Here is a 68,652-nt window from a genome sequence, read left to right as displayed (position 1 = left end):
TTTTTGAACTGAGCTGAAAAGTAAAAGTATGCTTACTATTGTTTGAGCCCTGCTGAAAAGGTTGAGGGTTTATTTTTAACACGTTCATAATTTGAGCAAACAAAAATATACAAATAAAAACAACTAGATGGAGTCGTTCTTATTGAACAAAATTCAGCACAATCTTTATTAATCAAAATCAATACATTTGAAGACTTACAGGACCTCAACATATGCGCAAAATGACTTCTTACTCTTTAAGTATATCTTGAACAGGTACTTTCTTTGCTCCTATATGTGGACTTTTACTTAAGGACTGAGCACATTATAGACCATTATAGCTCGCCTAGACTTTTTTTCTTTTTTTAGCTATAAAAATCATGTTAAATGAAGTATCAGCATGTACTTTTGCCCTTTTTCACACAACTACCTCTATTTTACAAATCTGTCCTTATTTTTATTTTGATGCATCAAATAAATGTGTAATACCAGTTTAAGTAGAAGAAAATTTAAAAAACGAATGTACTTTTGTGTAACTTTTATGCAAGCAAAGATTTAAAAAACTATCTGACCAGCTCAGAAACACTTTATAAAACATATTTGAACAATAATCAATATATATACAAGAGATTATGTAGATTGTACTTAGGGTTAGGTTTTTACAGCCCTTCCTATAAAAAAGTCAGGCGTTTTTGCAGCTAAGACATTGATTTTGCCAGGTCAAATTTTTTGGAATGTTTACGAAAGACTATGTGAAGTTCTGCAGCTTATGAGTTGTAATCTTTAGTAAAATATCCTTTTTGGAATATTTAGAAATGGTTTAAAATCAGTGCATTGATCATTATGTACAATAACAAGTGAAAAAACAAAAGTAAGAAAATCAGAAATTATTTTATATTTCAGTGAAGAGGAAATCGAACAATAAATCAACAGTGCAATATTATATACATTTACAAAATTAATAGAAATATAAACACGAACAGTGAAACATTATATACAATTTACAAAATGAACTGAAATATAAACACGAATAGTGAAACATTATATACAATAATTTACAAAATAAAGGGCTTTCAATGTCTTTTACTGTTCTGATTCAGGCAGAGTGTGGTACATCCTGAAACAGTTCCTGTCCACCTGCAAGCAAAGCCCCACCTTACACACCTCACACTGCCAGGGAGTGCAGCGTCTGCAGAGCACACACTGACGCCGTCCCATACTGGCCTTTTGCCTTTTTGATTGTCCAGAACTGGTGGGGACAGGGAGGTGGTTGGAGGTGGGCACTTTGGGCTTTGTTTTTAGGGGAACTCCTAACAGTTGTGATGTCAGCAGCTCCTGAAAGTCCTGCCTTGTGGGGGGTCTCTCGCCACGGATGGTCGACATCTCTTTGTAAATAATAAAGCTGTTGGTAACAGCAATGTCCAACATGTGTTGGAAAACGGTGATGTACCACCTCCGTGTTTTTCTGTGGACCGTGTTAGTGCCCAGCAGCTGGTCAGATGTGTCCACTCCTCCCATGTAGCGGTTGTACTCGCCCACCGCTGTGGGCCTGGGGATAGGCACCCGTTCATATGTGCCATCTGCCTTCTTCCTCCACCGCAGCACCGTCTCTCCAGCGTACACCGAGTGGACATTTGTACACATGGACACCTCCCTTGTGTCCATCCACTTCACAAATAAAAGGTCTCCGTCCCTCAACCAGCGAATGGACCCTCGTGGAGATCTCTTTGTCAGGGCGTTCTCTGTTGTTGTGGGAACCCCGATCCTCCCCTGCCTGTAAGTTCCACAGGCTCCAAACCCTTGCTGACCCAGGTGTCGGAATAGTAGTGGGCTGGTGTAAAAATTGTCACAATAGACAATATACCCACTTCCCAAGTAGTCCTTGTTGACAAGGGAGGAAACGACATCAAATGAAAGTCCATTCACTGAGCTTTGGGATTTTTTTCCGGTGTACAGCTGGTAGTCAACGGTGTAGCCATTTTTGTCTGCCAGTACAAAAAATGTCAGGCCCCATTTTGTAGGTTTGTCCCTCATGTACTGCTTGAAGGACAGCCTTGCTTTGGTGGCTACCATCCGTTCGTCCACCGAAATGTGCTGTCGAGGATGGTAAACAGCCATGCAGCGGGTCCGCAGCATGTCAAGAAGTGGCTGGACACGGTGAAGGACGTCATACTTCTCAGTTCCCCTGGCTAAGTCATTTTGGCCATCTTCTTCAGGGTCACTGATGTGGAAAAAGGACAAAATGCTCTTGAACCTGTCCCGTGTCATGACAGTAGCAGGGAAGGGCACTTCAAAGATGGTCTGTTTTCTCCAGAAGTCTGTCATTTTAGGGAGGTTCATCACTCCCATGTAGAGCAGAAGACCGATGAATTTCTTCAGCTCCTCAGGGGTTACATCAGTCCAGTGATATTTCCTCCCTCTCTCCTGGTGTCGAGCTGCACTTTTGTTAGTGTTGGAGCATAGTAACCTCCACACCTCTGCATCAAAAAACCTGGAGAAAATGTCGAGAGGAGTGTGTGTCCCAGTTTTTAGAGGAGCTTGGATTCCTGGTGTCCGCCTGGGAACAAACTTCAGTTTTGGTGGCGCCACATCAGGATCCTCTTCGGTCTTCCATGCCCTGGAAGTGGGACTAGGTGGTGTGCAGCTCCTGAAAGTGCCCCCCCCTGCGACTACTGTGGCCACCAGATGGTTCATCTCTCAAATTCATACTGAAAAAAAAGAAAATAATAACAAAAAAAAAACATTGGTGTGATAATTGTATGATAACATTGTGATAAAAAGACAGATTTGCTTCAGTTTATTACTTACTCAGGTGAATCTGGCAAGACGCTCGCTCCCTCGCTCACTGCCTCCTCAGCACTGTCCACCTCCATGGAGACACCCTCCTCTATGAGGCGCTGTGGTGGCTTGGGTACCCGAGCTGATCACCTCAAACAATCCAGCTTTACTCCTGATGTAGAAGCTGGACTGTGGGGTGACCTGCTCCTGTCACCTCCTCTCTTTCGCCCCCGTGGCCTACAGCGACCCCTCAAAGGTTCCATGACATGGCTTGTTGTAAAAAAAAAAACATAATTTAGTTGTCTGACAGTTGCAATAACAATGTTGTAATAAATTATATCAGTAATTATCGATGAACAATGTGTTTTGAACATGCACTGTCTCTGAATGACTCACAGCACATTTTATTTGGTGTTTCTATTGTGCCAATGAATTTGTTCACAATGCATTCATAATTTAGTGCTTATGTGTCTAATGGTTTTACATATGCATATACTAGATTAGTATTTTATTTGCAATACAGCAAACGATACTATTTTAGGCGCTCCAAAAACTTTTACGCGCGCCAATACAACTCGCGCCAAGCAGCTTTACTCCCGCGTAATACAGATTTGCGCACGTAGTATCTACTATAGAACACCAGTACTGTACTTTACAGAGATAGCAGATTTACTGTAACTTACAAGCCTTCTTTGCACGTTAGCTGTTATAATTTAGATAATGAAATGTCGTCTTTGACGACACTTACCTGGAGTGAGAGGACCGCAGACCGGGTGCGTCTCCTCCGCCCACCAGACAAGCGTCCTTCTCTCTGCTCTCCGCCACAAAATCCGCCTCCTTCTTCCCTGTTTTTTGCTTTGAAAACATGGCCAAATAATACTACCTGCCCAACGATGTAAATGATGGCAAAAACTTGACTGAACGAACTGTAACTCCCACTACTACTGCGAGGCTCTCCACAGTGACGCCTCAGCAGTGACTGTGAGAATCCCCGCGCACCTGCGCTCTGATTGGTCGTCTCCGAGGGACGACGTAAGCACATGACCGTAATGACAGTAACACATTTAAAGAGCCCCATGCCTCTGCTTTGAGACACCGTTTGAATTTACTTGATAGTGCAATCGGTTGCGGAGTTACGGTAATGGAAAGTCCGCAACCGCGAATCTATCGCCGGCGATAGCATCCGACGCTATAGGGTTAAAGGGTTAACAAAACTGAGCGTTTCATCCTCTCCTGGTTATAGATGACGCAAAGACGCGCGCGTGGTGACGTTAGCGCGCACCTGCGTCCTCTTGTTGCCAAGTGCGTGTTTCAAACACTCCCGTATCCCTGCAAATTTTGCAAACCTCGGCTGCGACAAAAATCTGCATTTGTTGACTTCATTTGACGATTTCTTCGGAAAGGAGACCTAACTTTGTATCAGACTTCACCCAGACGTCTACTGACCGCCTCCTGACTCGGAATAGAGACGTTTGTGAGGAAAACAGGTGAGGTTTGTCACTTTTCATGTTCACGTTATGGGGTTTTACACAGAATACAACCAATATATCAAAATGTCATTTTAACAAAACCCAGATCAAGCTTACAGTGAGTTTATTCAAAGAAATGTGTGCCCTTCTGTGTTTGATTTCCTTTTCATACAAAATGAAAACGATTAGTCTGTGTACAGGCCACAGGCAGAGGCTGTAGTGCTCAGTAGTCAAATACAGCAGATAATAATACTGTATTTACTTGAGTAATTATTTATGTATCTTTACAACAACTTGAGTAATTTAGTTTTAATGTAAAACGTACTTGGCCTACTCATAAGTTGAATTCACTTTTGGGCTAATCCATTCTCAGTGCAGTGGCTATAATGCACATGTACTGTTACCATGGCTACATACACTGTTAGCTTGGTACATACACTGTTAGCTTGGTACATACACTGTTAGCTTGGTACATACACTGTTAGCTTGGTACATACACTGTTAGCTTGGTACATACACTGTTAGCTTGGTACATACACTGTTAGCTTGGTACATACACTGTTAGCTTGGTACATACACTGTTAGCTATCAGCAGATGAACGCACTTGGCTAATTTTGGGAGAGGGCCTGACCCCGTGAGTCACAGCTCTAATCCTCTTATCTATTCACTGTATGGTACTATTATTCCTGATTTATGTTTATTTATTATCCTGATCATATTTATTCCATTCTGGGGCATGTATCTGCGCCACTTTCACCTGGGCCTACTGGACCGACTAAAAGCAGTTAGTAGTGACAGTAATCCTGTGATAACTAAATGTAATCTTAGTTTGCTTAAAAAAAACAAAAACTGCTAAATCGTTATAGATCATATTTTACAGGCTGTTATAGATGACGCAATAGCACAACTCACTAATGAGCTGCATCTAAAATTAAATTTTATTCTGTTGCTATTTTTTTTAATCACCCTTGCGTTTATATAGATTTCAAAATGACAATATCTTAAACATATGTTCATTATACGTGAAGTTTAGATAAGTTAAGGTGAACTTTGACCTACTCACTTCAAAGGTCAGTATTGTGCGCGTGAGAAAACCAGTGCTCCGCTCGCGAGCGCTGTGAGGATGCGCTGAATGCAGTGTCTTTGCAGGTACTGGGTACCTCTGTGCATAAAAGCACTGTAACATGTCTTCACTCTGCAAATATAGTTGACCTAAAACATGACAAATTCACTATATTAGTTCAGGGTAATACATTAGAGTTAGATAAATAATCAAAATACTGTTGATCAAAATCACTGTTGATCTAGTACTGCAGACATGTTAGACACTGAGAGGCCAGAATAACTGGGTTAAGCCAACTACCAATGTATTATTTCAAAACATTCACATGCATTTGGGTTTATTAAAACATAACAAAACAGTATCTTCTAATTTAACATGTATGCAAAGAGCTCAACAATTGCTGTTTTGCCATGTGCGTTCAGCTTTTGGCATAAACTGAAATTTTAGAAACCAACATGAGAAGCGTTTTGGTCTTGACACAAATGTTTCTCTCCACAGATCTGTGTGAGACAAAGCCCAGCTCTGCTCCGGACGTCCAGACCTCCTGCACACGTCCTCACATCAGGAGCTAAGTCCTCACACACTCTTGCACATACAGACATACACATTTACACAAATACACACACACGCCTCCGCCTTGCCTACCCCCGCCGTGTCCCTCCTTGCTACCCTCGCTATGCCCCTACCCGCCACTTTCGCTATGACCCTCCCCGCTACCCCCGCCATGCCCACCTCTGCTGCCCCCGCCATGCCCCTTCCCACCGCTACGGCTACGCCCCTCCGTGCTGCTCGTACTATGCGCCTCTCTACTCGTGCTAAGCTGCGCCGTATACGTCTTGCTGAGGCCCGCGTTGCTCCACATGCTAAGATCCACCCTGCTCCTTCTGCGATGCCCCTCCCTGCTCATCTTGCTAAGCTGCTCCGTATTCGTCTTGCTAAGGCCCCCGTTGCTCCTCCTGCTAAGGTCCTCCCTGCTCATCGTGCTAAGATCTTCTCTGCTCATTGTGCTAAGGTCCTCTCTGCTCATCGTGATATGGTCCTCTCTGCTCATTGTGCTATGCCCCTCCCTGCTGCTCAGGTGATCCGTATTCATGTTGCTAAACCCCGTGTTGCTCCCCCTCCTGAGGTCTTCCCTGTTAGTCCTGCTATGCTCTTCCCCGCCGCTCCCGCCATGCCCACCCCGTCCGCTCCCGCCATACCCACCCCGTCCGCTCCCGCCATGCCCACCCCCATTGCCCCTGCCATGCCCTTCCCTGCTGCCCCCTCCATTCCCCTCCCTGCTCCTCCCTCTAAGCCCCTCCGTATTCGTCTTTGTAAGGCCCGCCCTGTTCCTTATGCTAAACCCCGTGTTGCTCCTCCTGCTAAAGTCCTCCTTGCACCTCCCGCTATGTCCCTTCCTGGTGCTCGTGCCATGCCCCTCCCCGCTACTCATGCTATGCCCCTCCCCGCCACCACCGCCTTGCCCACCCCCTCTGCCCCCACCATGCCCCTCCCTGCTGCCCCCTCCATGCCCCTCCGTCCTCCTCCCGCTAAGCGACTCCGTATTCGTGTTGCTAAGGCCCGCCCTGTTCCTTATGCTAAACCCCGCGTTGCTCCTCCTGCTAAGGCCCTCTCTGCTCCTCCTGCTAAGGCTCTCCTTGCTCCCTTTGCTACGCTTGCGGCTGCTATTGCAGGGGCCCTCAGATCATCCATGTCCCGTTTTCTGTCATTTCTGACTCCACAGATGCCAACTAACTATGACATATGACTGACTAACTATGACACTGTATCATAATATACATAAGTGTTTTGTTGTAAATAGTGTGGTTCTTGTGTTTTAGTGTGAAATTAAAAAAAAAAAAAAAAAAAAAATTAAGAAATCTGCCAAAATATGCCTGATGTTAAGTATAGTGCTGTGTGTATTAGTGATCATTCTGTGATTTCTGTTGTAAATAGCATGTAAATAGTGTGGTTCTTGTGTTTTAGTGTGAAGCAATCAAACAAAAAAACATATATAAAATGTTAGGGATCAGATATTGTGTTTTCTGCTCCCCCTCTTCTTGTGTCTTGTTTGTTCCCACAGAGCGGGTGGTGACGAGGGCTCCTCCTGCAGCAGACCAGACCAACCCCTCTTCTCTGTTTTTGTGTTTGGGCAGCACGGTGGCAACACTCATGCCTCACAGCAAGGCCTGTGTGGAGTTTTCATGTTTCTCCCCGTGTCTGGATGGGTTTCCTCCGGGTACTCCGGTTTCCCCCATCAACTAAAACATGAATCACCCCCCTTTCAAATCTTTCAAATAATATAATATTCTTAAAGCATACATGTTGTTTTTGTGATTCTTGTGAAATGCCAATTGAGTGTTTTTGTCCTTTGTGTTCAATGCACTTTGTTCAGTGGAATAGTTCTTGTGAAATATATATAACAGTTACAAACTAATAACACATTAACTTCCAGTACCTGGTTTTCATGATTAAGAGGTCACTATTGTAGCATTTGTGTACACTGCACTGCTTTTATGTGTGGAGTTTGCATGTTTCTGCCTGTGTCTCAGTGGGTTTCAATGAGCAGCACACTAAACTTTGAGGTGAGAGAATTTTCCTTGTGACCAATGAGCAAGTTTGTTTCAAGCATCACTAAAATAAACAAATCTGATTGCACAGTAGGAGTAGAGACCGATATCCTGTTTAAAAATACAAAGGTATTTACTTTGGATTTGCCAGGTGACTAGTTAATAGTAATTCCATAGTTTCCATAGTCCCCCCTGTGTTTGTGTGTGTGTGTGTGTTTGGGGGTGTGTGGGGGTGTGTGTGTGTGTGTGTATATATATATATATATATATATATATATAAAACTCAATAAAAAAAAAAAAAAATATTCGTGTTTTATTTTACTGTCTAAACCTGACTTACATGCAGCGGTACAATTGGTCACTATTATGAATCTAATATTGGTGAAACCTGAAGTAAAAATACAAAAAATACACAAGTAAAAGTATTAAAGTACCTGTTTAAAACTGTATTTAAACCTAGCTGGAGCGAAGAAGGCCATAACCCGCAAATGGTTGTGTAAGGACGAACCTACACTCACTGACTGGATTCAAGTTGTCACTGAGATCTATGACATGGAGAGACTGACCTTTTCACTGAGACTTTCTGTTGACAAATGTAAAAGATATTGGGAGAAATGGACTTGTTATATTGAAAAACTAGTTATATGATCATGTTAATGGAATAACTGTGCATTGTTTCTGTATTCTTTCCTGGATGCTCTGTATTGTTTTTGTGGTCTGCTGTTTTGTTTTGTTTTGGTTTTTTTTGTTTTTTGTTCTAAAATACTTATAAAACCCCCAATAAAAATAAAGTTTAAAAAAAAAAAACTGTATTTAAAGAGTAAAAAGTAAAAGTGTTTAGCTGTTTTAAGATTTTGAGATCTTATAAAGCAGGAGTGCCACACGGAGGGTCACAGACCAGTGGTGAATACAGTCAATAATTCAGATGGTGTATTTAACATAGTTTTGACTTCATACTTTAAATAAGGATTGAAATATTAATATTAGGTCTGTATGACAATGCAATGTGATGTGATTTAGGTTATATTGGTAGGATTATTCAAATTTGTCACAAAAAGTACTGATTATGATCAATTGGGCCAGTTCAACTGAAGGCCTGAGGGCCAATAAAAATTGGTCTGAGGGCCGCATTTGGCCCCCGGGCCATAGTTTGGACACCCCTGGTCTAAAGGCTAAAGGTTATTTAAGGTTGTAAAGCTCATTTCAAAAGCTTACTTTATTAGAGCGAAGGGCGTAAAAAATTTTATCACTACAAAAATGACTGAAGTGAAATCCAGCGTTGTGTTGTCTCTGCTTGCTCTGCTTGTGTAGAGTTATTCACAGTTTACAACATGTCACAAAGATTCAAATTATCTGCACATATAATAACGTAGGCTGAGGAACTTTTTGTGTGAGATTGCGTCATGATCCAGCATCTATCTGTCCATAAATGTGGCTGTTTCCACCTTCCAATAAACACAGACACGGACTTGACCAGGCTCCCCAAAAAAAGAGCTTTGAGTGCTTTGAAGGTGGAAAAGCACTGTATAAAAAAAAGTGACCATTTATCATTTGGTCTGCTACTTTGGTGGCAGCAGTGAGGGACTTTCTTCGTCCTGTGTGGTTGCTAGTCTACCTAAGTTGCAGCCTTTTCCTGTTTGTCACCGGGGACCAGGACACACAGCTCTGTTGATTACCCATGTTCCCGTGCCTGTCATCTCATGTCCCTAGCATCCTGTGAGCCCTTTTACTGCGGCACGTCCTGGTTTGGGTACTTCAATACATGCTAACTTATTACTAATCAGATTGTATTTATGCATGCTATTCTGTAATTTTGCATGGTTTTGTTTGAAATGAGGTTTTGTATTTGTCAGGGGAAAGACTGTGAGACTTTTATGTGCTTTTGTACCATGAGACGGAATCAGTCTGTCTTCTATAAACATGGGTGTTTCCGCTTTATGGTTCTTGGGGAAATGGACTTGACCAATCTCCCAAAAGACCACTTTGCACTTACTTAGATGTTGGTTGTCCATGCAGGTTGTCCATGATGCTGGTGTGATTAAACACTGGGAGAAGAAGCCTGTGGTAAGGGTCATCTGCATGGAGGTCTGCAGACAGGTGCATCTCCAAAACATGGGGCTTGAGCCTATTTATCAATCATTAGGCTTATTTTGGCTCATTTATATAAATTAGCATATGGTAACCAGCCCTGCATTTACCCAACACCCTCCTCGATATTGGAATGAACAAAGGACAGTCCCATAAACATGTGGACTATCAAAGTACCTGTGGCATTTTCAAATTCCCAACACGGATCATCGTGGGCCGCGCCGGTTACACCCATTTTATTGCGCCTTGATGCAAACTGACAGTTAAACAGCAAATTTCACTATAGACTTCCGATCTGTCCTCCAGCTCAGTTTTAGGGACTCTACAATGTTGTGATGGGCGATGTCACGTGAACACAACTTATTAACACTCATTGAACCTGCCCGCTCATCATTACCGTTATCTCGTTTGATACAATACTCAAGCTGAACCTGCTCTTTCACCTGTCACTTCTGTGTAATGTCTCCTCTGATTTGGCCTTGGACCTGTCCCAACTGAGGCGTGACTTGGTTTCATTTGTGCTGGAGTTTTAATCACGTCTTTATGAGTCGGAGATGTTACATAAGAGGGGCTGGCATGGGCGCGTTCCCACATGGCTCAGAGCTGCTGTCGGCTACGGAGCTGTCACCATCAATCACTGGGCGCTCTATATGAACCGTGGGCATACCTGGGATAGCTCACCTCGCTCACTAAATGATACAGTTATTATGGAAATATAGTGTAAGCCCAGCAGCGATGCACATGGTTTAAGAGTGAAACGTGACATGGGAGAAAAGGTAGAATGAAACATAAAGTGTAGGTGTGTTCTGAGCTGCAACAATTCACCTAAATAATTGTGACCATTTTAAAGAGCCCATATTATACCATTTTCTGATCGATATATATAGTGAAATGAATGAAACAAAACACAACTCCAGGTACCTTTTTGATGAGGTAACAACATTAGGCTATAAGACCTTCAGTATTTGTTAAAGGACTAAAAACTAAATCCATCGTTATCTATTTCTATTGCTATTAACTACTGTCCTTAGTCAATTTACACAATTTTAGTGCAAGGTCAGTATATTCGTAGCTTTGTCTCCAGTGGCTATTGCAATTTCAAGTACTATGTGACATTACAATAGACTGTATATATAAATGAACATAGCTAACCTGCCAGATGCCACGTTCCAAATTGGAAGCGACTGTAACTCCTGCTGTCAGACTTGTCATTTTGGTCTTAAAATGTTCATATTAAGCTGCTCTGCATGATCCTGATAATTGTATTTTGCTATTGCGTCTGTAAATTAAGATATGAACTTTAATAACAGACACGTCAGGCACCTTTCCTCGAAGTTGCTCCCGTTATCGTTTGCAACAGGTTTGATTGACAGAGTTGCTAAGTGCTTCCTCCCTGCTAAACCATCAGTGTGAGCAGGAAAACGCGTTACCTTCAACAGCCTCGCTCCAGATTGGCTCTTTGGTTGCTATGATACTTGCAGTTGGAATTCCAAATATGGAACTTAACTCCATAACTGCTCTAGCCTCGATGAGCTTCATTTGACTAGAGCCGAACGCTACGGGTGACGTCACACTCACTTAGTCCATTTCTTTATACAGTCTATGGACATTATGCAGGACAGTCCTGATTACAGCCAGGTGTTGCTGATTACAAACACCTGACTACAGGGGCGGAGTTTGGAGCGTGGATACCTGTTAGACCAATCACACAGTTCTTTCAGACCCCGCCCCTCCTCCCCCCTTGAGGTTGAGGGAGAAGTTTACGTGTTTAGTCCCACTTTAATAGTTCTCTGAATAGACTCTAGTTTGAACATGTCAGTAGACATTTTATCATAAAGACAGCGGGATTATTACATTAAAATGGCAAAAAGGAATAACAATTACTAATTTTCATAAATATTATCCATATAGACCTTAATAAGGTTGAATTGCTGACCAATCCTGATTGATAAAGACATTGCATTTCTGTGCTGTGCCAGCTCTGTGCTTCCAGCTCAACCTTTATCTTGGTCTACATCATCAGAGGTATAATACTCCCTACAATGTCTTGAGGGTTCATGTTTTTGGACGCTGGGCCCTGTACTGATGGCCAATAAACTTCTCCTGCGATAAAACTCCAGCATCATGTCTCTTCTTACAACTCTGGAGCTACTGCAATTTCTTCAACAACACTGGTGTTTGAAGGTCTGGGCTTTGTGCTACATACATTTAATGCATTGGTTGTATAATTCCACAACTGCCACCATCATGGTTGGCTGCTCTTGTGACTCACTGGCTCCAAGTAGTTTTTAAACTTTTTTATTTTTATCTTACATTTTAACTTAAAATTTTGGACTGTGACCAAGTACTAAGTGCAGCTTATGTCAAGGTTGAAAGTTCAAAAGACTTTTTATATCAATACAAATGAGTTTCTAAACCAAATATGCCAGAAGAGGATTTTGAGGAAATGGCCCATCTCATTACCAACTGAAACAACAGAGCGGAGGCTTAGAAGAGGGTTTCCACAGTTCACCTGGCTCCTCCTGGACACTGCTGTGATGCTGCAGGACACAGAGGGGACAGAGGAGGGACACTTTTGTCCTGAGGGTTATTACTCACCTCAAACTGCCCTAACACATGATCTGATGACCCTACCTATTGAACTGCACTGAGACTATTATTTGAGCTTTTCTATTATTACATTTTACTGCAATTACTGGAGATTTTCAGGAAACTGTTAATTAAAAAAACAAAGTCTTTGCGATTTGCTAATTGTTTTGGTTCTATTGCAATAAACTAGTCCACACTTTACTCGTTCTCATCATTTCTACACTCAAATGGCCTTCACTACAAACCATGTCTTCTAAGTGAATTATTATTCACAACAGCCTTGTATGAATAAAAATGAAAAACCCAAATGATTCCCAGGAAAAAAAAGGTTTTATTGACTCAAACATTATTTACAGTTTCATTAGAACAAGTGCCAGACGACATGATGAAGAAGACTACATGAAAACATAAGACAGAATACTTAAATAAAAGTTTTACACAGTCTGAAGGAGTCCAGCTGACTCTAGGACAAAGTGCTTCTCCCACAAAACCACCTCCACCACTGCACAAATACATCTACATGTGTTACATCGACTTGAATTCAGAACACTGAGTGTGATTTATTCACTTACTGACTGGTTTAGTTACTTTTTAACATAAATTGTCCTAAAAATTGTTTAAGTTCTACTAAGAAAAAAACCACAACACATTTAAGTATTTTGGGGGGTAAGTGACAAAATTGTAATTAATATTCAAGTTAATTCAAAAAGTAATTAAATAAGCAAGTAGTCCAATTTACTCAAAACATGAAAATATTGTGAATTCATGCCATGTAAATACATTGGTGCAGTGTTTCTTCCACGCTCTGCTCTTGGTCATTTGTTCGCTTTAAGGCAGGACTGGTCAGTGTGGAATGGATGCCTCAAGTGCACTTTGGCTTACAATTATACAATCAACTTTAGTGTACCAGTATTTGAAGAATCATGAATTCACATTCATGGAGGGCAGGGTCTGGGCTGGTTGTTTTCAGACAGTAGAATGTGCTCATAGTATTCCTGTATCAAGAATGCAGTATTTTTGTTATCCAAAGAAAAATCCACAAATTAACATAATTTATATAACTGACAAGGGCCATGATTGTGATGTATTTACCAAAACAAACCAAAATCTGCAAATTACCCAAAACTTAAAAACAAAAATGAAATAAGCTGTGGTCACTTCTGAAAATTACTTTACATACAAAAAAACTCAACATTCTTATGATTTCAATTCATAAATATGCACTATGAATCTTAATGTGCTTTCTAAAATCTACAATCATGCCCCATCATGATAAAAAAATAAAATTAAATTTAAAAAAAATTCTAACTTTGTGCCAGTTTTTTGTAATGACATAGGCACCTTGTTCATTTGGTGCAGTGTGATAATGTAACAAGACTCTAAACTCTTGTCCTGCCCTCCACCTCAATAGGTAAATTGATAGGCCCTTTTTATGACACCACATGAAAGCGACTTCTTGCTCGTGTTGTTTTGAGTCACTGATTGGACTGATTCCCCAATTTGAGTCTCAACTGGATTTGTGTCAAAATTCAATCTGCACATGCCCAAATGCTTCTTGTAAAAACACATTTATCCTCTAATAAACCAGAACAAACAGATCAATACAGACAAACATCAACGCTAATAGACAAACACATTAACTATGACACAACTAGCATGACTGACTGCAAATTTGGTCAATGACTTAAATTGGGAATTGGCAAGTCACTTAACCAAGGCTAATTTTAGAACTTGACGACTACACCAGCTGTCCATTGGTCCAAGTTTGTTACAAGTTTTACAGTTTCCAAGGCATCTCTGGCTCAGTCTAAACGCTGGGTTTACAGTATGTTGTGCATTACATGTCCCTCAATCACAGATAAGGAGAGTTCTGAGCCAGTGTGGCGCACCCTACAGTCGGTACAGTAGAATATTCGACAACACAGAATTTCTCTTCTTAAACGCGTGGCTAGGCTGTTAACAACAGTCTCTGTCCAGTATTGCAGCTAATAATATGGCGCATAAAAAACAAAACAATCAACACACTACAAGTAACACAAAGCTAATGGGAGCGAAAAGGCAACCAAAGACACATTCAGTTTAGTTGTGCTACCAAAAAGCAAGCTCCTAGAGTCCTATAAAAAGTACAGGCAGGTGGTGCTCTATGTGGAAGGATACGAGAGGGGCTTGGTCACTGAACAGGCCTACTCCACCTTTTTGAAATGACAAGGCAAAGATTGGTCCACACGCGATAGGTACAGCAGCGTTTACAGCTAGCATGTTTCCACTGGAGTGCTACAGGGACAGGAGGACTAGCCCGGCTAACCTTACAGTACTATAGACTGTAACACAATGCTTGCCTTACAATAGTGTTGAAAAAGTACCTCATACATATAGCTTGAATATACAGCAATATTAGGTATAATATACTTTCTAACATAAACCAAATATACCACTGTTGGCAATTGTAAAATGTTATTTTGATTATCGTAAAGGTTTTTTGGAAAACCAGATCTTCTGAAAATGGCACACTACAATAATGTTTTAAGGCACTAATAACAAGTGGAGTTCTCGTTCCCAACCAGTTCAATATTTACTGACCAACCCATTAGAGTTGCTAAGAAGCTAATAAAATAAATAAATTCACGTGAAACCCTGACCAATTTTGTTTACCTGTACTGTACTGCTTAGTGGAAACACCTCTAACAATCCATTTCAGATTTGGACCAGAGCACAGTATATATTTCACTGTTGATTACGACATTGATACGATGAGTTAAATACATTCACAACTCTCCTGGTTATTCAAAGCAGACCTGTTCAGAACCCAAGCCGCGCTGTACCACTGAAAGGCACTACGATTACTACACTGGTCTAACTAACCACTGCACTGTCTCCTCAGCTGTGTCCAATTCTATGTCCCCCTAGAGGACACTCATCCATGGACACGGGCTAGTCTGGACACAGTTACGCGCACGCGCGCTACACCTGAACCGCCATTTTGGGTCGGTCTCTACGCAGGCATGGAACACGACAAACTGACTGAGAACAAGTGGTCGTCGCCCAAAAGAATCCGAGATAAGCCCCTTCACCAGTCAAAACACACATGATATGACATCAGCGAGCCCAGCTTTGTACAAGAACAACAATATCATCTAGAGTTGGGCCATACGTCGAAAAATGGATCATATCTCAATTGTTGATATGCTAAAGTAGAACATCGTCTTTAAAAGAAATACTAAAAAGGGCAAAAAATACGAGATTAAAAATAAAAATAAAAACAAGCCTGCAATATAATATTTAAAAGACGATATTTCTACACTTTAGGTTTTAAAAGACACTTCTGTGCAATACCTAACCTAAACCAAGACTCACAGGCTTGGTTTATTACATTTGATGGATTGTCATCTGTTGTAATATTGTCTGAATATTGTCATGGAAATGAGATAAAAATAAACATTTGAGATATACATTTTTGTGCATATGGCCCACCTCTTAACGTATATGGGACAAACAGTGGTAGTTATTGAAGCCCTATTCTGTTCCTACCCCAAACAAACTAGACACTTTTCTACAACAGAGATTTCAGGTTAGAAGTGTACATGATCTATCGGATTATATTCACACTGGAAACACAGTAAAGGCCATTCTGAAACAAAGGTAGTCTGGATACTGAGGCCATTTCATGGTCGTGAGATCTCATCTCAGTTTGGATTTGGTTTAAAAACAAAGATTTTAAAGATTGGTAACAATCCTAAACCCTTAGAGTTCACATATTTCATATTCCTATACATTCACTCGCTCACACACACGACCCCGGGGGGCCTCACAGTAACAGAGCTCAGGGCCCGACAGTGAGATGGTGCTCCACTGTGATTGGTCCAGGCAGTCACATGACCCTTAGGACGAGTTCAGCAGGTTGCTAAGGACTGAAGCACAAACAGAGACATAAGTGTGAGTACAGAGTTAGGCCACAGGAGTATATATGTGTGTGTGCAGGGCTGTACCTTGGGGATCGGACTTGGCCTCTGCAACGTCTGCTTTACGGCCCTCCTCTGGATCTGCTTCTGAGGGGAGACCAGAAAGAAAGAGGGGGGTGAGACATGGTGAGAGGGGGAGAGGGGGGACCAGCGAGAGAGAGAGGGGGGTGTGAGAAGGCACACGCCCAAACCTACTGAATACAACTGTTCCACATCATTAGTATTTTCCTCAGACTATGTTAGACTCACTGCTAGAGGTTGGCTGTGCAAAATGAGCACAGTTACTAATCTACAAAAGTGTAAACAGTTGTTTGACTATTTTTAAAATAAGAACATAATAAATGGGTTAAGTATAGATGCAGTTAAGTATAGATAGCATTGAACTTATTTCTATAAGTTTGTACACTAATCTGGCCAGAGTAAATTAACTGCTGTACTAGTTTAACAAGATTTGTGTTATTGTAGAACCTGAGGTCATGGGGGCTGCTGACTCAGCTAAGGACTGTTACTAATTCTGCCCATTCAGCAGTGCTCTGTGTACTGTCAACATGATGTGGAGATCTGCAGGATGGCCACGCTGGTGTGGGGACATACCATACAACTAAGCAAAATCATTAATCAATCAATACAAGACATGTCCTGCCGATTGATTAGTTGACTGAAAAGGGGGGCGTGGCAAAAGCTCTCAAAACTATTACGTATCTCTTTGTATCTGACCCAAATCTAAAGAGAAATACACATGTTGTGTTGTTTACCTCTGTTTTTGAAGCAGAGTTTCTTCTTCTGGTAGGTGAAGTATCCAGTGACTGCTCCCACTGCTGCCACCCCAATCGTGGTGAGAACGGCTGCCAGAGCGCTGGAGCTGGATTCTGGAAAGACAAGACAAATTCCACATAAACATTTGAAAAATACAGACCAGAAACCAAACAGAAACCAAACCAAACCAGAAAATGCACCTTTACATTTTTTAAATCCTTATACCATCACAAAACTAACTATTTCAGCCCACAAGATGTCTTCACCCTGAATCTCTGAAGGAAGCAGATATTATTTTAGCTTCATTTTGTCTGACGAGATTTGGAAATTGGGAATGATCACATTTGTTTCCCATATATATATAAATTGTTTTTAAAAAGTGCACCATGGAACATTTCTGGTGGAACATGGAACATTTCAGGCAAAACGGTAACATCTCCTCAGTATGGCATTAAACTTTCACTTATCATGCATTTATTCAATTACAGGTGTTTTGTTTGTTTTTTTATCTCTCAAAAATGCCTTGGAAAAACAACATTCATTCATCCTTTCATCGGGATTTCCTCTCCACTGATCTGACGTATAACTTGAACTGTTGTCATGTGGTTGTCTCTATGGAGACTGACCATTTAAATGCCATACTGCAAACATTTTAGGCTATAATATCTCCCTGGAGACAAGCAGTTGACCATCAAGACTTGAGGAACACCATTTTCTGCTCATGTTATATACCCCCAAACAGGTGCTGATCCCGTTCTTTATAAATCTGATATCCCATGATGCTCTCTGCTCTCCCGGGGCATGTAGGGCTGAATGGAGAACGCTGTCATTTCCTGCATGGATTCAAAGTTTGGCTGTGTACCCATGTCAGAAGAGGAAGAGGAGGAGGAAGAGGAGGAGGGGGGCTGTTGTCTCCTCTCTTAAACTATCATTTACAGAGACATGAATCGCTCTGCACCTGCTGGCACGTTTCCATGACGACATGGCAGGTGTGTCCAGACATTCACTGGATGCCGCGCATATTTACGTACACACACAGCCTGTGCTCCGCGGAGGCCATCTTCAGAAGCTCCTCTGTCAACGCTACAGTGTGCTGGAACATTCAGTGCCAGCTCTAATCTATCTGAACAAACTGATCTAAATCTAAAAGTACAAGTACTATACACTAAAGCTGCACTATATAACTTTTCTGGTGGAGTGTCAGTCACCAGCTTCGTCGACATGCAGATGCGTTGTCTTGAATGTTCCACTGTACGGCTGAGTGGTGTTAAAAAATAAGTTTAATACCGTACTAACTCCAGTCCAAACTACACCATCTTGGACTAAACACCACTCTGACGCTGTGCAGTTTGCTAAATGCCCACAAACCAATTGCACACAGAGTGGACAAGCACACCTCCTCCACCCTTTTTATCAACACTGGGGATGCCCCTTGAGGGTGTCTGCTGAGCCCCCTGCTCTACACTCTGTCCACACGACTGCTTTGTGTCTTCTTCCTCCAATCACACTGTCAAATTCGCCAATGACACCACAGCGCTCGGACTCATCACCAATGAATGAGAAGCAAGACGCCAAACGATCCTGCGATATCTGCATGAGTGAACGGCAGACTGGTTCCTTCATGTAAACCGCATTTGTCAGTTTACAATATCCTTTTGTTTGACTGCACATTCTTCACACCCTCTTCATTCAGAAATCTCAAGAATGTAGCGTTATATAGTTTTGGAGAAATTGTTCACATTCTGATTAGCTTGGTAATATTATGACTGCATAAATGTATAGGATTATTTCACTAAATTCTAATAACTTTTAAAATTTCTTAAACTACGTGCTTTCATGTTAGTTATCCAACTGTGAGTAAGTTCCAAAAATGTAAGTACCCCGGGGAAGTCATAGCTCATGTGAAAAACCTGTTCCAGCTAGGGAAAGGGTATTGTCACGATCCTTACATTTTTAAGTTCTTACCATCAGTCTTTTCAATCTACACTCCAAAAAAGTAAACTTAAATGTGAAGTGGTTTTCTTACCTGGCCATTTTTGTCAAACAAGTTCATTGATTAATCCCAACTAACTGATTAATAGTCCACCAACTACCATGTACGGAGAGGTACTTTTGACCAGAATTACATCAAAATGACAACAGCGATGTGTAAATGTTGTGTTTTTGATGAAAAACCCCTTTTTGGTTCCTAAAAATACTTCAACAAAAGTCCTCAAATGGCACCCTCATGTCTATATCATGATTTATATAAGCTATTCTCAAACTTTTCCTGCTGAGAACCAAAGTGCAGATCTTTGTCCTCCATGTTATAAGCTGGGACTTGTGAGAATGTGTGAGTCAACACTGAAAAGCGTTAACATGACTGTACAAAACTTCAAAATGTGACTCAGGTGTAATTACGTATGAGTCAGTCGAGTGCTATTAAAAGAGTGAGTCATCCACACAGCAATGTATAGAAAGTACACACTCACAGGTACTTCAGTTCAAGTGCACACACTGTATTTTTCCTGTTTGATATCGGCTGCACCCTGAGACCTTTTGAGGTTATCACACTGAACTAGTTACTATGGCAATTTAATCGTTGTTGGTTGTTTTTTCATTTTTTTCCCCCCACCAGATGCCCTTTCTGTCTCAGCCAACTACATAACTAAAAGTATCAAGTATCAGTAAATGGCTCATATTACAGTATTTTCTGATCTATGTTATGTTTCCTCATTAAAAACAGACCTGGAGTTGTTTTTCGTTTCATTCACACATGTTTAACACACAAACGCTGCATGTTTAGGTTGAGTTCTTCTCTCAAACAGAAAACACTCTGTTCCACCTTGTGATGTCATGAGGTAATACAGGAAGTGCTCCACTCCAAGTGTTTTGAAACCGCATACACCTTCACTAGGATCTCTTAAACTTCTACTCCTCCTACTCCTACTACTACTATATGTTCCAGATTTACATTTATCTTGCGACACTCTCACTCTACGTGCTTGAACATGAACAACATATGTATATTTATCATGAAATGCCTCTCTTTGTCAAATGTACTCTTGCGTTTTATCAAAGCCTATCTGTCAGCGCTGGTGACAAGATACCATGAGGGATATGTCAGGTACTACACGTGTTCCAAGCTTAGTACATGGAACAACAACTACTACCGATACTATAACTTCTACTACTCCTACTACTTATACTATACTTCTTTTTTAGCATAGAGGTTCAACAGTATATTGTTTATACTGGAGGGATCAACCTTGACATCCATCCATCCATCCATCCATTTTCTTCCGCTTATCCGGAGCCGGGTCGCGGGGGCAGCAGTCTAAGCAGATGCCACGCATATATGACAATAATATAATACTATCCATCTTACTCTTTACTACTCTTTACTACTCTTTACTACTCTTTACTACTCTTTACTACTCTTTACTACTCTTTACTACTCTTTACTACTCTTTACTACTCTTTACTACTCTTTACTACTCTTTACTACTCTTTACTACTCCTACTACTCCTACTACTCCTACTACTCCTACTACTCCTACTACTCCTACTACTCCTACTACTCCTACTACTCCTACTACTCCTCAAAACTCATCTATAAGCGCTGGTGACAGATACCTCCGTGTCAGGATTCTACACTTATTACATGCTTGCTACATGGGACAGGTAGCGTGTTGTGTATTTTTGCAAACGTGTTTGGTGTGTTCTCGCAGTATCTATATGGTTCAGGAGTCATACGTGCGGAGAGATGAATCAAAGAGCCATGACACAGTGCTGCAGGCAATTCCAAATGTCAAACAACAATTTAAAACACACACACACGTACAAAAACACGAAGTGGGGCTTACCTTTTTTCGGTAGCGTGGGATCTGAAAGAACAAAGGAGAGTGTTAGAAGGCAGTTTAAGGCATGTGAGGGGAGGGGGGACTAAGAGCTCATTTGGTACAGGTCAAGACATGAAGTACTTTATCATCATAGGAAATTTACAACTATTAACAAATATCCTGTACTGGAAAATGATAAGTAGTAAACTATGATAAAAAAAAAACAAAAACAATAAAATACACTATTGTAAATTATTGTAAAAAGCAGGTACAGAGCATTTTTTGGGGAAAAATTTTCCTAAAAAAATGAAAAACAGAACTAGTTCATTTTAAACGGTTTGCAATTGTCCAAAGTTATTCCAAAGTGGAGTTTTGCAGTCACAGTAAAAGCTACATTATTTTAATATTTATCATAGTTTTACATCAGTTAAGTGGCAGTGTTTGTGGAGAAAAAAGTTTAAAAGAAAAGCACAAAAATACAGGAAGTATCAGTGGGGTATAAAACGGAAAACCTACTTCTGTCATCAACACGGAAAAATCCATCCAAAATACAGAGGCAGTTTACGCACAAGGAAGACATTTTTCTGACAGTAACCATTAAATGAAATAAAAGGTGTATCAACTATTAGTAGTATTAATCATACTATTGAGTAATTTAGACACTTTTTGGCCATTGTTAATATTAAGGTTGCTAGGTAACAAAGCTATACACACAATTACCAATACGTGTGTCACGACTACTGCCCTTGTCCAACCAGGAAGTATAAAAATATAAACTTAACATGCAAGACTGAGAAATGAGTAATGAATCTAACCCATTTTATGCACTTTAAAACATTCTAGTCGTCACTTTACCATCCCTCTATCAGACCTCCCTGTGTGTGTGTGTGTGGGTGTGTGTGTGTGTGTGTGTGTGTGTGTGCCAGGTCTGTCTTCAAAGTGATCCCAAAGCAAACACAAAAATCTGATCTATGTAAACTCACGTCAGCTCGGGCTCAGACCTGTCCGGGCACGAACCCTTTAATGACACAGCCTTTCACTGCACTATAATCATTAGAAACCCGCATGCATCACACACAGATTGAGGAGCAGGAGATTGTCAAAACCCCGTCAGGCTAGAATTTAAAACTAACGCCCCGGGATCGTCAACATTTAGGTGACTGCTGTGGTCCTAGTTTAGTCTTGGATTAGATTGGATTACACCCTGGTTTAGTTCACTGATCTAGATTAAGTCCGGGTTTAGTCTTTGTTTGTCCTGGGTTTGTTTGGTCAAAGGCAGTGTACTATTATAAACTCATCGCAGTGAATATTTAAGATGCTCAGAATGCATAAGGTAAATGAGGAATAACATTGGACCACTGCAAACCAAGCGTCGTAATTATTCAACGCAATGAGTTTACAAGTGTTTCACAACTTTCAGCTTTTGCAGTACACGGCAGATTTACTTTGACCTCAAGAGCTGGTTCGAGCTAAACTTTGCGCAAATACATGGGGAAAATTGATTACCTATTGACTCCTTGTTTCGGACTCTTATTCTTGACATGAAGGTAGTTTTAAAATCGATACTGCAATTTGTTGTTTTACTTTTACCTGGCTATACATTGTGCAAGCCCCGTGCATACCTGAACACGCACTGGTGAAACAATGCAGTATTGTGGCTCCTGAGAAAGTCCTGTTAAAGATGTCACTTTAAAAGGTGATGAATGAGGAATGCTTTCACCGCTGTTTACTGCCCCCGGGCCCTCACCGCTGTCTGCCACCTGTTTACCTCTGTTATCCATTTATCAGTGTCTATGCATATGTATATCCAGTGTATATGTGTCTATGTATATGTATCTATTATGTTATCCATCCATAGCCTTCTATCCTGTTATCCATTTATATCAATGTCTATGTATATGTCTCTATCCTGTTATCCATCTATTCACTTACCAGGCCTAGAGATTTTTATTTACAATGTTGGGATTTTTGTAGCAGAATTTTTTTTAAACATCAAGAACAAATTATTACTTACAACGCCAGCCTGGGTGGGCTAGAGAGTGCTTAAGGGGAAGGTAAAGGGAGTGGATTTTACCAGAAAAAGCTTGGACATGGGCAGCAGATATGACGTACATTGTGATATTTCCATAACTGTTACCTAGCAACCATAATGTTAAAGCACACATATAATGCCAATTCGACTTTTCGTAGCTTTTGACCATGATATAGTTGTTGTTCTTCTTATTTACACTCTCAAAGTTGTTTTTGGAGTGATTTGTGCATGTTTGAGTGATCTTTACATCGCTTATTTTCACCGCCCCTGGTATTCGCCCACCGCTCTCTACTTACTTCTTTCAATTTTAATTTCTTAATCAATGATATGCACAGGATTCAGCAGCGTCACGCAGTCATTTTGATATGAATGAAAAAAATAAATAAATCTGTGACTTGCTAGTGTGATCTGCAGCTATTCATATGAGGTGCGTACGGCTTCACGGCTCCCACTGGGCGCCGCTACTTCCTGTATTTTTGTACTTTTCAACTTTTTTTCCATAAAGTGTCACTTAACTGATGTAAAACTATAATAAATATCCATCACAGGTACTATCCCACCAAACCAAGTCAGAATTAGAAAAACATGAAAATCTGTGATATGCACAAAAGCAGACTGTAGCGTGCCATCTGCATCTAATTATAAAACATTTGATCGACCGCCTTGGTGCTTTGAAATCAGGCATTCCAGCTTTACCATAATTGTACATTATGTAATCTTGCAGGTGTTATTTTGTCAATAGACTACACAGCAATAAGTCACAAGATGAACATAGTGAGCTTTGGGACCCATTAACTGCAACTCTCAGCAAATGTACTTAATAGGCGTGTATGATAAGCTATCTGAAGTGTTTATATAACTCTTTGTATTGCATACGTGTACTGTTGATTTAACTTTTGAGTCACCCAAGTAAATCAGTTTTATTGTTAGTATAACTGTCAAGTATCTAGACAAAACAATCTAATACGGTCATGTTCCATCAGAGAGTGACAATTTTTCTTTGAACTGAAAAAATGCCCATTTTTTTCCATATTTGAGCAAAATGTGTCATGCCCCAGTAATAATGTAAAAACGTCAGAAAACATGTCTGCTGTCTGCATCTAATTATGAAGCATTTTACTGTCTGATATTCAGGAAGTGCAACGTTGGGATGCATGTTGTTGCTAGCTTAATGGGAAAACTCCACTCTGGCCTCTGAAAGTGAATAATTGGGATGCTCGGAATGCATAAGGTACGTGAGGATTATCTTTGGGTCACTACACCTTTGGAGAAAAAAAAAAACAAAAAACAAAAAAAACAGACCTAGTTCATTTTAAAGACAGTAAAAATCAGGGACATCAGTATGTGAGATTCATAATTTTACAAATCATGTAATAACAATCCAAAATGTAATTCAATGGTCCTTTCAAGTGTGTGCTAGCATGCTAGTTGTTGATAAATTTACGATCGCTGCAAAACTCCACTCTGGTCTCTGAAAGTTGTGAAAAGTGCTTATAAACTCATCACTGTGAATATTTAGGACGCTCGGAATGCATGGGGTAAGTGAGGAAAACCTTGGAACACCGTAAACCGTTTAAAATGAAAAAGTGCAGTTTTTCACATCCAGCGCCTCTGAATTTACACAGAAATACATGGTTAAAATGTTATTGACACCAACCTTCGGCGACGGCGGCGGGCTCCGGCTTCACATCTGTGGGTGGCAAAATGAAGTACAATGATGAGTACACAGCATTAGGGTATCAGTAACATCAGACAATAATAAAACATGCGTGTATCCGGGCGCTGTGAATGGGGTAGGTAATACCCTGCAGAGCTGTCCTGTATAACTGCTGCTGCGAGGGTGTGACCATATCATGCAGAAGTACATACAGAATAACATTACTGCCATCACAATGTATTTACGTGAAAACCCGGGCAACTGATAAAAGACGTGTGAGTCACCATCTGGGCAGGACACGGGGACAAGTATTTGAAATATGATAATGCTCTAATGGGACAGTAAATATACAATTTCTTCCATTAAGTGAAACATGACATTTATAACACCTTGGAGAGTAGTGAGGTTAGATATGTAAGAGGAATGCATTACTCGCATTATTACCCCATTTAAATACTCCTTTTTATTTTATGTTTTTAATTTACTGCTTCAGGACAGTTTTTTGCCATAGACGTTAAAATATTGCACATTCCAAAAAGGTTATAAAAACAGGGCAAAATTACAAGAAGTCAGAAATGTTGGAATGGAGATGTTATTACTTTGCTAAGACACAGTATGGTATTAAAGTTATCTGTTTTAGTTACAGTAGGTCAGATCTGTGGAGAGGCAAGCCCCATCACAGCAAGTATGCAGGTTTTTTTAAGGTAATTTTGGGCAAGAAAAAACAAAACACCTTAAGTAAAATTAAGGCTAGATTAAATTTGATGATGTGATACTGTGGCACATTTCAGACAAAACAATAACACCTTCACTAGAAAAGTTACACAGTGCGCTATTAAGCTAATTTTGAGCACTGAATGTACGAGAAAATGTTGTGAACTTCGTAAATAAGCATTGTTTACCAGTGGGGAATAAGTTAGCCGTGAGGAAAAAGTTGGACTTAAATGTGAAGATGTGAAATAAAACGTCATGCATGTTTTTGATCAAATATTATTGAATTGCTAAAGCTCTACTTTGCGTCATACAGGGCGCGGTATTAGCTTGTCCCCCGGCAAATGGGCAGTATGGTGGCATAGTGGTTAGTTATCCTGCCACATAGCATGAGTTTGATTCTTCTTTGCATGTTCTCCTTTGTGCTCCAGTCTCTCCCTAGGGTTGTCAAAGGTATTGATACCAAGATGCTAATTCATATTACAAATACTTTCAAAACTAGCACTGCTTACCTATAAAACCACATGGACACTGTAAATTAGACTCTCCGTGAGGTTCAAATACCTTTAAAATGTAAGGATACTGGATAGTAAACACATGAGTTTCAGGCAAAGGATTCCTTCCTGATTTCAGCGGTTTAGTTTGGCAATGGTCCACTGTTGTTAAAGCAGCAGAGCAATTCAAATCAAACCATTATATCTTTTGATTGAGGAAAGGTGCTCACAAAATCCTTCAAATCAAAAAGGAATCATTTGCCTGAAACCAGTGAATAAGAGACGAGCTTTACCCTTGAAGTTTCAAATTTGTAAATCAAATTATATTTTTTAAACGCTTATTATGAAAGGTTGAGAAAACCATTTGAGAACCTTTTCTAAACTAGTGTGAAGTAATTAGTGCATGCTCCATTTTGTTCATTTTAGTGCCCCACTGATTATTATTCATTTGGAAAGGAACCGCTGCTAACAGTTACCATGGTTACAAGTCTGCTGTTGGGCTTATGCTGTCACACCGGTCTCTCACACACACACACACACACACACACACACATGTTACCAGATATTATTTTCACTGCTGTAATGCACTTTTACGTCCCCTTGGCTGTATGATTTCTCTCCTTGCCTTTACCACTACACCTTTGTTTCACCACTCCCTCCTCCTCCCCTCCAACTCCCATATCTCATTCACTTCAGTTCCTCCCTCTCTGTACTTCCCCTCCAGTCCACATGTCCGCTAAATGGCTTCCCCCCCCTCCTCTGCTTCTCCATTTGTCAACACAATCCTAGCCTGACAGCGTACTCCTTTCACCGGTTATGAGAAACAGAGCCAATCGTATTTTCAAGTAGGGCTGGTACAATATAATTTTTTTCCCCAGTTGATACCGATATCTCATGTCTTCTCGATGTGGCCGATAACTGAGGCCCACAAATAGAAGTAAAATGGTAGTTAAAGGCTGATTTTTTAAGAGAGTACAAATCGTCCCATTATTTTCTGATCTATGTTGTAACGTTTCCTCATCACAAACATAATTGGGGTTGTGTTTTGTTTCATTCAGCACCTGATTAACACACAAACCCTGCATATTTAGGCCGAATACTCCTCTCAAACAGAAAACACTCAGGAAATACAGGAAATGTTCCACTGAGTTTTTGGACACCATACACCTTCACTAGAATTATTTGCCCTGGAACTGCCCGTCTCTACTGAACAAAAGAGATTAATTAGAGATTAATTAAGATCATCAAGTCGTTTAATGGTCAGTGATCAGCTTGGGGATTTTAATGGAGAGATTTACAGCTACAGTCAATCTTCTGTCAGTAAAACATGTGGTTTGGAGCAGGCGTTTTTGTTTGTTATTAAAATTCTGTATTGTTTATGTCCAAAAAAGCTATTTTATCTACAATATCACCATGATATTCACAACATCCCTACTAGGGCTGTAACATGTAAGGCTTAATTAGTCAAGTAGTTGATAAATGGGTTGATGGTGTCTTAGTCAATCGAACTTTCATTCATAATTTAGACTACTAATGCCATTTATATGAAGAGAATTAGCTACAGATTTGGGAATGTATAGCACATTTATTCTGCCTTTTTTCATACAAATATGTGATTTTAAAGTACTTCTCTGGTCTTGTCAGCACACTTTGGGACAGAGACCTTTTGTTAAAGCCATGGTCCCCTTTTATTCAACCAAGTCTTTAGTCGACTACGGCCCTAATTCCCACTTTCAAGTCCATAAATGTGCCGCTCTTCCACAATGACTCTCAGGATGGACAAGTGACAAAGTGCTGCAGGCTGAACTTGACTGCAGCTGTTTAATACAATGGGATGACTTTCAAATGTGATTGCTGTGAAGCACGAACAAAGACGGCGCTTCTTTTAAAAATAATAGTGGTAGTGAAGTCATGGGGAGTCAAAGCTCAGAGCCATAATTTGAATCTTTGAAACACAAAGGCGTTCTGAGCAGGGCTGTTTTTCAGAGGAAACGTCACATCTGTCTCCTATTGACTGGCTCATAAAAGAGGGAGTGGTGTGTGAACAGATTTGGTTACAGGAGGACGCATAAATAACACGTGATGATCATTTTAGGGTTTACGGCTAAAAGGATTTTTGTACATGACTAAACCATAATTGAAATGCTCTGTGGTAATAAGTCACTATTTCCTGTTGGAGTCAGGGAAACCTATTGTCAAAACGTGACCTTAAATGCACAGGCAAGAAATCTTAAGGATTTCACGAGTATTTGGTTTATTTACAATTGTGATTATTCAAGTTTCACCATACACTACCAGTCAAAAGTTTGGACACAGTGTTGATGTAAATAATCATGGAAGGAAAATAAATGGAAAAACTATGAACCCTGGTTTGCACTTTTGGCATTTGTTGAACCTGCTCTGAAGTAAAAAACATTTCAGGAAACTTGCTCATTGAGAGAACGGCAAGAGTTTGGAGCACTACTGACAAAGAAAAGGGTGGCTACTTTGAAGATTTGAATATAAAATATTAAAAAAATAGTTGAGTTATTTAACTTTTTTCTTTGCTGCATAATCCCACATATATTCTTCATATAGCTGATGTCTTCTGTGTGTATATAAAATGTTGAAAGTAGTAAACATCAAGAAATAATACATCAAATTAGGGTGTGTCCAAACTTTTGACTGGTAGTGGAATTTTAAGAAGTAAACTAGACACAGTGCAATGGCTGAAGAGAATGCACACAGTGACAGTTTCAAAGTGCCAGAGTCTAATCTTGAACCAGCGACCTAGTAGACCAGAGGCCCCAAACTTTGCCTAGATTACTCCTTTAAGCTTTGTCTCACACTCAAAGTACCTAACCCTACATGGGTACTAGCCAAATAAATCTGTTAAATGTAGTAGGCATTTCTATTATGCTTTCGTACACTTTAAAGATATTAATGTCCAAAGTCCAAAACTTTAAGGATGTAAAATTTTCTACAAAGAACATTTCTATTTAGATATGATTAAATTCAATTATTTTAACAAAATTTTGACACAGAACATCCTGGACTGTTGGAGCTATTGGTTTACAGTAGGATTCTCTGCTCTTCCAATCAAGTTATCAGCTGTGAAGCACTGCTGGTGTCTTCAACAATAACTCTTCACAAAATTCCCTGCTGAAGTATTTGAAAGGAGTTGTGATGTGACGTCTCCAAACAACAGTGCATCAATTTTGTCTTTAATTTTTTCTTAAAATCTAGCCGAAACTGAGTTTTGTTCAGACACTCGTTTGTGCCCCCGCCTTAGCATCTTCAGTGCTCTGTCACCAAAAAGTCAGTAAGGTCAACCTTTATGTCTATAAGATTCAGTGATCTCATTTTTACTGGGATGCCCCTCAAAGTCTGTAGTATTCTTCAGCTCTTTACATTTGAATAGAACAGATAAAGTTGCCTCTGACCTTCAGAACTGGCTTCCATTTGCCGTCCTGACTTCTTTGGGATAATGGTCTCTTCCACTGGGACGACTGGTGCTTCTGGTTCATTCTGAAAGGGATTATTGCTGTATGTAAGTACACATGGTACTATGAGTATCAGAATATACCGGCATAAAGCTGACTTACTGCTGCTACAGGGGTGTCATCAGCTGTTGCCACTGGAAATGAGAACAAAATGAGTAAAGTGGGTTTGTTGATGCCCTGTTCTTAACATCCTATTTGAAATATTTTTTTATTCTTCTTCTTCTTCTTCTTTATTTTAACAACAGCTCACCTCACTAAAGAGGTGTTCTAGGCAAATAATACAAATACAAGGCATACTTATTTATTTTCAGCCATTACCATGGTGACACAATGCACACATCAGCAGTCACAGCCTGATAAGATTTTACATTTAATATCTGAAAACTGAACACTACAAGGTCTCATTGTCCCATTTAGGTATTTGATTTTCAACCAAAAAGATGAACGTGACTAGCTGAAAAACTGTTGGCTAATGCTAGCTAGCTTGTCATTATAATGTTATTTTAGCAGGTCAGCACAAATCAGCTCACCTATTGTAGTTCCAGCTAATTCAGTTCTTTCTTGTTTCAAAACAAAGCTCATTCTCCCTTGAGCAACAGTGCTTAGGACAACTTAGTGCCTCTAGTTAGCTCCACCCCCCCAGGGAAAGTTGATGACATCAGCTGCAAAGTAACAATATAGTTCCACACACTCTGAACTGGTTTGTCTAAAACAGAACTATGTGCTAGTTCCTACCTTCTGTGTTTCCATCATCACTTTCTTCTGGAACAGGTGCAGGGGCTTCAGTGATTTCAGTCTCTGCCGCAGCACCATCGTCTCCAACCACGGGGGCTTCAGTATCTTCAGCTGCAGCAGCATCGTTTCCAACAACTGTTGGATCTTCAGGTTCAGCTTCGGTGGGTACTTCAGGCTCAGTGGGCTCCTCTGTCTCAGCAGGAGCACCAACATCGCCTACAGTCTCCTCCTCTTCCTCAGCTGGAGCTTCAGTAATCTCCACCGCAGTCTCTTCTGTCACCTCCTCTTCTGTGGCCACTGTGTCCTCCTCTGTAGCTGCAGCATCGGTGGTCTCCTCAGCTCCTGCCTCTGTGTCTGCAGCCTCTGTAGCTTCTTCCTCTTCAGCTTCGGCATCTCCAGCCTCGGCATCTCCAGCCTCGGCATCTCCAGCCTCGGCATCTCCAGCCTCGGCATCTCCAGCCTCGGCATCTCCAGCCTCGGCATCTCCAGCCTCGGCATCTCCAGTTTCGGAATCTCCAGCCTCTTCTTCTCCAGCTTCGGAATCTCCAGCCTCTTCTTCTCCAGCTTCAGAATCTCCAGCCTCTTCTTCTCCAGCTTCAGCATCTCCAGCCTCTTCTTCTCCAGCTTCAGCATCTCCGGCCTCAGCATCTCCAGCTTCAGCATCTCCAGCATCTCCAGCTTCAGCATCTCCAGCCTCTTCCTCTTCACCCTCTTCTTCTGTAGCTTCAGCATCAGCTGCTGCATCTCCAGTGTCTCCGGTGTCCGCTGTGGTGTCCTCCTCAGCTTCTACCACCTCCTCCTGTCAGCAAAACACATTGTCACTTTATAACAATATGAGAGGCTTAGGTTTTCACATAGTGCGTGTATGAAGGGCGGGCCCACACCTCTGTAGCGTCGGCGTCAGCGTCGGCATCAGCATCGGCGGCGTCTTCCACTACTTCCTCCCCTTCATCTACACAAAACACAAAAATGCAGAATTAAACCATTTGATATTGAGAGGCACAAATTAGTCAAATGTCAAGTTTTGTCATGATTTTATTGATTTAGTCCTAAAAATAACTTTGCTTTGAGCAGCACGGTCACTTCACAGCAAGAAGATACTGGATTTGACTCCCAGGAAGTCTTTTCAATTGTATGTGGAGTTTGTCTGCCAGCACGCAATTATAAATGATTTTCATCATCCACAAACCAGGAAGTAATGCTAGTACACTGTTAACATGGAAGTTGTTGTTGGCATAACCATAATAGTAAAACTCCACTATGGTCTCTGAAAGTTGTGAAAAGTGCTTACAAACTCATTGCGGCAAATAATTAGGATTCTAGGAATGCGTAAGGAAAGTGAGGAATTACTTAGGACCACTGCAAACAGTTTAAAATTAACTAGTTATGCTTTTCACGTATTAAAAACAGGCACTGGGTCTTATATTAAAGTTGCCGTACCTAAGACAAATAAGCAACCACTAATATCCAACTCAAAACAGGTTTTTACTCTTTATGTTGATTGATAGTATCCAACGAAGAAAAATATGATACAGCACAAATCTAAAATGTCTCCAATCACTACCGCTCTCCTCAGTGTGTTCTGAAACCAATAAAGCAGTTTGTTTGAAATGCTCAACTTGTCACTGATTAAACCCTGCTCGCTCTCATACGTGAGTTCGAGCCGACCCCGCCCACCTCTGATTGGTTCCTGATGTTACCGCGGCAGCCGGCCTCTCCGTCAGCGCTGACCTGCCCTCCGATGCCATGTGACCGTGTGACCTCGGCAGCTGAACACTAATGAGAGGAGCCCTGCCTCTGTCACTTAAGGTGCGCTTCATTTGTGTGTATGTGCGTGTTTGAACCGGGCCGCGACATTCCCCCAGAGTGTGTGAGGAGCTGAGTCAGTGCGCCTTCATCACCGGCCACTGCAAATGTTAGCTTTGGACTTTAAAAGGGGAGAAAGTAGGATTTATTGTGGATTTAATTTTTTTTTACATTTTTGCACAAAGTAAGACAGGGCAATATGATAATTAATTTCTACAGTTTTTTTTGTTTGACAAATATTCTGTAAAAAAAACAAAGTGATGTTTTACCTAAGGCTGCTGAAAGGGCCTCTGATTTTTTACCATGTTTGAGTCTTGCCCCAGTACAGATATATTGTTTAAGCAGCTCTTGAGGTCAAAATATCTCCGCAGCATCCTGTCTGCTTATACTTAGAAAGCTCTTCGTGTATGTTAACATGCTAGTGGTTGTTAGCTTTACTCTAAAAGTTGCAAAAAGCGCTTATAAATTAATTGCAGTGAACAATTAGGATGCTCAGAATGCATAAGATAAGTGAGGAGTAACTTAGGTCTGCATTTTTGAGTGATTCAAGCTCATTTTAGATGGTTTGAAGACAGCAACTAGAAATGTACGTTCTACATTTTTTAGGCAAACGGCCCTCCCTTGCTTTCTGTACTAGTATTTCATGTTTGGTAATGTATCTAAAAATCTAATCTAATCTAAAATATATGTGTATGAAAACTTGTTGTTTACATTACATTTGAACAATAGGATTTTGTGGCTATCGACCTCTGCCGGCAACAGTGTGCATGTTGAAATTTTTATTTAGCAACATGGCTACCTTCAGCAAGATGCTAACGGATCTTGTTTCGCAGTCGAGGCAATTTAAACACACACAAAACTGACCAGATACAGTCCAGAAAAGGTGCGTGAAGAGTTGAAAAATAGAACGTATCTGTTATAAGAGATTTACCACACAACTGGCCTACTTCAATATGCATCATTAAAATTAATAGGTGCTCAAGGTATGTTTTCGGGTACATACATTAAACTGGTTAAAATCTCAAAATATATGTAGCATGCTCCTTCAAGACAAAAACTGTTGAGTCTATGACATGAAACAGGCAAGAGTATAATCGCGGGTTCAAAGGCCTGGTGCATTATGTAACTCTCATGAGGTTATCATCATCCAAACACAACAGTACAGATGCATGGCTCTAAAGTGGTTCCAGAAAGCTAAGAAAATACTTGCTAGTGTCATCACTATTAAGGTTGTACAGTACTTGACAAGTTAGCCTTCATCAAATAGTCCACATAGAATCAGACTTATATTTTGTTTTTTTGTCTTATCACCCTGATTTGCCGAACTACTACATAACACAATGATACAGCCGTGTATCATTGTATCAATATTGATCTAAAACGACTTAATAAAAAGAAACAAGTTTGCTGACTTCAGAGTTTAAAAACTATGGATAACTGCTAATCAAGCAGCAGGTTTTTTTTTTTTTGAGTTGTACTAAAATGATTGCACGACACTGCTAAATCCGGCGCATTTCACAGATTAAGAAAATAAAATTGTGGGCATGTGCCGCTGGAGGTGAAAACAGGGGTAAATCAGAGAAATGATGTCTTGAATACAGGAGTATGAAGATTGCTCACACATGCACAAATCACCAAATACAACTTAAAAGAGGGTAAATGAGAAGGGGAGACAACTATAACATGGCCAAAAGCTCTGAAAAGCTGATTTTGTACAGTGGGTCCGCTTTAACCAGGTATGTTTATGACAAGGCTACTACAAGGCAAATAAGAAATCTTTATGTGCGATATGAAGAAGTAGAAATATAGCTCTCGCTGCCACCTATACGATCTATGCATGTGAATTAGCCAACCAAGTGTGCATGCAACACTTGGCAGGACAGCACCGCATAGCAAGTTTTTTAATGTGCTCACAGGCCTGCCTTGCCTATGTATACCATTTTACAGCAAAACAAGTTTCCAATGAAAGAGTTTTTGAGCCGGACGAGATGCTATCAGAGCGGGGGCCTGGGGGCAGTGCGGGAAGATCATGTTTGAAGCCTTTCCATCACACCATAAATCTTCTGGCAGCTAAGGCATAGGCCTGAGCTCTCACTTTGTAAGAACACACAGAGGACACGCCCGAATGTACATGTAGGTAGGCCTGCCACGATTAGTGTTGTCACGATACAAACACTTCAAGCTCGATTTAGATACCAAGGGATAGACTCGATACTCATTACTGATTCTGACACCATGTGATTTTCAACATTAAATCATAGTACGGTCTTTTTTCCATAATGGTTTAGTCTAAGTGGTCTTATACTTGCTCTGATACAGCTCAAGATCATTGTAAAGCTATTCAGGAACGGTTGATTTCTTTAGTATTGAAACTAAGTACTCATTTAAGTACTAGTTTTAAGTGTGATATATTGGTACAGAATATATAGCGATAATGTTAAAATTACTTAATAAAGCTTTTACAAGGATTTTGCTGCTTCAATGTTCTTGTAAAAGTAGTATAAAGTGAATTATATAGTAAAAAATTATGTCTTCTTATTGCAGAATCTAGCCTACCTACATCATCAGAAGGTATAATACTCCCTACAATGGAATCATGACCAGACTTAATACTCAGCTTAATATCTGTGTGACTGAAAGGTTCTGTGTCACACATCCTGGGTCTCCTGCTAGTCTGTACAACTCCAAGGCTTCCTAAATTATTTCTAGCAAAGGAGGTATATTCAAATTAAGCACTAGAGGGAAAATGGTGTGAATTTTAAGTGAATGATCGAACTTAGTATTCATTCTACAGGTCCCAGCAGGATCTGTTCACTTAAAAAAAAAAAAAAATCTTCATTCAAATCATTCAAATGCTGCATTAATCTTGTTTAGAATAATCTGAAGAGAGGCAAATACAAAGTTAGGTTTCTACCAAGTTCTAACCTTGTTCCCTCATCAGGAACATGCCTGAAGAGGTTTTAGATGTCATCCATGCACGTTTGAATAATCTCCTGATCTATATGTTATGTGTTAGCAATCTTTTTACGATTGAGCTTCACTGGTTAAAACTGGTTTCATGTCAATTTATTTATTCATTTTAAGGTTAGCAAAACCAGTAGCCAATATTATTTCATATACTGAGAAATAAGTTTAGCACAGTAACTTAGTAACTTGGGTGACATTTATAACTTCAGAGACTCCAACAGAGCTAGTTTGTCATCAATAACACAACAAAAGAATATAAATGTGTGCTGTATTTACTAGTCTTCTTAAATCCAATAATAAAAGGCTCATTCAAAACAAACTGAGTCACATGTTTTGACTAAACGAGAGGGAGGCCATTGTGATCAGATAAAAGCCCTCACGACATCTCACATGTAGGATGGGCAAACAACAATAAACACAGTAATAATGGACTTCCACTTATGTAAGGCTAAAATGCTAAGGATTCATTAACACATTAGGATAACACTGACAAATCTTTCGGGACACTACAACCTTTTCAACCTTGTGTGGTATTGCGAATGAATGCATAGAATATGGCTTAGTATCTTGAGTGAACTCTAAAGGTAATGCCCATTATTAAAAGGTGCTATACGTGATTTTTACTGTCTTAAAAATGTGAAAAACAGAACTAGATCATTTTAAAACAGGTTGTGGTGGTCCAAAGTTATTCCTCACTTACCTTATGCATACAGAGCATACCAATTATTCACCACGATGAGTCTGTAAGCACTTTTCACAACTTTCATAGGCCAGAGTGGAGAATTGACGTCACAGTAATACTAACAACCATTAGTATGCTAACAGGCACATCCTGATTGTTGACGGATCTCATATTTACCATAATAGCTGCTAATACAATATTCTTTGTACACAAAAATCAGGCACAATTACTTTAAAAAGGGCCCATATTATGTTAAATCTTTGTTATTGTGGTTTATGTAAAAGAATAATGTCCTCTCATAGAAAACACCCTTGGAGTTGTGTTTTTTTTCACCTAATGATAGTGTAAAGCTCCATTCTCCCAGCTGATGTCATGAGGGGAAAGTCAGCCCTCTCTCTCCAAGTATACACCACATAAAACACAAGAACATCTCTTCACAGCGTTTAATGAGGTAAAAATGTTACTTAGTTCTGCTTTAAGTGGTCTGAATAATGCCTTATATACTGGCCACAACATACATGCAGATTGGTTTGACAATTTTTTTCCTGTTGTGTTTTGATGCGTAGGTGTGTTATCAGCTCCGCTTTAGGGCAGATAGGGCATTCTTCACCACTGGGGCAGAACGGATTAGATTTAGTATCTTGGCAAATTTGGGCTTTTTCCTCTGGATTATCTCAAACTGGGATAGTGGTGGCATTGCACTCTCACTGCCCACTCGTTTTTGTGGAGGACCATGCAGGATATTGCAAGAATAATGATGCATAATAGAGTAGTATAACGTTTCAATACTAGTTTTGGTATTGATGACCATCATTTGAGCAGGTATCGATACCAAAAAAAGTCACATTCAAAAAAAATTTACCTTTTCTGAATAGCTTTGGAATGACCTTGAGCTGTATGAGAACAAGTATAAGACCACAGAGACTAGTGTACGCTCATGGACCACTATGGAACCTACATGGACGACTGAGGGATTACAAACATATGAGGTCACATGGGAATATAAAAGAAAGTACTATGATTTAATGTTAATATGAACTTTTTTTTTAAAATTTTTTATCGTCTATTCCTTAGTATCGAAATAGAGTTTGAAATTTTTGTTTTGTGATAACACTACTACATAATAGACAATAATAAGTCAGGAAGATTGCTATAAGACTAAAAAGAGTAACGGTAGTTATCTGTGTAGTGTAGGGCTGCACAATGAATCACAATCAAATCAAAATTGCAATTTAGGAGGAGAAATGATCCAAAATGATGTATACTGCACTTCAAACACCAATGACAGCACTTCCTGGATAACCACCTGATGACATCATGCAGTGTAATAAAAGGTTTTGAGCTTGGAAGGGACTATGCACGATTAAACAAAAAGACAACTCCATATTTTTTTTAAAGAAACAACTTGAGTTAGTTTAGCAGAAGACAGGATCATTAATGTAAATCCAAATTAAATGTCATTCATTTTTTACATGTATAAGCATGTGTCATTTTAAATTGGTCATAATCTTAAATTAAATGTAGGTCACACACTGTACATGCGCTTTTCCAACAAAGCCGTAAATGCTAATTATGGCTAATTCGCAAATGTATGCTAGCAATTACTTCATTATCCTGTGGCTTTGCGGAGTCATTCCCTCACGCTCAAACATGTGACTGCCACTTTCTGCTGTCTGACTAAATGCACTGTACAGTAACCAACAAAGCCACGTCCCGTTAACTTATCCTAACCTTAGCTTAGGCCTGAACTGCAATTTGAAAAGTTATAATTAGCAAATCACAAGTACTTAACCTGCAGAAGACAGATTAGACTCATTTCACAAAAGAAAAAAAAAATGTTACTAAACTTTTTTCCTTTCTTACTTCCTGGTCGGATAGGAGCAGCAGATGTAACAGAAGTAATTCCACTAGACTAATGTTTAAACTGACAAAAAAAAGCCTTCTTTTGTCCCTGCATTTCCAGAGAGCTACTCTGTTTTATAACTCACCACCATTTCCTGTATTTTTGTACTCTTCTCTCAGTGTTTTTCCACAAACTTCCACTTACCTGATGTAAAACTATGATAAATATTTACCACAGGTACTATTCTACCAAACCAAGTCAAAATTAGAAAAACATGAAAATCTGAAAAAAGTATGCACGTTAAATACATTAAATAGATAATACAATATCTTCTTTGAGAACTAAACATCCCTGTGTTTCCATGGGGTGTTATTCTTCTAAGCTGCTAACCCTGTAGGTTTAGACATGTTCTGAAAGGTATTCTCATGTCACTACAGCAGGTCCCATTTCAATTCCATTTAAAAAAGATGCCCAGTGAACTCAATCTTGATTTTCCATTGTTTTTCTATGCCGGTGCCTATAGAGTCCTTTCCAGTTTATCAGGATGCGTGGGAATTGTGTGTAGCCTATACATTCAATTAGGGAAACTTTCCGCTCTCCTGTCTCGCCATCTCCCCCTCCAAAGTACATTGTGTTCCCATCTATCATTGTGCCATTTCCTAACCACTCCAGCTACAGATACACCCCCCTGAGGTCCCAGAGGTGCTATTTTTTCTAATATGTTTATGGTAAAGGTTGGGACTAAACTAGAATTCAACCAAAGCAAAACCAAAACCATCGTGTAACTCAGGACTAGACAAGGCTAAACCAGGATGAAACCAGTAGTAACATGAGCGGGGCTAAAAAAGTGAGGTCAAAACGGACTGAACAAGGGTTAAATCTTGGATCATACCGGAACTAGGCCAAGTTTTTGTGCTTGTACATTGCAGAAAATTCAATTAATTGCACAGCTTCAAATATAAAATCAGGTCAACTAACCTGGAAATAAACCAGGACTACAATAGAACCAGAACAGCAAGGTCTAAACACATCAGGTAAATATAGGTCTTAAATGTCCACTATGTAACCTGGTAGTGTCCATGAAAATGTTATTGCTTTCATAAGTTTAATATCATACCGTGGAACATTCACATCGGTCACCATGGCGACAAACAGTGAAACTACCAAACTATAGGTCTTTTCCGTGGAGTCATTATAAAAAATACAATTACAACACCCATAATGAAAAGAATAGATTAGATACGTTTAATGTGTGGAACATTAAAAGCAAGGCAAAAACATCTCCATGGAAACATAAAGGGACTGGACCCACCACCAGAGAAGTTACAAAGTTAATCAGTTAAAGCTTAAACAGGACTAAACCAAGTCGAAACCAGGCTTAAAATGGACACGAACATTAACGTATACGAAGAGAGAGTTTCACACAATCTTGTAAATGTTCCCCCCTCTTCCCCCTGCCTCCCTTCCTCCCCCCCACACAATACAAAAACACAACCACATGTTCACGCACAACACTTCTCCTCAGCCTGCCAACTGTAGCTTCTGGATCAGATTAGCTGCTCCAAGGACGCTTACGGGAGATGATGTTGCCTGCCTGACAACAAGGAGACTAATCGGAGCCAAAATTATGTAAGATCCAGGGCTAACGCGTCGCTAATGAAGTCTGTATGATAAGTTGGGGGAGTAGCCCAGCAGACATAGCAGCGTCGCTAACGTAAACAGTGACGTCATGCTAGCACAAAGGCTGTAATTCCATACGGGGGACAGTATGTAGCATGACAAAGATGATGTAAGGAAAAAGGGGAATTTGGGTGTGAAGAAATAGACTACAAGCTAGTCTTTTGTTGAAGTTTAAGGAGGGATTTGCATAGGTCTTTACAACAACCAACCTGGCTGTCCTGGTTTGGAAAAAAAAACTAAGCCTACATCAAGGCTAACCTGGACTCAAACCAGGATCAGACCAGGACTGAACTACGACTAGTCCAGGTTTAGTTCCAGGCTGACATGGATTTAGTTTGATGGACCTTGAGTGAGTTCACAGTTGCACGCCCAACATGCCCACCCACTTCTCTTCCTGGAGATGTTATTGCTTTGCTTGGAATATTCCACAGTGTGGCATTAAACCAATTTAGTATTTATTCAATTACAGGGGATTTTATTGTTAAAACCAGGTATGGCTTACTTACTGTGAGCCAGATCGCTTCTCCACAGAACTGACATGTACCTTGAGACTGATACTTTAATACCACCACACTGTGAAACCCTCCATCCAAAACACTAACATCTCCATGGAGACAAGTGGCAGACCCTCCATCAGAAAAGTTACATAATGCAGATAATGCTTTAAGGAGACCTAACCAAGTTCAGTTGCACACTGCAGTCTATAATACAGTAGTGTGTAAGCCTATTGCACTGATCAGAAAGATCAGTTTGTTCACCAAAGTTCAAATATAATTGGTTAATATTTTGCAATAATTAGACAAAGTGAATTCTTGTGAAAATCACATGATTTTTCAAAATAAATTGTTCCAAATCATCCCAATATCAAAATTTGTCCATTGTGTGACCTGGAACAGGATTTTAGTCAGGAGTAGCTACCCAGAGGATTAGTCTATTGTGCATGTTTGATGTTGATGTTTATGTCCGCTTTGGACAGCCCTGAGGACATCCACACAGACACACACGCAGGTGTGTATTTGAGAGGAGGATCCCAGGTTTTGTTTTCCGATGCTCTGCGCTTGAGTTGACAGTTGGCCTAAATGACAAATGTCGTTGGCCTCGGGGTTATTTCCATATTTGTACTTCCCATAGAGCAGGTGCACTTCACCAAACTACCTTCCTTGTTTAAACATTGTAGGACAATTTAAAGTAGGGCTGTAAAAAAAAAAAAAAAAAAAAATCCACACCCAGATACCAACCGATATTAAATCCAGTATCTACACTAAAGAAGGTATAAATACACATATTATTCATTCTTGTGGCTTTACTTCCCTTTTAAACATGCTTTTGGTCACCTTGGGATTAGTACTTCACATTCTGAAAGAGTAAACAAATGAAGTCCCATGTGAATGTTATGCTCATAAATATGTTGTTTGTGAACACAATTTGACTGTGGAAGAAACTATACAGGAGAAGTCCAGAGTTTTATCTATGATGTAACAAAATTGAGAAAAAGAGAAGATGACTTTGGATTAAAGGATTAATGAACCAACCATGACTAAAGCAAAATACATCTCCAGGTATGTTTCTGATGAGCGAACCACACAGTATAACATGGTTTTAAACACAAAAAAGTCAGTTTTGTGTATTATGTGTTCTTTAAAGAATTTCTATTGTACAGGTGTATTTATTAACATTGTGGCATCAAAACTGGTATCGAGTATCAAGCTTTTTTTTGGCATTGTCATCTGTGTTTTGGTTACATGGCAACACTAAAGTAATAAAGCAATTTTAAGCAAATCGTTAACCAAAAATCACTTTCACCTTAATTGGAATAAAAACTGATGCCTTTAGGTAAGCAGAATTTTCAAGTGATATTTTTACTCGAGTACTTTCTTTTCTTCTGTATCTGTACTTTTTTTTTACTTTTGAGTACTTCTTCCAACTCTGAATTCCACGCATGGGAACTGTGCATACCCGGTCCCACCCTGGCCCTTAAGTTGAGTCCTGTTTCGAGTTAGCGGATCATTGCCTACATCTAGCCTCTCTGTCCTTCCTCTGGAGACTATAATCCCCCCCTCCAAAGCGTCCTCTGCCCCAGCACTTCCTCCTCCTCCTGCAGGCCTGATGACTCATCTGACATGGAGCACGCTATTGTACCAGCAAACTGTAATGTGTGCGTTCATACAAACATGAAAGTCCCTATAGACCGAAAGTCAAGTTAACACATGTGGCAGCAACTGTCAGTTACATTGTGTTCTCTTTCAAATGAGGAGGAATCTGGAAACATCACGAAACTGGTTTGACGTTCCACTCATGCAAGGACTAGATCAGAGCTAAACCAGGACTAAAACAGGGAGGGACAGGAATAAAAAAGGACTTTGCCCAGTTAGATTAATCAGGGGGTGCAATATTGGTCACATTTGGTGTTGGGCGGATTGATTCTAAAATATATGACAACATATCAAAAAGTATAAATTCTCAAGCAAAAGTATAATTTAAAATTATAAGTTTATTGTCAAGTTCAAATTCTTTATAACGAAGATTTTCTATGCATTTTAATGTAATACACAACATGTTAGCATCGTTATCAGGTCAATATTGTGATACTTGCCATTAGGATCGGGCGATATCAATTTTCTTCCATCTTATTGAAAACAGACGGGTGGACTTCAGGCAGAGAGCAGGGTGTCAGGATCACATTTAAAGTTTGGAATGATTTTGAACAAATATTAAGCCTATAAGCTTATGTGCATTACTACTATCAACTTTTTGCAATTATTTAAGTAGCAACATTTGAACAAGTGAACAAAACAAACACGGTAATGTCGACTGATGAACTTCAGCCAATTTTCGCAAATACAGACTATTTTGTTTGTGCTTTTGTCTGAGCTGGATGTAACAGACATCTTCTCTGTTCACAAGTGCACAAAGCACCTCCCTCTTCACGTTTTTTAAACAAACATTAAATTTTTTGGCTTGTTCCACTTCGACCAATAAGATTCAAATATTAGTCCTGACTTACTCACGTCTTGTCAACAATCGCAATCCAGAGCCGTTCCAGATTGATAAATGTGTAGAACTCAACTGAGAGTACTACATATATAACCCTAGGGTTACAGCATTCTGTATTCTAATCTTTATTGTGGAGACATCCGTCTGTGTCATAACCCCCTTATACTGATACCAAAGTTTCTGTTTCTATGGCAAGATATGCCCAGTGGCCTTGGACTGGTTTTCTTGTACTGTTGTCCCCATGTATAAATATACTGTATGTATGTTCCCTGGTCAGCTGAGGGCGAGACAACACTCTGTTAGGGACAACAGCTCTTTGACAATTGTGCACAATTGATTTAATAAATCAGATTCTTTGATTTAAGACTTTCAACTTCTTTGTTTATTTTATATTTTAAAGGTTTTATTATTAGAACATTTCACAACACTGACATGAGCGGGGTCATGCTAACCCTGTAGTTTAGACTGAAGATGTTCTGAAATTCATGAAATTCTTGTATTCTTTGTCTTCCTTCAAATGTTAATAGATTAAAATGTCTACTAACTGTATAACTGTATCTAACTGCAAGGCGTGAAAGAAAAATCTGCAAAAATCTACTCTAAACCAGATTTACACTTTATATCTTTATATTGTCTTGAAGTGGTAACTAAACGTAATGTGCATTGTGAAATTGTGATCTGGCTCTAAACTTGTGATACTAATTCTTTGGCATAACGCCCATCCCTTAGGACGTGTGAAAATGGATTAAACTGAGTCTGAACCAGGACTAAACTTAACCCACTTTTCGTTTAGTCCAGCTTAACACACACGGGAGTGACTGTCATGCCTTTGTTTAAATAAGCAGTCAAGAAGTATCCAGGAACAGGTTTGACGCTTGACTCCTGTGGTTCTGCAAAATTTGCATATTTCCATGTCATTTCCTTGATTCAAAGTGGGTGTTGCTGAGAGCAGAGAGTTGTTAATTTGAATTCAAAGTAAGGCTGCAACTAGCGATTATTTTAGTAGTCGACTAGTCAGCGATCATTTTTGGTGACTAAAGGCTTCTATGAATATATTTATGAATAATTTTTCTAATTTTATGGTCCATTCTTGTTTAGTGACATACTTCAACCTCAACCAAGACTTTTACAAGCATATTTTAGCACATTCTTGATATATTGTTGAAATATCACCTGAATATTCTTACTAAGAAAACGCAACTTTAGGGGTGAGCCATTATTTATATTGCTATAAATATATTTATATATAGCATTCAGGAGAAGACTCAGTCCATTGTTGAGCTCAGATTGACGGTGGGGTCCTTAAGGAAGACACAGACCAGAGCAAACATTCGTGCGCTTGGTGCCAGATGAAGTCAGCTAAAGTGGAGACATCCTGGAGCGGTCCATCTCTGTTCTAATGCCTCTGCCCCCCTACCCCCTCTTACCCCCTTTTACCCCCTCACAGCTCCGCTAACCCTGCATTATCTGATACAAGTGTGGACAGTCTACGTGCCCAGTAATTGTTTCCACTGGGATTCTGTCATGTTTTCTCCCACCACAGAACACATGTGTGGTTAGCTAAAGGATGTATTTGTTAAAATTCTAGGGCAGTGCAATTAATGGAATTTCAATCAAAATCTCTCTATTGTTTGTTGAGATGACCGAAATCTGTGCTGCTAAACTCATGCAGGCATTTCAGAACAGGTCAGTAAATGGTAGCAGGTTTAAAAGGGAAAAAGACATGATAATTTGTTGTTTGCAAAGGAAAATATGTTAGCAAATTGCAAAGACTGGAATTATTTAGTTAATTGCGACTACTCTGGGTGTTTTTAATGCAGAGGTCTACAGCCAATCCTCTGTTAGTAAAAGCATGTGGTTTGGAGCAAATGCAAGACTTAGAAAATGTCAAATTTCTTCCTTCAGACAGTGTGTTTTTCTGTTCAGGAAAATTGATGTGAAAGCCATTTTATTTGTTTCTTAATAAAAGGCAAAAATAAAATTAAGCAAGTAAAAATGTATTTATCTAATCTACATCAATCAACTAATCGATTAATAGTTGTTATTCTTTTGATGAAACAACTTGTTATACAGAATGCGGAAAAAAAAATAACTAAATAAAAAAATAGATGTCTATTAAGACAAAGTACAGGGAGTAATTTCCATTACAGCTTCCAACTTTTAACCAGAAAACCATAGTATTTTAAGAACCTTGCCCACATGTTTGATTCTACACTTGGCTACCAAACTAAAACAAGTACGGGTATGTCAGATTGGATTGCATAATGTGAAATTGTGGTATGTCATCAAGTAAGTGTTCCTATCTGTGCTCAACAAACACTTGCACCATATATTCAGGCTCTGCAAACTCCATTTACCTTGGAACATTTACATCTAGTGTTCTAATTAATTTTGTAATCGTTTTGATTTCTCTGGAAATTAACAATAAGGAAACTGTATATAAAAAAAGAAAAATTACAACAAAAAGGCATTACAACCGAACATGAGCTGCCCTAACCTGCATATTCAATTAAAGTAATTCTTGGTCGACTAAAGACATGTCCTGTAGCCGACCAACACAAATTTTAGACCATTAATGGCTCGATGGTCGATTATTTGACCAAAGGCCTACAGTCCTATAGAGGGCACATACAAGTTTTTTCTCATTTTGAGTATATGGACAGACCAGGCCTTATGTGGAAGCTCAGAACCTCCAGAATTCACTCACTGAGCTGTAAAGGCCGCACTAGCACTGATTCATGATTGGTCACCATCTAAACCCCAGTGTCTGCAGCCATTCAGATCAGATAGAGTCCTTTTAGATTTAAACCAACTGAATTTCAAACCCAAATGAGAGACTCATGTGAGGTTCATGTGATTTCAGTCATGTGAATGAAAAAAAATTATATTATAACACAAAACTTGGCTCTTATGTCCATTGATTTTTCTTCTTAACAATAAATCAAGTTCCATCAACATTTTTACTTTGAGCAGGGTCGCTTTTCCTCAGATCTGACCTGCAACTTAAACTTGTCTTATCTCCATGGAGACAAGCGGCAACACCAAACTGTGGACCATTCAAGGCAAAACTAAACAAAAAAAGTTACATAGTACACCATTAAATATATGAGTTTAGGCACTCACAAGAGGCGCTTTTCCCTCTCTTATGCAGTACAAATTGGTTGGTTTCATGGAGCTCTATCATTTTATATCCTTGTTTACGTTTGCCTAAGTGTGGTTTTGAGCTGAGAACAAATGTGGGAATGAAACGTGCCAGCAGCAGAGCAGAGCGGTGCAAGTACCGACACACAGCCCTGCATGTGATGTGAGACAGGCCCAGGCACGAACACCTCCGCACCTGATGAGTAACTGCACCAATCCCACCAAGAACAAATTACTCACAACAGCACCTATGGACTTAGTCATATTACCAATAAATTATAATGGGAATTTCCATCATTTTGAATGGTAGAGGTTTTGTTCACATCAAGAGTTATCACGACTACATTTTCTAACTTGATTTTGATATTAAGGAAAATGCTTGTTTGAGACACAAAATAATAGTATTTTCTTTGTCATCAGAACCAGTGTAAGACCACATCTCAACATAGATTCACATTTGCCCTTGGTCCTGGTCCTGTTTTAACCCAGTTTAGCCCAGAAGTGGAATTTGTTTGGTCCTGTTACAGATTTCTAGATTTAGTCCAGGTTTTAGTCAAAGTTAAGACCCAATAATCATGTATCAATATTTATCAGTAGTCTCTTCATACATTTGAAAGGTCATGAGGTTTTATGTACATGGAAAATTGGCAAATATCCTGCCATCCTAATTTATGTTTTCATTCAGGCTAAAACAATTGCTGCTCAAGGTATCAGCAAGACAAGCTTCATAGAGAAGGCAAATTGATCATAGAAATGATCGCAAAAATATGACTGAATATGGAAGATTATTCAAATACGAATGAAACAAGCACAACTCCAACATTATGACACACTTAAAAGCTTATTCAAGTTTCTACTACTACTACTACTACTACTACTACTGGTTCTACAACTTTTGCCATTACTGCAAATATTACTTCATGAATAGGGCTGGCTACTTATTTTTTTGTATTTAAATGGTTCCTGGTTCAACTTACCAGCACCCAACTGTAGTTTTTCTGTACTCTTTCATGTATTAATCATTACATCTAGCATGACAAAAGACTACAAAAGCCTGAATATTTGTCAGTGTCAGTCTTTGGCATCATTCTTTTTTTTTTTTTTTCAATACCAGTAGTATCCATTTAATTTTTCTGTACTATACCAATAACTTTAAGCGGAACCCAACCCTATTCATGAGTTATTATGAATGAGTGGAGCTTCAAGATGAATCACAATTAAATTTAACTGCCATTTGAACGGTCACAAATGGAAAAGCCTGCAATTATCAGCCAATCTTGCCCATGGGGTCTTAGTCTGTAAAAGCTGCTAACGTTTACAAACATGTTCGGAAATGAGGATTTTTGGATTAGTTTAGCAATTCCGATATCAGTCTTCTACAGAGGAGGGTGTTATGCAAAATCAACTTTTTGAAGCTTCCTACCATGTTATAACTTTGTTCCCTCATCAAAAACATGTCTGAAGAGGTTTTAGATGTCATCCATGCATTTCTGAGTAATCTAGCAATCTCTCCAGGGTACTAATCGAAACTTCCTTATGGTTTGCTGTAAGATTCTGTACAAGCCTAAATCACTCATGCTCCTGCAATTTTCCATAGATCTACAAAAGCATGATACAAAACTGTACACACAAACCTGAAGCAATGTGCAGTCGTTTCATTAGTGGGATGTCTGCGTCAAAGACAAAAGTAAAAATCATAAAAGACATTATTATGCGGTTTTAAATAACGCGGTGCAATACTCCCATTTTTTAATGCTCCTTGACCTGTTGTAAAGCAACACTGCGCCACTTTCTGGAGGTGGCTCGTTACCTGATGATTACATGGAAATGGTAAGCCAAAACTAAAACCCCACCATGTAACTTTCAGTGAAAAACTTGGTGTTGAAGGTCAGTGGTGGGAAATATACTGAAAAATGTATACTCTTTTTTTAGAGATATGGAAAATTTGAATAGCGAGTATATCTTCTATAATTAAAACTGACCTCACAAAGAAACAGAAATGTCTAGTGCAATCCCCCAAACAATAGTATAAAGTGATATTTCTGCACTTTTGTTGTTAATTTTGTGATCCATTCCTGTTCTGTGTCATACTTGAACCTCAAAGAGACATTTACAGGCACACGTTTGCTCATTCCGTAGCATGAATATATTGCTAGTGCAACAATGCAAAAAAATAATATACACAGTCATTTATTTTGCTAATCAACACAAACTTGACAAGGTTTGTTTCCACAGTGGTCCCACCCTGGTGCTATTGCAATACAGCGCGGTGTCCTGTCAAACCTATGTAGTCACTGGTACAGTATGTCCCGGGGCGGCTGTCACGTGTAACAGCTCCTATGCTCCCTCCTGTTTGTACATGACTAACAAATGCACACACATACAGGTGAAAACTTATGTAAGGGGTGGCACACTGGGGCAGGTGGGCTGATGGGAGCAGAAGGGGAGCACAGCTGACGGGGCCATGACAACAAGCTATTGTGAAATGTATCGGAAGATGGCAAAACAATCCAAGCCTGCAATTTTACTGTCGCAGCTTGTTCCGATTCAGAAAGGACCAGGAGTTTTAAAAGGTCCAATATTACGTAAATTTGACTCTTGTGAGCTTTAACCCATGTTAGAATGTTGTTACCTCATCAAAAACATACCTGGAGTTCTGTTTTGTTTCATTCACACGTCTGTCTCCAAAACTCAAAATGCTCTGTACCTCGTGATGCTATGAAGTTAACAGCTACCTTTACCTTTTATTTAGTAGAGATAGGAAATTCCGTGGCTGAAGTGATCCAAATGATTTTAGTGAAGGTGTATAGAGTTTAAAAACACAATGGAGCACTTCCTGTTTTACCATATGACATCACAAGGTGGAACAGAGTGTTTTCTGTTTGAGAGAAGAATTGAGCCTAAATGTGTAGGGTCTGTGTTTGTGAAAGAGTCATTAAATGTATACTCAAGTTACATACCTAAAATGTACTGCATAAAATGTACTGTATGTAAAAAATGAAAAATACCACTAAGTACGGTATTTTCCGGATTATAAGTCACGCTTTTTTTCATAGTTTTGTCAATCTTTCCCCATGTCTCACTTTTGCATTTACTGTTAGAGTGCCCCCCAGTGGCCGTTAGGCAGTAAAAATCTATAAATTAGCCGCACTGTTGTATAAGCCGCAGGGTTCAAAGTGTGGGGAAAAAAGTAGCAGTTTATAGTCCGAAATTTACGGTAACTAGGGATGCACCAATCCAGCTTTTTCAGTTACGATACCAATGTCAATATTTTGCCCTAGTATTGGTTGATATAGGGGATCGGCTGATACTTAAAGCCAAAAACTGAAAATATTATTTATTTCCTTTACACACAGCCAGCGTAGGGGAAAGGAAAAAAAAAAAAAAAAAAGATGTAAAAATGTGTAAGTTTTATGCCATACAGTGGAAGATTGTATTCAATGAAAACAAAAAGGAGGATGCCTTCCTTGTTGCTTGTGTCCATTATTGTGTTACTATTAGTACTAATAATCTTTCTAAGCAACAGCATGTGTCCTGGAACCACTTGATTGGATGCACAGCTCATACCAAACATGTTTGGCCTGTGTCCAAGTGTCTTAGACTGTTAGTGATATTGGTTCTCACACTAGTCCTATCAATAGAACTTCAGGTTGTACCAGACCTATTTTATGACGCTCCCCATTATCTCACACTCACACACACTTTCAACATTAAATCTTAGCACTTTCCTTTATATTATCACATGGCCTTATATCTGTGTAATTCCTCAGTCGTCCAGGTAGGTTCCATAGTGGTCCATGAGCGTGTACTGTCATGGACTTGTACTTGTCCTGATACAGCTCAAGAGCTCTAAAGCTATTCAGGAAAGGTTCATTTCTGTTAATGGGACTTTATAGTATTGATACCTGCTCAAAGTTATTGCTCAAATTATTATCTAGATACTCGTTTTACCATCAATTAGGATCTGATTTTTGATACTTTTGACAACCATTCATCCAGTAAGAATGCATGGTTTTTCAAGGCACTTCTTAGCTATAAAAACGCCGTTGCTAAAAAATAAATTCAAGATAGAACGTTTAATGCTAAACTATGGAACATACCAGGCAAAGCAATTGCATCTCCATGGAAACAAGCAAGTAGTGAACAAAGATCGCAATCCCGTTGAATAGACTTATCTATCTGTATTAAACGTGACATATTAGTGTAAATTCAGGCAGCTTTGATTGTGTGGGAGTTTGCTAAAGAACTGGCTGAACATGTTCGTACAGGCTCAGTTGGAGTTACATTATACAAGCCCCAGGTTCTAGACTATAAATATAAGTATACAAAATAGAGCTGGGAGAGAATACAATCTGTAACCTACCCTGTGTTTACTTGGTAGTGTCTGTTGTCATCTCTAAGGGCAGAATTATAACCAGGGTAAGACTGCTAGGTGCATCCCACTCATTTCATTATCCCATTCTGATTTAAACCAATTTATCAAAATGCAAAAAGCTGGGAACTACGATTGAGGTGTTGTGGTTCAAATCTCAAGGTCCCAATAACACATCTTGAGAAGTTGTGACATGCTTGGGGTATCCGAGTACGTAACAGCGCAGTCAAATTACATTAGGCGCTGACTAGGAGAGGCATTCAACTGCACAAAGAAAGAAACAGCCAGGCAAATATTAAATGTGTTTGGAAGTGTAGGCTACTCACTAGTTTTAGATCAGCAGCGATGGCAAACTATGGTTTCTGGGATAGTAAAAGGTTTCCCCCCCGTTATCAGTATCAGTTCAATATTGAAAGTTGGGCAGATATTTGGCAACAATATTTTTCTGCATTGTCTTAGTTTCTTAATATCCCATTTTGTTATGGCAAAAAGCAAAAAGTTAATTTGTGAACTTAAATTTAAAATGCTTACTAACAGTCATCGGGCACAACAGAACAATATCGGATATTGGCATCGTCTCATAAAAATCCACACCTGACCATTCCTAACAAGGCTCCTACATCATTGCCGATGTATTTGGAGTGATTAGTTTATGTCTGAGCAATCTTTAATCACTTATTTTCAAGACACCATATTGCTGCTTTCACCGCCACCCGCATACGCCTGCTGCTCTGTACTTACTTTGTTCTTCAACTTTATTTTCTTAAATTGATATGTGTGGGATTTTGCTGAGTCGCATAGTCATTTTGATACAAATGAAAAAAATCCACTACTCACTAGTGTGATCCGCAGCTATCGATAGGAGGGGCTGACAGCTACACAGCTCTTTGTTGAGATGACGTTTACGGCAAAGTCAGCTCCCATAGGTTTTTAACACGGAAGTCACGGACTTGTTTTTAGATGAATATTGCAATTTGAAATGTCCAAATTATAACAATGATCCACGGATGTCTAACAATATAGCAGACACAAGCACGATACTTTTTCTTTAACATGAAAGCAGAAACTTATGCAGCTTCAATGACTTTATTTGCTTGTGAGTAACACACTTCCTCATGTCAGAAAACGAGATGTTGCTTATCAATTTCTCTCAAAAGTGTGATTATATGTATGATAGACTGTTTTATTAGCAATCATAGCTGCAAAGATTTCGTGCTAATGCTAAAATACTAGACGCACCATGAACATCTTGTAGCCCCCTATTCACACCTTTCTGTTTCTCTGATCTGCTGTAGACTGGGACAAGAGTGGTCTGACAGGTTTTGGGGCAAAGACTTTTTGAATTCGGTTGGTTAGTGCACTTGGAGTTCTCAGTGCATGTAAATGAAGTGAGTTCAGCCCAGTAACATTACACCGGTGAACATGAGTGTGCGTGTGTGTGTTTGTGTGTGGGGCTATTGTCTGTTACTGGGGCACAAATGCTGTTTACTGCACACACACATCTCCCTATGGCTCCCTTGGGAGTTCCATGTAAAGACAGGAAGGAGGGAGTCTTCTGAACACCAATGCTGTGGAATGGTTTTGGATTTCAGATAAAATTTTAAATCAAAAGTTAAAAAAAATTAAAATATTCCCAGCGTTTTTGAACTTGTACATGCAAGTATAAAGCTAGGATTTTATTTTTTGATGAACAATAAATCAAAGCCAATATCAATAATGGCTTTTATGGTAAGATTAAGTTTTTTCACATATCAATGCAATATGGAAACATTCTCCCAATATTTGAGATTATTAAACCTGAGGAATGAAACTGGCTAGCTGGCTGTATGTTTACACAATCATAAAAATGCTTGTTTTGACCTTATTTTTAAAACTTTATTTAAACGTGCACTATATAACTTTGCTAGTCCAGGAAGCGGCTTGTATCTATGGAGATGTCATTGCTTTGTCTGAAGCAATAACAGGTTTTGATGTTTTTCTAATTATGACTTGGTTTGGTGGGACAGTACCGGTGGTAAATATTTAATGATAGTTTTACAGTTAAGTCAAGTTTGTGGAAACAAAAGTTGAAAAGAAAAGTATAATGCAGGGACAATTTAGACACAAAGAAGGCATTTTTCTGACTGTTTAAACACTCATTGCAACTTAAAATTATGATCGCATTATGATCAGTTATGGAATTTCCTCTACATGTCAATCTGCTGCCATGTTTAACCAGGAAGTCAAATCAAAGTCTATGTTTTAGTCAAATGACTAACCAATGCCAAGCTTGTCATGTAAAAGGATTAATTAAATGGAAGCAGTGACTTGAAATTGAGCTTAAAAACATAATCCCTTGTGTCTATCAAGTGTCAACAAAAGGTATTCACTAGTCAAACACAATACACCAGGATATGAGGGAACACAAGATGTCTGATGAACTGATTCAAATACATGTTTTATGTTTAGATCTTTTGTGCAGGTAAATCATTTGCATAATACTTTAATGGCATTGTACTGCTAGCTAAACAAGATTCCAGGTTGTTACAGGCTCAAACAACAGTATACTCAACAAGGGAAGCAGCAGACATATTTTGGTACCGCTTTATAACAACTATGACCTATGGAAGGAATAAAGACATAGTTTATTAAACTATTCAGATTTAGTAACTACTTTGGTTGTGAAGAGAAGGAAATGAAGAGGCTAAGGAGGCTGATGGTTCTGCTGCTCAAGATGAAGAGATCAAACATTCTTGTTTAGCTTCCCATTAGAGATAGACCACTGATATTTGCGCTTTGTAGCATATCGGCTATCAGCCAAGGCCAATATTTGGTTTGGCCCAACTAGCTGCCTAAAAAATATGCATAAACCTTTATTTGAACATTTTACAACGAAGAGGTCAAAATGTGACTACACAGCTCTCGTGTACACTTTGTAGTAAAACAGTTTGGGGATGAATTTTAGTAATTTCCAATCATCTAATTTTTGGGGGAAGTTGATCGGCTTTACACACCGGCCCAAAAATGTCGGCAGAGTTTAACGGCCATAGTTTTTTCTGGATCATTTGAGCAGGTATTACTAAAAAAGTCAGATTCACAGGACAGAAATAAACCAAGAATAGCTTTAGAATGAACTTGAGTTGTATCAGAACAACTATAACACCACAGACTTGTATATGCCCCTGGACCATTATGGAACCTACCTGGACAACTGAGGGATTACACAGGTAATATGAAAGAAAGTACAATGATTCATGTTGAAAATTACATTCTGTTGTCGTATCGGAATCAGTATAGCGTATCGAATCTATTCCTTTACATCACGTAGTGTTGTCACGATACTAGATGCCAAAGTCTGTCTATCCATGTGTCTAGGTGCTTCGTACTTTGTTTTCTTTTGCTGTGATAAACCTCGACCTTTCCATAAACAAAAATGCCTCTATCATCACAAGAGTATAATCAACATTTTGTCCGGCCCAAGATCCAGTGCTAGCAAATGGGATAATGGAAAACTACCACTGGATCAGCCCGGCGTCTTTGGTCTTTCACATAACAAACAGTGTGTGTAGCTTTAAAACATGCAATTTGTGACTAATGCTATAATGGTTAGTATGTTTGGTTTGATTGCAGTTGGAATAATGGAAAAACGGTTGTTAGGATACTGCATCTTCATTGTGCTAATTTGTAGTTTGAGGCAAAGTTTCACAGTGCAGCGTTATCACCAAAATGAACTAAAAGAAACCAACTGAAATGCACTTAAAACTGGTATAACAACAAGTGAATTTTAAAGAGGGGTATTAACTGGTAACACATAATATATTTAGATTACCATGATATCTTATATAGTTTCAAAAATTTGAATACACCCTGAAAACAATGCAACTTGTTTTAAAAGTTTCACTGTCATTTCTGAGACCCCCCTCCTGTTGCTCTCCACACCAAGTCACTACTTCAGGGAGCTTTCGCAACACAATCAGCGTGCACACTGCTAATGAAACTACTGCACATCGCATCAGGTTTGTGAACTTGTTGTGTACCGTTTTGTATTCTGCTTCTGTACATTTACAGAAAATTGCAATGCATGAGCATGAGGGACATAAGCTTGTGGGCTGAGCATAGGACAAATCTTGGCGCAAACCTTCAGGAAGATTTGAATAGGGCCTGGGAGAGATCATAATATTACTCAAACATGGATGACATCTGAAACCTCTTCAGGCATGGGAACAATGTTATAAACATGGCAGAAAGCTCCAAAAAGCCTATTTTGCATAATACCTCCTCTGTAAGTTTAAGGTTTTGAAGCCATAATATGGAACTTTTTGGCCAAAAAAAACCAGACTAAAATAAAAGCACTGAATATAGAACTAACAAACTTTTCCTAAACTGAAGATTCTTATTTGGCCTGGACGAGGTCCTTCTCCTGCTGGTTTCTATGGAAGTGCTGTTCCTTTGGCTATAATATTCCACATTATGGCATAAAACACATCCATCTCCACAATGATTGTCCCAAAGTATTTTTTTTTCCCCCCATGGAATCAGGCAGTTGACTTTCCACCTCCAAAAAAAGTTATATACTGTACCTTTAAAGCAGTGCCAACTATGGTGGTCTGCCCGTGCCCCCTAGTGGTCCGCGAGAAAATTATAAAATAACATTTTATTTCAATGTTCTTCAAATTTACACTTGATCAATTTTGTATATTTTCAGTTAAACTTACACATAGAGAATGGAAATGAACACAGTTTATTTTATGCATTTCATTTGTCCAACACTAACGAACAGCACGGACTCGCAAGTCAATGAGAGAGGAGCAAGAGACAGGTGAGGAGGAGTGTCACGGTGTGTCCTACCTCTCTTAGTTCATATTCTTTTCTTAAATAAGAAGCCTTTTTTTGTTTTTGTTGGCCAAGAATTGACTTTGTCGATCTCAAGCCCCTCCCGAGTTACCATGGAGATCCTCCAAATCAGGCAAATTCATGTTATGTGTGAGTAATGGAGAAGTGTGAGTAAAAAAAAGATGAATTGATAGGCTTATGTCAGGTCTTATCAACTATATTTTTGCAGTAATTTTTTATGACAAGTATTGCTATTACAATTGTGATTTATGTTTTAATAATGGGATTCTGTTCAAAGTTCACATTTTAAACGCATCCAGAAAAATTGACAAAAAGGCTAAAATATGAACTGACAAACTAATACAAGAATCACATTTCTGAACTACAGGGTTAGCAGTTTTACTTCTGTCCTGGTTGGACTGCTGTTGTTTACTGTTGCTCTGTCGCTGACTGGTGAGGGCAGAACACAGGGACCAGCTCCACTCCTACGTCAGGACAGGACACCGGGCACCGAGCGTCACAGCTAAGTAAACTATAGGAGAGCCGTGTTGACATAACACTGCAATCTGTTTGAACAAACCATACGCTTATGTCAATTAGCCTCCATGCAGCGTGGGGAAATTGTCAACACCACGATAATTGTCTCTCAGTGGATCAGAAGAGACGCTTTGAAGATTAAAAGCTGAAATGGGCTTAAGGGTTTATAGACTAAAGCAGATCTCATCTATAAGTTTATTATACACTACCAGTCAAACGTTTGGACACATTCAGTGTTTGTTTTCTTTATGTTTACCATTTTCTACTTTTTAGAAACATACAGAAGATCAAATATATGATGCAAGATATATGGAATTATGCAGCAAAGAAAAGTTTACTCAACTACATATTTTATTCATTATATTCAAATGCACAAAGTTCTTTATATAGCCTTCACTATTTCTGAGTGCCTTTTGTATGTGCTCAGAAAGAACACAACAGTATGCTAGAGCCAATCAAACCAGCTACTCTCCAGTTTATTGGGAATTGCTTAACTCACTACTCCACTGCTACCCGCTGCCAGAAAAAAAAAGGCCCCAGAACAGACCATAAACAAACTCATTGTCCAAGGAACACGCCTGCACATGTCCCATCGCCCCATGAAGCAATCACATACAATTTGGGTTCATGGTTTAAATTTGGTTATATTTTTGGACTGAAACTGATTTGGCTTTAGTCAACTACTTAGCATGACATTTTCGACGACAAAACTAGGCTAAAACTATATAATAAAAAGTGTTGGCAGAATATAAATTGAAACTAAAAATCGCATTAGTAGAGAAAATTAAAGGGCTTTTCGGATCTATGTTATAATGTTGTTGTTGCTGTTGTTTAACATGCAAATCCCCCAAATTTAGACTGTGTTCTTCTCTCAAACTGAAAACACTCCTTGTTCCTTGTGGTGTTTTTAAACTCCACACACCTTCACTGGAATCATTTAGATTTTCCTGACTTTGAAGCTTCAGCTATTGTTTTAGCCTCATTTAAACTGCTTCACTCCTCATTGCACCAGCAGATATTAGTGACTTTCTACTGACAATCTAAACCAGGGGTGCTCAGACTTTTTCAGTATGTGAGCCACTTTTAAAATGATGGTGTCTGAAACATCTACCACCTAATACAAAAATGTTAAACATATATTTATTTGTAAATGTATTATGAATTCTTACATGTACAGTGCATTTTGATGTACTTTGCACAACGTCATGAGATAATACTGCACAACACAATTGAACTTCTTACATGTTCATAATTACTGCTCTGACTTGCACTGAATGGAAGTGAGGGATGCATAGTTCGGGCAGTAGCTTCTGACAGCCAGGAGTAAAATTGCATTTTTCGTTTGAAAGCGATAACAGAGCTAATCATGTTGATTACGGTTTTGTCTTTTTTTTATAGCCATAAAAATCATGCTAAACGAAGTATAAGAATTTACTGCATTTTTTCACACAACTACTTCTATTTTACACATCCATCCATATTTTTTTTCTTTTACACATCGAATAAATGAGTGAAAATCCCCGCAGCCCCGCGCTCTCATTCGTCACCTTCGAGGGACAACAGAGGCAGATTACCGTAATGATGGTAAAATATTTAATAGCCCCATGTCTCCGCTTTGAGACGCCGTTTGAATTTACATGAGAGCACGACTGGGCGCGGAGTTACGCTGCTGGAAAGTCCGCAACCGCGAGTCTATCAGCGACGATAGGATCCGACGCTATAGGGTTAAACTAACTCGCGCTTGTTTATGTGTGTGCAGCGCCCATGATGTGACCTACGGTCAGGTGTATTCTGACTGGTTGTCCTTATATTAGTCATGTGACTGGATGGATGATGGGACGTGATCTACCCAAAATGCCTTCGCGATCGACTGGTAGATCGCGATCGACGTAATGAACACCCCTGATCTAAACTGTACAAAATGTTAAACTAAAATATTAAAAAAAAAACTAAAACAAAAAACAACAACTTAAGGTTATTAGAATATTGAGCAAAGCAGTTCAATTGGGGCTAAAAATTGCTGTGTAACTTTAAAACTACCTCTTGATGACATCACAAGGTGGAACAGAGCATTCTGACCTTTTGGAGATGTAGACAGCCTAATAATGATTGTTCAAACATGTGTCGAGTCGATTTTGCATAATATAGGACCTTTAAGCTTAATTAACATGCCCTTGTCAAAATGAACACTGCTATGGCATTAATTACATTATGGACCCTACCCTTATTACTTCCTGCTTTCTTCTGTCCTCTACTCCCCCTGCAGGCGATGCACGCACACTGCACCCCATCATTAAAACACCATTAAACCACGGCGGAGCTCTTTAAAATGTCCGCGGAGGTGTAAACACGCGCGCACCTGGTACACATCAGGGCCGGCTTTGATCGCCTTCTCTCCCTCCTAATGAGCCTGCTGTACACTCCCACATGTTCTGTACATTCACCCCCCTCACTCTCACTCCTTCTCACCCCTCCCCTCTCTCTTTCGCTCTGGGACCGGGGGGAGCAGACACGGGACCTTGTTGGGTGTTGTCTACAGCTGGAGTGGAGATGGATCTAGTTACATATAGACACTCCCTGCACTAAACACTGTACATGCCACTACAACACAATGGAGCTAAAACTCTTACTCAAGTAGCCCCAATTTTCTTACATAACTTTGTAACTTCCTATGTAACTTTTTTGATGGTGGGTCGGCCAACTGCTTATTTCCATGGAGATGTTACCGTTTTGTCAATAATGGCATTAAAATCACCAAGGAGAAAAGCAAGGGACGCCACCAGGCCACGTTAAAGGTCAATGTAGAACCTACTAGGCCAAGCAATACCACCAAACCCCTTAACTAGAAAAGTTACATAGTGCATCTTTAGCAAATCAATGGCTTTGTTTCAAGACAGTAGTACCTTTCTAAGAAGTATAGTCATTGAGATAATTTGGTTTTTAACCTATATTTTACACTACCAATGCAGCACTACAAGGAACCAACTTTTCTGACGATACTTCTCTGATTGAAATAACAGTATTGTAGTTGCAGTAGTACTAGAAGTATTTGCAGTATAATTCACAGCAGTAGTCACAGCACAGAGTACGTTCTGACATCAGTGGTACTCTTAATGTTACTGGGAGTAGTTCTAGTAGTAGTGGCGGCAGTAGTATCTCCACCCACACTTTTTACCTCAACTTTAACTTAAAACTACTTTTACTTATACTTTACAGGTGCACTATGCAACTTTTATGGTGGAGGGTCTGCCACCTGCATGTCTTTTTGCCTGGAATGTTCTACAGTATCACATTAGATGTATCCATTACCATGAAGACAGGTCAGATCTGTGGAAAGGCATTCCCACTTAGGGTAAGAATGCATGTTTTTCAGTGCATTTTTAAAAGAACATTATGTAACATTTCTGGTGTGGGGTCTGTCATCTGCTTGTCTCCATGGAGAGGAGCAGGTGGTGCCACTAGGTCAAGTTACAGGTCAAATCTGTGGAGAGGCAAGCCTGCTCAGAGTAAGAATGCATGTTTCAAGGGATTTTTAAGCAATTGGTACTTTGCAGTGAGGTCAAGCTGAGGGTGTTCTGCATGCATCTCTATGGTGGAATGTTCAGCAGTTACCACAGAAACACAATTACCACATTATCAAACACTGTCAAAAGAAAACTCAAGAAAAAAAATACAAAATGGGTTTATATAACACGTTTTCAGGAGCCTGTGATCAATACAAGTATTCATGGTCCTATTTAGGCGTTTGATTTTCAACAAAAAGGTGAGAGTGACTAAGTGAAAAACTGTTGGCTGATGCTAGCTAGCCTGTGACTAATGTTATTTGAGAGGGACTTGTTTAACGGCACAAATCAGCTCACCTGTTGCAGTTCCAACTAAGCCATGGTCAGACTGTTAAAACAAAGCTTAGATTAAAGTCTAACTTGTGTAACAGAGCTTCAGACAGAGCAGAGCCTACAGTTAGCATCACATCCCCAGGGAATGTTAATGACATGAGCTGGAAAGTATCAATAAAAAACTGAATAAACGCATGTTAAATAACTTCCACAGACCACCTTTAAACTGTACTTTCTCTCCCCTTTCTCCTCTTACACAAGCACCCCACTCGCCCAGGTAATAAAAGTATATGGAGAGAGAGAGTGCACACAAACCGGTAGGGCCAGATCAGCGCGTTCCCAAACTGCAGCTCGTTTTTTTGTTTTTCCTTAATTACAATCCTCAACCGTCTTTTTCACCGCTCTGAATGTTCTCATGTCTCAGCTATGCCTCATAATATCTTTTTACAACACGGCTCTAACTCTCCCCACTCAATACGGCCTTTCTTCCATGCTTCCTCGCTTGTTTTTGCTTTCAGAGACCGGCGAGTTTTATTGTCCATCTGAAATCATAGCATGTGCCGCGGGGCAGGGCTGCGGCTGACAGGAAGAAGAAGGCGGAACTCAAGCAATGCAATCGTGATTAGATTTGCGTTGTATGTAAATTCCATTTCAGATGCTATTGCGATTAATCTTGTAGCCCTAATAACCCATTGACCTTATTCCAGAAGTTGCCGTGTGCGCTGCCATCGCGGTTCGGGTTGTATTATTTTACATGGAACTGCCGCTCTTGACAGCAAATAAGTTCTTTGCGGACTACAAAGCAGACAATCAGAGCAGTGTTGGCTTGTTGGTCACATGCACATACATAGTTTTACACAAATCAACCTACTTTATAACGCATTTTAGCAGCAAAACTTTTCTCAAATTCTCCATTGAAATGAATGGGATTCCTGCTTCACCGGAAGTTCCAACACAAAGAAAGTCTGGTTTGGAGGATTTAGAGGGAAAAGTGGGCGGGGTGGAATAAGGTCAGTAGTGTATGAAATTGAGAGATGGTCAGGTCAGTGAGTTTGCAGTATCTATGTGTTTCAGAATCATGGAAATACAGAACTGTTGCCATAGCAATGAACAACTTTAAACAAAATATGATATGTTATGTATATAAGTAACAGAAAGTCAAAACCCATGAATTGGTTATATGGAGAAAAGCTATCTATGGGTTTCGGAATAATGACAGTTTAGGTCATCTGTTGCCATAGCAATGAACAATTTAACACAAAATTTCATATCTTTTGAATGGGATGCAACAAGAAGTCAAAACCCAAGATTTGGTTATTGATCGTTCTCCACCCACTTTATCCCCGAAATGCTCCAAATCACACTTTCTTTGTGGTAGCACTTCCGATTAAGCGGGAATCCCATTCATTTCAATGGAGAATTGGCGAATTAGAGTTTTGACACTAAAATATGGTCTAAAGTAGGTTGATTTGTGTAAAATGCTCAATGTTCATGTGCACCAATAAGTCAACACTGCACCAAAAACTACTTTTAAGTCCATGTAGAACTTATTTACTCTCAAGCTTGGCAGTCCCATGTAACTAAACTAAAACTAAATACCGGTAGTATATCTTTTGAATGGTGAAAAGTCCTCAAAATTGTCTATATATAACCGATGAATTGGTTATATAGAGAAAAGATATAGGAGAGCATGAGGGAAGAATGGCAATATGTATTTGAATATCCTATGAGTTGCTGTCTATAGATGTAAAGGGCGTATGATGTGCATTCCTTTACATTGAGACAAGCCTATCTGATATCACATGCATTTCTTTGTCCAGTTAGGTTTATAATAGGCGCAGTTACGACTTAGTTTAGAAGTTTAGTTTAACTGTAGGCCTATCCTTACTTTTAATCTCACTTGTTCGTTATCTGCCATGTGATAAGATAAGACAATCTTTATTCATTGAAAGTTATGACAGTAGTCCAAGTACAATAGACCAAGAAAAAAATAAATATACATGCATTTTTAAACATATCTTAAATCTGACTGCTTAAGATACAGTCCTAGTCCAGTCATTATGTAATAACTTACAGCGCCTTTAACAAGTAGCTTAATTTCCCCATAGATAAAATACAAGATAATAACTCAAATCTGAACAGTTCAAATAGAAAAGCAATGATAACCAAATTCCAGGAACCGATATAATTTAATTTGTAATGGAGTTATGACATTTACTCTATTAGACTGGAAAATCCCATGTGATTTTCCCACATACAAAGCGCCTCAGCCATTTAAATTGGTTTGGTAACTGGGGCCAAATGGGATTTTGCTCATTTTTGCACCAAAATGGAGGCTGTGTTTTAATGAGTAAAAAACAAAAAGAAAAACAAAAACAAAGGCTCCAATGGTAAAATGATGGGCAGACTGATAGACATTTTGGTCAAGGGGTGTTATAACAAATTATTCAAATTTTGCTGCGCACAGGTGACAGGTATTTTCAGACAAAAAAATGGGAAAAGTGGCTAATGCTGTGCTAGTTGACGCTATATGGTGATTAACGTACAGATGCTAGGTGCTAATTGACGAGCTTACCTTGAGCCTTGGTGCTTCCCGCCAGCAGGGAGGCTATCAGCAACAGCCACAGGTATGACATCATGGGAACACGGTGTACCGGCTGTGGACGGTGGGGGCAAGCCGCTTGGAGGTGTCCGGGAGGCGGGTTGGTGGTCGCAGAGGTACCGGTGTTGCGCGGCGCTGGTCCAGGTGCAAGGTGGTAGGAGGACCCGGTGTGTGTTGAGCAGTTGGAGCCGGTGAGAGGCGCTGGTAGGCGGGCGTAGCTGCGTGCGCTGTGCCGCGGATGGTCTGGAGCTCAGTCTGGATTGGAGGAGGCTCGCAGCGGGCTTTATTAACGGGGGCGGGTCCGGTGGAGGCGCGCTGGGCTGGGGCATGCTCCTCACTCACGGGCAGAGGTGGGTACCAGAGTCAGAAGGTGTACTGGAGTAAGAGTAACGTTACTTCAAAGTGGTATTACTGAAGTAGAAGTACAAAGTAGTGGTTCAAGAAAGTACTCAAGTAAAAAAAAAAAAAGTATTTGGGAAAACTACAGTTAAGAGTAAATCAAAGAGTAAGTAATAATCAGATTTTTATTGCCATTGTCAGTGAACACAACTCACAAACTAGGAACTTTCTTTGGTGATAAAGTGCAACATAAAACATGGAATAATAATATATAAGTTAAAAAATATATGCTTAAAAATAAAATAGTCTTAGAGGTAGATACATACAACAAGAGTAATGTTACTTCAAAGTGGTATTACTGAAGTAGAAGTACAAAGTAGTGGTTCAAGGAAGTACTCAAGTAAAAAAAAAAGTATTTGGGAAAACTACAGTTAAGAGTAAATCAAAAGAGTAACTTCCATATTTATTATTAAAATAATCAGATTTTTATTGCCATTGTCAGTGAACACAACTCACAAACTAGGAACTTTCTTTGGTGATAAAGTGCAACATAAAACATGGAATAATAATATATAAGTTCAAAAATATATGCTTAAAAATAAAATAGTCTTAGAGGTAGATATATACAACAAGAGTAATGTTACTTCAAAGTGGTAGTACTGAAGTAGAAGTACAAAGTAGAGGTTCAAGAAAGTACTCAAGTAAAAAAAAAAGGATTTTGGAAAACTACAAGTAAGAGTAAATTAAAGAGTAACTATTGGGATTGATTAGAAGAATCAGAATCAGAAGAGTTTTATTGCCATTGTCTGTGAACACAACTCACCAACTAGGAACTTTCTTTGGTGATAAAGTGCAACATAAAACATGGAATAATAATATATAAGTTAAAAAAGATATGCTTAAAAATAAAATAGTTTTAGAGGTAGATATATACAACAACATCAGAACAACAGTGCAAACACGACTTATTAAAGTGACCGGTATTATAAAGTGACCAGTTTAGTACAGATATTCAAAAGCGTCAATTGGTACAGATATTATAAAGTGTTCATGAGAAGATAGACACAAAAATGAGACAAACTAAATCATATCTGACGAAATCATTTCATGCTGTCAACATAAATCTTTTGTCACTTGCAGACTTACTCACAGTGGGAAAAAAAGGTGCATTTGCTCAAGAAAACTGTTACTTCAATACAAATATCACTCACAGTAAGTGTAAAAGTATGCTGCCAGAAAAGTTCTTTAAAAAAAAAAAACTTCTTTAAAAAGTTACTCAAATAAGTGTAACTGGGTATTACCCACCTCTCCTCACCGAGATGTTGTGTTTTAGAGCAGTTACTGGGATAATATTGACTTTGCTTAAGCCTGCTTGCATCGGTATGCTCGTTAGTTCAAATATTTTAATTAGTTCAGGGCACATTCTGACCTTTTTTAACCTGCTGAACCTCTCCCCCATCTATTTTTCTGCTCATATGTCAAAAATATAGTTTGTTGAGAAATTCCATTGTGAAAGCTTGCAAAGACATATTTTTGCATTGTCAAAAATGTTACAGGCATAAGATATATATAGTAAAATGCTATAATTTATATTTAATAGGGTTATTTGAAAGCTTTTGTCATGAACTGCAGTAGTGAAAAAATTGTTTCCCTTGCTTAGAGCCATGGGGGTCAGGGCCTAACAGGTCCCTAGGGTTCTTTAAAAAGATAATATAAACTTTGGAAAGGAAAATCAAAAAAGCCTGTTACCATGGAAATCTGCCATGGATGTGGCAGTCATGCAATACTCTCATAGATATATATTAGCTAAACAATGTTAAAAAGTAAACAAAAGCGCAGTGGAACAACTACTGTGTCACTGCTGGTAAATGTATCTCTCTCTCTCTCTCTCTCTCTCTCTCTCTCTCTCTCTCTCTCTCTCTCTCTCTCTCTCTCTCTCTCTCTCTCTCTCTCTCTCTAATGTCAGAAAACATTTGAATGAGCACTAAGGCTAGTATTTAGCATCTTAAAATCTCATTGGTTTAACATTAGGCCCACTGAAAATTCTATGTTATGTGACGTCACAATCCCGAGCTCTCTAATGTCTTTAAAGGTGCACTATGTAAGTTTATGGTGGGAGAGTCCACAGTTTTAGAATCTTGCTCACACAAACAGTGACGATGAAGTGGTCAGTTCCTCTTCAAACACAAAGTTAAGTACAAGTCAAAATACAATAGATCCACTCAGCAATATACACAAAAAATATGGGTCACTGAGAGAAAATGTGCCTAAAGTCATAGCACTTAGTCAAAAGGGAAGGAGAGAGTTGAAATAATAGGCTTTACTTGTTTTGTAACACATTCAGGACATGTGAAAGTGGCTCAGTGGTTAGTGCAGTGATCCCCCAACCCGAGGATCGATTCCTTAGACCGTTAGAAGTTCTGTCGTTGTGTCCTTAGGCAAGACATTTCACCTAGAATGAAAGTCGTTTGTGCATGAGCACTGGTCAGAGTGGCGCAGATAGGCAGCCTTGCCTCAAGGCCACCACCAAGTATAAAGTGAATGATTAATGACTACAGTGCAGCAAAGAGGCTTTAACAAGACTATAAAACAGATTACAGGTATAAGGCATTATTATGATGTTAAGTGGGTAAGAAGACTGATCCTAGGAGGTCAACATGAGGCCTATTCAACTTATTCCAGAAGTTGCTGTGGGCGCCGCCATCATCATTCGGGTTGTATTTTGCATGGGACTAAATCTTGAGATCAAATAAGTGCTATACAGACTATAGAGCCTCCCAGAGAATCGGTGCAGTGTTGACTTGTTGGTCACATGAACATAGATCATTTTACACAAATCAACCTACTTTATATTAGATTTGAAAACCTTTCTCAAGTTCTCCATTGAAATGAATGGGATTCCAGATTAACAAGAAGTGCCACCACAAAGAAAGTGTCGTTTAGAGCATTTAGAGGAAAAAATGTACAGAGAGGAATAAGGTCAATAAAGCTCCTGCACCCATGTGACCTAATTTGATGGGGACACCATTTTGGCAGTGTTGAATTAATCAAAAAAGGTCCCTGGGGATGTGTAATAAAAAATACTTTATTATAAAGTCCTGTACCTATAACGTTTACTGATACTCACAGTATAAATGATAAAATAGCACAAACATGACCTGCTTTAACTAATGTACAAATGTTGTTGCCTATCAGCAGCTAAAGGACTCATGTCAATAGAATAAACACACAAACTACTGGTTTAACTTGTTTGTGATTTTATTTTCTATAATTGGCATTCCTAAGTAGTCAATTAACGTTAAGCAAATGAACAGTGTTTTTGTGATTGCTTCTCTAAACTACTCTCTCTCTCTAATTAATAGATTATAATGCTGCGTGACAATACACAAACATACAGTTATGAGACAATGGTTGAATCATTCAAATAAAACCAAATAAAAATAGAACAATATTGATGTAAAAATACATTCATAGCTTAATAAATGTACGGCTTGATTAGCTGCTACACCTTTTTGCTGCAGAAATCCACTTCTCTCATCAATCTGGATCAATCTGGAAAAGAGCTCAGGCTTTCTTCTACACCTGATAATGTGTACATCCCAATGCACAACAATAATCTACAATCTCTGAAACTCCCTTGAGATTTGATACGGCAGACACAGATGGGGTTTGAAGGTGCATGCTGGGATTGCATGAGGACAACTGATGGAGCTCTATTCTTATGTCATTATGTCATAAATTAGACTGGAACTTAACGGTTGGCGGCTGGACTCCCTAATAATTGGCATGATTGCAAACATTCATTAACGTTAATGGTGAAATTCCAGGTTTGACCAGTATCCCTCCTGTCCTTTGTCCTTTTCACAACTTCAGATCAATGAAATGAAAAGTGCATTACATAAGCCAACCACAGCCTTAGTCGTATAGTAAAAATAGAAAGTCAACTGTACACTTTCATGTGTGTGTCACATATAGCTGGTTTCGCCCGCGCCTTTGCCCCGGGCAGGTGCGGCTGTTGGTGACCCCCCTGTGAGTCAACTGCGGGCCTCCCTCACACACCCGCAGCCTGTGCAGTGACTCATCTCATGTGTGGCAGTTGACAATCATTAGGCTGTAATGACACGATGAGATTCTTGTCACATTTTTAACAACATAGTCTTACAGTATTCCCATGGGCTCTGTGTAAAGCTGCTAACCCTGTACTTTGCAGCTCTACAAGCATGTTCTGAAATGCCCCTGTGTGTCAGATGCCCTCCCTGTGTCCATAGGGTCTTATTCTGTGTAAAAGCTGCTAATCTTAGAAAAGTGAAATTGCTTAAATGTGTATTATTCAGTTGGTGGAAGTGGAAAACCTGCCTAATTCGACGCATAATATAAGCATGAGGTTCATGGACAAAAACTGAGTTGACCTTACCAGTCCAGACTACAGTACACCTGTGACCCCTGACCCCTGAGTGACCCTGACCAAGGGCAGAGCCTACAGCCTGGTTCAGCAACATTCCTTTTATACAGCAGCACACATCTCTATGGGCTCCGGATGAGTTAAGACCACCCAACATTCTTTGGCACTCTATCCGATTTTTACTGTCTTAAAAAATGATCTAGTTCATTTGCAGTGGTCCAAAGTTATTCCTCACTTACTTTATGCATTCCAATCATCCTCAATATTCACCATGATGAGTTTATAAACACTTTTCACAACTCCACACCACCACTAGACCAGACCGAAGTTTTGACATCACAGCCATCGACTATATAAGGAAGTGGACTAAGTAAGTGAGATGTCACCCAAAGGGTTCAGCTCCAGTGAAATGAAGCTCATCGAGGCCAGCAGTTACAAATTTGGAAAACGATTTGCATATTTGGTATTCCAAGCACAAATATCATAGCAACCACAGAGCCAATCCGGAGTGAGGCTGTTGAAGGTAACGCCCCTTGACAACGTTGCTAAGCACCTGCTTCCTGCTTAGCAAGGCTATCAATCAAACTGGTTGCTAACACTAGCAGGAGCGACCTTGGTGAAAGATGGCACCTGATTTATCTGTCATGAATGTTTATATCTTGATTTATGGACACAATAACGAAATAAAAATACCAGGATCATCTACAGTGGGTTAATACAAACATTTTAAGACCAAATTGATGAGCCTGACACCATAATTTACAAAGAGAGGTGCAACCTTTTTTCAATAGAAAGTAAATTGCAGCCAGAGTCGAAGGAGCTAGAAACACGTCCATGCTTACCCACCCTAACTCTAACCCTGTTTGGAATGCTAGCAGGTTAGCTATGTTCATTTATGTGTACAGTGTATGATCACAGCAAAACTCAAAATAACAACTAGCATGATAACACACACTTCCTGATTATCAGACAATAAAACCCTTTATAATTAGATGCAGACAGTACACAGCGGATATATTTTGACCTCATGAGCTGTTTATATGATATATCTGTACTGTGACAAGATACATTTTGCTCAAATACATTGGAAAAAGTTTACTTCCTGTTTGGACTTTGGACAATAGATTTGAGGTATTCTGTTTTAGAACTCACAGCTACTTCCTGTATTTTTGTACTTTTTATCAATCTTTTTTCCCCACAAACTGCAACTGATGTAAAACTATGATAAATACTGACCACAGGTACTATCTCACCAAACCATGTCAGAATTGGAAAAACATGAAAACCCGTTAAATGCACTTCAAGCAAAACTACATAAACTACATAAACGTGAGACTGCTAGTGATTTGTATTATGGTGAAGGTCTGACTCTCTCTCTAGTTCTCTTAAAAGTGCAGAGTTCCTATAGAAATCCTCGTGTCATGGCAGAGGAATGCTTGTGAAGACCACTCCCAACATTTGAACCCTAAAGTGGAGTGAGTTCTCATATAACGCTGGTTAACCTTAGTCAAATTTATCAGCTCACGTCAAGTCAGCAGTGACGTCATCAATAATAAATACAAGTCACTTTGACTTTTCATCACCCATAAGATATCCCACAAGAGCTGGAATCAAGTGAGGACTAACCCAGGACTGAAGCAGGACTAAACCAGGATGAAGCAGGACTAAAGCAGGATTGAAGCAGGACTAGACCAGGACTGAACCAGGACTAAACCAGGACTGAAGCAGGACTAAAGCAAAACTGAAGCAGGACTAAAGCAAAACTGAAGCAGAACTAAACCAGGACTGAAACAGGACTAACCCAGGACTGAAGCAGGACTAAACCAGGACTGAAGCAGGACTAGACCAGGATTGAACCAGGACTAAACCAGGACTAAACCAGGACTGAACCAGGACTAACCCAGGACTGAAGCAGGACTAAAGCAGGACTAAACCAGGACTGACCCAGGACTAAACCAGGACTAAAGCAGGACTGAAGCAGGACTGACGCAGGACTAAACCAGGACTAAACCAGAACTAAACCAGGACTAAACCAGAACTGAAGCAGGACTAAAGCAAAACTGAAGCAGGACTAAAGCAAAACTGAAGCAGGACTAAACCAGGACTGAAGCAGGACTAAACCAGGACTGAAGCAGGACTAAAGCAGGACTGAAGCAGGACTAAACCAAGACAGAAGCAGGACTAAACCAGGACTGAAGCAGGACTAAAGCAGGACTGAAGCAGGAGTAAAGCAGGACTAAACCAGGACTAAACCAGAACTGAAGCAGGACTAAAGCAGGACTAAATCAGGACTAAAGCAAGACTGAAGCAGGACCAAACCAGGACTGAAGCAGGTCTAGACCAGGACTAAACAAGGACTAGACCAGGATTGAAGCAGGATTAAAGTGGGACTACAGCAGAATTAAACCAGGTCTAAACCAGGACTAAACCAAAACTAAACCAGGTGTAAATAAGGTCTAAACCAGGATTAAATCGG

General features: G+C 39.4%; 2 protein-coding genes across 2 annotated transcripts; both read right to left on the bottom strand.

Annotated features, from left to right (window-relative positions):
- Positions 1-1,062: 1,062 nt before the first annotated feature.
- On the bottom strand, positions 1,063-2,810 carry LOC129457271 (piggyBac transposable element-derived protein 4-like). Its single transcript, XM_055230381.1, has 2 exons — positions 2,788-2,810; positions 1,063-2,687 (listed from the first exon to the last, which is right to left on the bottom strand). The coding sequence occupies exon 2, from the start codon at positions 2,671-2,673 to the stop codon at positions 1,063-1,065; it is 1,611 nt and encodes a 536-aa protein (XP_055086356.1). The 5' UTR covers positions 2,674-2,687; positions 2,788-2,810.
- Positions 2,811-12,827: 10,017 nt separating this feature from the next.
- Positions 12,828-61,692, bottom strand: si:ch211-39i22.1 (serine-aspartate repeat-containing protein I). The gene is made up of 10 exons (XM_033986466.2): positions 61,409-61,692; positions 31,048-31,115; positions 30,164-30,962; positions 29,531-29,562; positions 29,369-29,453; positions 24,742-24,774; positions 21,077-21,097; positions 17,231-17,344; positions 16,503-16,562; positions 12,828-16,424 (listed from the first exon to the last, which is right to left on the bottom strand). The coding sequence occupies exons 1-10, from the start codon at positions 61,470-61,472 to the stop codon at positions 16,396-16,398; spliced, it is 1,305 nt and encodes a 434-aa protein (XP_033842357.2). The 5' UTR covers positions 61,473-61,692; the 3' UTR covers positions 12,828-16,395.
- Positions 61,693-68,652: the final 6,960 nt, after the last annotated feature.

This window comes from Periophthalmus magnuspinnatus, chromosome 21 (assembly GCF_009829125.3).
Source record: "Periophthalmus magnuspinnatus isolate fPerMag1 chromosome 21, fPerMag1.2.pri, whole genome shotgun sequence".
Taxonomy (NCBI): domain Eukaryota; kingdom Metazoa; phylum Chordata; class Actinopteri; order Gobiiformes; family Gobiidae; genus Periophthalmus; species Periophthalmus magnuspinnatus.
The sequence above is the reverse complement of the archived record's forward strand: the minus strand, read 5'-3'. Positions and strand labels throughout refer to the sequence as shown.

What these genes read in the sequence shown, in the direction of transcription:
- si:ch211-39i22.1 (XM_033986466.2), bottom strand. Translation starts at nt 61,472, where the DNA reads ATGATGTCATACCTGTGGCTGTTGCTGATAGCCTCCCTGCTGGCGGGA. An exon ending in GCCCGCCGCCGTCGCCGAAG is followed by an intron (nt 21,098 to 24,741) that starts GTTGGTGTCAAT and finishes TTGTTCTTTCAG; the next exon opens with ATCCCACGCTACCGAAAAAA. An exon ending in ACTCTGCTTCAAAAACAGAG is followed by an intron (nt 16,563 to 17,230) that starts GTAAACAACACA and finishes GTCTCCCCTCAG; the next exon opens with AAGCAGATCCAGAGGAGGGC.
- LOC129457271 (XM_055230381.1), bottom strand. Translation starts at nt 2,673, where the DNA reads ATGAACCATCTGGTGGCCACAGTAGTCGCAGGGGGGGGCACTTTCAGG.